A 72089-nucleotide genomic window follows, 5' to 3' on the forward strand; every position below is an offset into this window, starting at 1 on the left:
TCATTTCTTTTTTGAACACCAAAATTAGTCATTTCTTGTAGCATGAAAAAACGGGTAACTATCACCAGACCACAAAAATTTAAAGTTGGCTCACCAACTTGCCACCTTTTTGAAATATTTTTCCAACCAAACTACTCCCTCTGATCCATATTACAAGTAATATGGATCGGACGGAGTACCCTTTGTTGGGGCAGTTAGCTTGATGCAACCCAAACATAGGTTGTCTTTACACAAGTATGTGCAAAGACAATCTATATTGTTATCAATAATATAAGTTGACAAAATTGAAATTCTATGTTCAGAGGGGAATATGCGTATTTATTCATGTCATGTTTATGCCCGACGAGATACATCATACAGAAGCTTGGGAAGAATAAAATGGTCGTTGTGACAGGCTAGATTTTCATTTGTGTCATCGATGTGTCATGAGCCTCGTTGTTGGTGATGGGTGATGTTGACGGCCGCAACTGCATTTTTTTAGTTCACTTTGACAGAAATTTTGGATGTTTCTTTTTCTGTTCTTTGTGTGTCGAAGTTATTGTGTGCTTACTACTCATACAAAGGCTGAATGTGTTTTCGTGGTGTTTGTATCATCTTAATGCAACATAATGAGTTGTACAATTCACCTTCTATGAAAAAAGATACGATCAACAGCTCTTGCGAGAACCCAGGCGAATGATTCGTTCGCCCCAGGGGGGGCGATCGAGCGAACCTAGGTTTCCGCTCCAGGGGGTGTTTCCCGGCGGCGACCCTAGCTGGCACAACAAGTTATGCAGAAAAATGGGTTAGGCCCAATTAGTTGTTTTTTTGTTTGAAAAATTGCCATGTAAAAACAATAATGCATAGTAAGTTGCAAAAAAAAATGTCGTTTTTGAAAACCCAAAAATTGTGAAATTGCCATAAGACTATGTGAAACACTATTAAAATTTACAATTGCCATGTTACCAAGATGATATAATTACAAAAACTAAAAATGGTTTGAAAGGAAAAAAAAATCTATACCCATGGAAATTTTGCCATGGCATATTGTGTTATGTTGTGAAATTTTCCATGTTCCAATTTTTTGCCATGCCACAATCTTTTTTGCCAAGGTTCAAAAACTAAATTTGCCATGTTCCAAAAACTAAATTTGCCATAGTCAAAAAAATATTGTTGACATAGTCAAAAAACTATAATTTCCATGCTAAAATACGAAAAAGAATTAATAAAATTGCCATGGATGAATTGAAAAAAGGGAAAAAGGAAAAATAATTTTGTCATGTATCTAAAACTAATTTTTGCAAATTTTTTGCCACCTAGTGAAGAAAAGGTTTTTTATTGTAATTTTTTCATGTATGGATTTTTTTTGCATATTTGGCGACCCCTGCTAAAAAAGTATTATCTCTGTCAAGTCTCAGAAACGTCTTATATTTATTTACAAAAAGAGTAAAATGGAGGAGGATTTGAATCCAGGTCTCCCAGGTGGACGGCCCTAACCAATGAGCTAGCCCATGCATTTGTAACATTTTGTGATGAGGTCATTTGCGTTTATTTTGTTTTGTAGCGAACTAGTAAAAATATGCCGCGACTCTCTTCTCTGCCCTGAGATCCGTGCAAAGAAATAGACGGCTGAGAAAGGTCGTGATGCACTCATGGACGTTAACCAGATACCATTTTCCTAAGGGTAGGGTTAGATTGCAACCCACTGAGACTTAACAAAGTCTTAGTCAAACTAAAACATATTAAAAAAATTTGCATGAATCTCTGTGCAAGAGCTCATAAATATAACATCTACTCGGACTTCATTAAGTCTTAGTTGACTGAGATTTAGCAATCCCATTTCCTAAAGTTTTCTCTTCTAGGAGAAGTCCGACTAAGCAATGCAAAATGTGTTGTTACTGTTTCACGAGCATAAAACCGTCTGGTTGGGATAGGGGCTACTTGAATGAATGCTGATTACTCATCACATGAACATCTCAGACCTCTTCCAATGCAAAGGTGCTTAGAGAAGGTGCTAAGTATATTAAATGTCTTAGCAACTCAAGTCCCCAATGCAAAGGTGCTAAAATTTTGGGTGCTAAGCTTCATGCATTTAATTAGTTTGTAGACTCAGAATTGTGCTTCCACCTAGGTACACGTGCTTAGCACCGTTTCTTCATGGGTCACTATACTACTCTCTCTTCTTAACTAGCATGCCACATCAGATTTTTTGCTTAGTTGGCAACCTTAGCACCTGTACAAAATGGAGCATTGGGAGGGGCCTCACATGATCGTTGGCCCCTCCATGACGATCGATGTGGATCACCCGAAGATGAATCTGACGCCATTACTCATCCAGCCAACTTTGACGGATAAGAAATTAGAGCTGGTCGCCTACTTATTCGCGACTCCGATCACCGTACCGCACATTACATAGCACCGCCGCCGCATATTTCTCTCGGTGCAACGATGATGGCCAGACTACTCGCGTTTCTCTGCGTCCTGCTCGCAGTCGTCGCCACCGCCGCGGCCTCGCCGGCGAGGGAAAAGGAAGAGGAGCGGTCCTGCTACATCGTGCATGTCGCTCACGTGCACGCGCTGCCGCTGCCGTGCCGTGGCCTGCTGATACGTCTCCAACGTATCTACTTTTCCAAACACTTTGGCCCTTGTTTTGGACTCTAAGTTGCATGATTTGAATGAAGCTAACCCGAACTGACGCTGTTTTTAGCAGAACTGTCATGATGTTGTTTTATGTGTAGAAAAGAAAAGTTCCCGGAATGTCCTGTAAATCCACGGAGGCACTTTTCAGATTTAATAAGAATTTTTGGCGAAAGAATCAAGGTCAGGGGGCCCACGGGCTGTCCACGAGACAGGGGGGCGCCCCCTAGGGGCGTGCCCTCCTATCTCGTGGGCCCCCCAGACCTCCTCCGATCTCAACTCCAACTCCATATATACCTTCTCGGGGAGAAAAAAATCGAGGAGAAAGTTTCATCGCGTTTCACGACACGGAGCCGCCGCCAAGCCCTAATCTCTCTTGGGAGGGCTGATCCGGAGTCCGTTCGGGGCTCCGGAGAGGGGGATTCGTCGCCGTCATCGTCATCAACCATCCTCTATCACCAATTTCATGATGCTCATCGCTGTGCGTGAGTAATTCCATCGTAGGTTTGCTGGACGGTGATGAGTTGGATGAGATTTAGGGCATGTTCTGGAACTCTCCCAGCTCCACCAAATCCACGATTTCAGCTTCTGGAGCGAGCTCCTCACTTCACCCAGCGATCAAAAAACGTTCTGGAGGGAGGCTGGCTTCTCCCTTCGCTGCAGCCTAGCTGGGAGGCAAAAGGCCTGTTAGGCTCCCCATTGGGCTGGCTGGAGGCAGCCCAGATGTGTAGCAGATTTTTTTTTCCACAGTTGTCATGCCTTGGGCTAGCTAGTCTGTACGTGGTGATACACACATTTGGCGTGTTAAAAAAAGGATACACATATGGCTGGGCGGGGCTGTACGTGGTGCCTTGGGCTTATAGCATGCAAAGTTCTTGTTAATACAGTAGCTACTGCAGCTACTTTTGCTGTACAGGAACATGTACAGAGAGATTGCCGTTTGTTACATGGAGCAACAAATATACAACAATCATGTAATATTCGAAAGATCCCAAATTTTCGGAGCTAACATAGGTCATAATTTAGCAGAAAAACTTGTTCATGCCACAAAAGCTTCATTTGCCAATAAGTTTGCAAATCAATATGGTCACGCATAGAAAATCATGAACATGATTTCTTCACCAACTAAGAGCAATGGCTGTAGCTAGTTCATGACTAAACAAATCCATGTTAGGACCGCTTTCTGCCGTTGTTGAAGCATCCGATGCATTTGAAGGAATAGCATACTTCTTGTATCTATCAGGAATAGTTGGAACATAATCCGGATCCCTCTCACACCGAAGAAAGTGGAGATCCTCTTTGTCATGGAGGCGGACGTAGTTGTGTAGTGTCATGGTGGCCGCAACAATCATCTTTTGTGTTGCAATCGAGTAGTTTGGCATCTTGAGCAAGATTTGCCATTTCATCTTCCATACACCAAAGGTTCTCTCTATGGTATTGCGCTTGGAAGAGTGGAGCCGGTTGAACTTCTCTACAGGAGTAGTTGGGGGCGCACCTCTCTGGAAGTCGGGGACGTGATAGCGTTCTCCTTTGTAGGGTGCTAGATAGCCATCTCTGTTAGGATAACCGGCGTCTACAAGGTAATACTTGCCTACACAAAGCAACAACAAACATGATTGTGAGTTGGAGGATATGTTACATAAGTTGCAACAAAAAGACATACTAACCCTTGGGAGGATGTGGGAATATGGCCTTGTCATTTTCAATTGCATGGAATAGCACACTTGTGTTATGCATAGAACCTGGTTGTCCAATTGAAGCGTAGGTGAAATGCATATCAAAGTCGCATACTGCCATCACATTTTGAGTTGTTGCACCCGTTCTTCCAATGTACCTTACTTTTGAAGGTCCTTCCGGAATAGAAGCCCTAATATGTGTCCCATCTATTGCACCAATGCAATCTTTGAGGTGAGGAAAAGCCCTTTTGTCACGCTTAATCCTATCATGCACAATGTGAAAATTTGGGTCTTGAGGCCTAATGTAGTGAGATGACATCTTGATCACACAATGTAGAACCTCATGGAACTTATGATGGACCGTATTTGCTCCATGTTTGAAACGGTTTTGGGTTCTCCTATTTGATTCACAACCCCCCAAGGTCCATAAGAACATAGCTAGAGACTCATAAGTGGTAACAAAGCATGTTTCTTTGAGGCCATACTCTGCCACCAACTTGTCATGAAGATCAAAGAACACATGTGCATTCATTCTCAATATTGTGTATGTCTCTCCGGGAGTGCCAATAGTCTCTTGCAACCATTCAAAACCAGTCAACCTAGATGTCCTAGGTTGGGCCTTCATGACCCAACTTTTACAATGCTTACCAACTATCGAAGACACGCCTGAACAACGCATGTCCATATCATGTTGATATTGTAAAACCATAATTTTCTTTCTTTCATAATTAGTGTCATCATCACTTTCACTATCCGATGACATCTGCATATAAACAATCACCAACATATGAAACACAAGTTAGCATCTATTGGATCAACAACATAGACATAATGCATAGATAAATAACAAACACTAGGTTAAACAACATAGACATAAAAGATGGTTCCATAAAGCCTACATAAATAGATGGAATGGTATCAAGTAGTTCCCATACTTTAAGAAGTAGGTTCAACATAAAAGACATAAATAGTTTTGATAGCAGAGGATAATCGACCATCACACATAGATGGAATATAAACTAACTACTTCGCATACTTCAAGTCATATTTCCTACGCAACCAACCCTTCCGAGAGTCAGGAGGCATGTAAAGAAACATCTCCCTTTGCGCCCTCTTCACAAACAACTCGCTAGCCATGAAGAACTCATCGGTATCAACTGTTGCACCACAAGCACTGACTTCGTCCATGACTGAGGTGACACAGTTCGCCTCATCTTGCTTTTGGAAAGACTGAAATGACGAGTGAGAAGCCTCGGCAATGTCACCAATCCTTGTAACTTGCTCACACATCACTTGTGCGGTCTTGGGTTTCTTGTTCTTTTCTGGAATGATGATTCCAAGCCTCACTTTAGATGAAGTAGGTGTTGCCTGAGATGCTTGTTCTTCCATATCATTCAGATCAAGGTCCTCGATCTCGTCAACATTGATGGATTCTTTCACTGCCGCACTCGAGGGGGGAGGTATGCCAGAAGAGGGATTCCAATGGTCTGTACCATCAGTTGTGATATCTCCAAAAATAACCCGTAACTTTTCTTCATTAGCAAGTCCTTTCTTCTTGAACTTACCACAACCTTTAATATCTTGTAATGCAACAAGTGAAACACATTATTAGTAAATAAAGAGATATGGCTAAATTAAGATACATGATATAACAACAAAAGAACTCACAATTTTAGCCTTCTTCCACCACTCATCATCTTGTGACACGGTGTTGTTCACATAGTCCCATCCAGCTCCGGTCTCCCAAAACTTGAGTTTCTTGAACAAGGTGAAATCAGCTTTAAGCTTGTCCCATTTGTTGTATGTGTGTAGTCAAGCCCGGTTCTCATCTTAAATTGTCTTGTCACCTCATCAAATGCATTTGGGGTCAAATAATTGCCTGGCCTATTTCCAGCGTCCACTTGCTCGGCGAACAACTCGCACACAATCCGAGTGTTTTCAACACTCCATTCAGCAGTCATGCTTGACACTTATCTACGAAAATGCATGTCACATTGGTCCTCACATGCACTAGCATAATATGTAAACTGAAGTTTTTTGCAAAGCCAAAATCATGTCATATCTGAATAGCACTTCACAAAGTCAACTAATATCTTAGCAGTACAGCTAATATCTTAGCACTACACAATTCAAACTGTTAATATGCTACCAGTACTACACTTCACAAATTACATTCACCAAATTAGGCAGGCACTAGTTCATACTGTATATATCTTAGCAATACACATACAACACTGCACAAAAATTCAGTTTCCATTATCAGTACAGGGGCAGCAAGTCTGACATAGGAGCTCAAAAATTCAGTTTCCATTAACAGTACAGGGGCACTAAGTCTGACATAGGAGCTCACCTTGTGGTTTGGGCGAGGGGGCTCGGCCTCCGGGCTGCTGCTCCTGGCTCCGGCGTCAATGGCGACCTGCTGAGTTCGCCATTGTCAAGGGCTCGCTGCTCCAACCTGGTGCCGGGACGAGCGCCGCTGAGCAGGGGATCCGGCAGGAAAGAGGTCGGGGTGGCTGGATCTGTACGCGCAGGAGGGGATTCGGCCGGCGACGGGGGCAGCCGGTCTGGCGGCGCGACTGGCGGCGGCGAGGGTTCGAGGAGGGAGCAGAGGAGCGAGAACGGTTCGAGTTTGGGCTTCTCTGTTCTGTATGTGAGCTGTGCAAGGAGGGTGTGCGCGCCAATCGTTTTCCTGGGCGGTGGCAAAGCACTGTAAATACAAGGAACTCCAGATTCTGTCGATTCGTGAAGCTGGGTTTTCCTCGCTCCGCAAAAATGTACTACGGCCCATCCCAGCTTCGCTATTTCAGCTTCTCGGAGCTAATGCGTTCGGCTTCGTTTTTCACGTGGAGTTTGGGAAGCTCAGAGTGGGAGAGTTCCAGAACAGGCCCTTAACATGTAATCAAGTTAGTTTTGTTAGGGTTTGATCCCTAGTATCCACTATGTTCTGAGATTGATGTTGCTATGACTTTGCTATGCTTAATGCTTGTCACTAGGGCCCGAGTGCAATGATTTCAGATCTGAACCTATTATGTTTTCATGAATATATGTGTGTTCTTGATCCTATCTTGCAAGTCTATAGTCACCTATTATGTGTTATGATCCGACAACCCCGAAGTGAGAATAATCGGGATACTTCTCGGTGATGACCGTAGTTTGAGGAGTTCATGTATTCACTATGTGTTAATGCTTTAGTCCGGTTCTCTATTAAAAGGAGGCCTTAATATCCCTTAGTTTCCACTAGGACCCCGCTGCCACGGGAGGGTAGGACAAAAGATGTCATGCAAGTTCTTTTCCATAAGCACGTATGACTATTTACAGAATACATGCCTACATTACATTGATGAATTGGAGCTAGTTCTATATCATCCTATGTTATAACTATTGCATGAGGAATCGCATCCGACATAATTATCCATCACTGATCCATTGCCTACGAGCTTTTCATATATTGTTCTTTGCTTATTTACTTTTCCGGATCTACTATTACAACTACTACAAAAACCCAAAAACATTTATCTTTTCTGTTGCTACTATTACCATTACTATCATACCACTCTTGCTACTAAATACTTTGCTGCAGATACTAAGTTATCCAGGTGTGGTTGAATTGACAACTCAACTGCTAATACTCAAGAATATTCTTTGGCTCCACTTGTGTCGAATCAATAAATTTGGGTTGTACTTCACCCTCGAAAGCTGTTGCGATCCCCTACATTTGTGGGTTATCACCTGCGTGCTACCCGGGCATACGCCTTGTTTTTGCGCCACCACATACCGGTGGACATGTCCCTCCCAGCGCCGCGGGTGCTCTACTCCTACTCCCATGCCGCCACAGGTTTCGCGGCTCGCCTAACGGGTCACCAGGACGCGCACCTCGCGGCGCATCGCTCCATGCTCGCCGTCATGCCCGACGTGATGGAGCAGCTGCACACCACGCTGACGCCGTCCTTCCTCGGCCTGTCGGCATCGCCGGGCTTGCTGCCAGCATCCAACGGTGTCTCGGGCGTCGTCATCGGCGTCCTCGACACTGGTGTGTACCCCATCGACCGCGCGGCGTTCGCGGTGGACACGTCGTTGCCGCTGCCGCCCAGCAAGTTCCACGGTGCCTGCATCTCGGCTCCGTCGTTCAACGCCTCAGCGTACTGCAACGGCAAGCTCGTTGGCGCCAAGGTCTTCTACAAGGAATACAAGGTTGACCTCGGAGGCCTGATCGACGAGACGGAGGAGTCCAAGTCGCCGCTCGACACCCTAGGCCATGGCACGCACACCGCCTCCACCGTCGCCGGCTCAGCCGTCCCGGACGCGGCTTTCTACTGTTGGGGAACGTAGTAATTTCAAAAAAATTCCTATGCACACGCAAGATCATGGTGATGCATAGCAACGAGAGGGAAGAGTGTTGTCCACGTACCCTTGTAGACTGAAAGCGGAAACGTTAGCACAACGCGGTTGATGTAGTCGTACGTCTTCACGATCCGACCGATCAAGTACCGAACGTACGGCACCTCCGAGTTCAGCACACGTTCAACTCGATGACGTCCCACGAACTCCGATCCAGCAGAGTTTTGCGGGAGAGTTCCGTCAGCACAACGGTGTGATGACGGTGTTGATGATGCTACCGACGCATGGCTTTGCCTAAGCACCGCTATGATATTACCAAGGTGGAATCTGATGGAGGGGGGCACCGCACACGGCTAAGAGATCAAGAGATCAATTGTTGTGTCTAGAGGTGCCCCCTTGCCCCCGTACATAAAGGATCAAGGGGGAGGGGGCGGCTGGCCAGGAGGAGGCGCGCCAAGGAGGAGTCCTACTCCCACCGGGAGTAGGACTCCCTCTTTTTCCTAGTTGGAGTAGGAGGGGGGAAGGAAGGGAGAGAGGAGAGGAAGGAAGGGGGGGGCGCCCCCCTCCTTGTCCTATTCGGATTAGAGGGGGAGGGGGTGCGCAGCCTGCCCCGGTCGCCCCTCCTCTTCTCCACTAGGGCCCATTAGGCCCACTAAACCCCCCAGGGGGTTCCGGTAACCCCCGGTACTCCGGTATATGCCCGAAACCATCCGAAAACATTCCGGGGTCCGAACATAGTCATCCAATATATCGATCTTTACGTATCGACCATTTTGAGACTCCTCGTCATGTCCGTGATCATATCCGGGACTCTGAACTACCTTCGGTACATCAAAACACAAAAACTCATAATACCAATCGTCACCAAACTTTAAGTGTGCGGACCCTACGGGTTCGAGAAGACATGACCGAGACACGTCTCCGGTCAATAACCAATAGCGGAACTTGGATGCTCATATTGGCTCCGACATATTCTAGTAAGATCTTTATCGGTCAAACCGCATAACAACATACGTTGTTCCCTTTGTCATCGGTATGTTACTTGCCCGAGATTCGATCGTCGGTATCTCAACACCTAGTTCAATCTCATTATCGGCAAGTATCTTTACTAATTATGTAATGCATCATCCCGCAACTAACTCATTAGCTACATTGCTTGCAAGGCTTATAGTGATGTGCATTACCGAGAGGGCCCAAAGATACCTCTCCGACAATCGGAGTGACAAATCCTAATCTCGAAATACGCCAACTCAACATGTACCTTTGGAGACACCTGTAGAGCTCCTTTATAATCACCCAGTTACGTTGTAACATTTGGTAGCACACAAAGTGTTTCTCCGGTAAATGGGAGTTGCATAATCTCATAGTCATAGGAACATGTATAAGTCATGAAGAAAGCAATAGCAACATACTAAACAATCAAGTGCTAAGCTAACGGAATGGATCAAGTCAACCACATCATTCTCCTAATGATGTGATCCCGTTAATCAAATGACAACTCATGTCTATGGCTAGGAAACTCAACCATCTTTGATTAACGAGCTAGTCAAGTAGAGGCATACTACTGACACTATGTTTGTCTATGTATTTACACATGTATTATGTTTCCGATTAATACAATTCTAGCATGAATAATAAACATTTATCATGATATGAGGAAATACATAATAACTTTATTATTGCCTCTAGGGCATATTTCCTCCAGTCTCCCACTTGCACTAGAGTCAATAATCTAGATTACAGAGTAATGATTCTAACACCCATGGAGCCTTGGTGCTGATCATGTTTTGCTTGTGGAAGAGGCTTAGTCAATGGTTCTGCAACATTCAGGTCCATATGTATCTTGCAAATCTCTATGACTCCCACCTGGACTTGGTCCCAGATGGAATTGAAGCGTCTCTTGATGTGCTTGGTTCTCTTGTGAAATCTGGATTCCTTTGCCAAGGAAATTGCACCAGTATTGTCACAAAAGATTTTCATTGGACCCAATGCACTAGGTATGACACCTAGATCGGATATGAACTCCTTCATCCAGAATCCTTCATTTGCTGCTTCCGAAGAAGCTATGTACTCTGCTTCACATGTAGATCCCGCGACGACGCTTTGTTTATAACTGCACCAACTGACAGCTCCATCGTTCAATATAAACACGTATCCAGTTTGCGATTTAGAATCGTCTAGATCAATGTCAAAGCTTGCATCGACGTAACCATTTACGACTAGCTCTTTGTCACCTCCATAAACGATAAACATATCCTTAGTCATTTTCAGGTATTTCAGGATATTCTTGACCGTTGTCCAGTGATCCACTCCTGGATTACTTTGGTACCTCCCTGCTAAGCTTATAGCTAAGCACACATCAGGTCTGGTACATAGCATTGCATACATGATAGGGCCTATGGCTGAAGCATAGGGAACATCTTTCATTTCTCTCTATCTTCTTTAGTGGTCGGGCATTGAGTCTGACTCAACTTCACACCTTGTAATACAGGCAAGAACCCTTTCTTTGCTTGATCCATTTTGAACTTTTTCAAAACTTTATCAAGGTATGTGCTTTGTGAAAGTCCAATTAAGCGTCTTGATCTATCTCTATAGATCTTGATGCCCAATATATAAGCAGCTTCACCGAGGTCTTTCCTTGAAAAACTTTTATTCAAGTATCCTTTTATGCTATCCAGAAATTCTATATCATTTCCAATCAACAATATGTCGTCTACATATAATATCAGAAATGCTACAGAGCTCCCACTCACTTTCTTGTAAATACAGGCTTCTCCAAAAGTATGTATAAAACCATATGCTTTGATCACACTATCAAAGCGTTTATTCCAACTCCGAGAGGCTTGCACCAGTCCATAAATGGATCGCTGGAGCTTGCACACTGTGTTAGCACCTTTTGGATCGACAAAATCTTCTGGTTGCATCATATATAACTCTTCTTCTAGAAATCCATTCAGGAATGCAGTTTTGACATCCATTTGCCATATTTCATAATCATAAAATGCGGCAATTGCTAAGATGATTCGGACAGACTTAAGCATCGCTACGGGTGGGAAAGTCTCATCGTAGTCAACTCCTTGAACTTGTCAAAAACCTTTCGCAACAAGTCGAGCTTTGTAGACAGTAACATTACCATCAGCGTTAGTCTTCTTCTTGAAAATCCATTTATTCTCGATGGCTTGCCGATCATCGGGCAAGTCAACCAAAGTCCATACTTTGTTCTCATACATGGATCCCATCTCAGATTTCATGGCCTCAAGCCATTTTGCGGAATCTGGGCTCATCATCGCTTCCTCATAGTTCGCAGGTTCGCCATGGTCAAGTAACATGACCTCCAGAATAGGATTACCGTACCACTCTGGTGCGGATCTTACTCTGGTTGACCTATGAGGTTCAGTAGTAACTTGATCTGAAGTTTCATGATCAATATCATTAGCTTCCTCACTAATTGGTGTAGGCATCACAGGAACTGGTTTCTGTGATGAACTACTTTCCAATAAGGGAGCAGGTATAGTTACCTCATCAAGTTCTACTTTCCTCCCACGCACTTCTTTCGAGAGAAACTCCTTCTCTAGAAAGGATCCAAATTTAGCAACAAAAGTCTTGCCTTTGGATCTGTGATAGAAGGTGTACCCAATAGTCTCCTTTGGGTATCCTATGAAGACACATTTCTCTGATTTGGGTTCGAGCTTATCAGGTTGAAGTTTTTTCACATAAGCATTGCAGCCCCAAACTTTAAGAAACGACAACTTTGGTTTCTTGCCAAACAACAGTTCATAAGGCGTCGTCTCAATGGATTTTGATGGTGTCCTATTTAACATGAATGCAACCGTCTCTAAAGCATAACCCCAAAACGATAGCGGTAAATCTGTAAGAGACATCATTGATCGCACCATATCTAGTAAAATATGATTACGACGTCCGAACACACCATTACATTGGTGTTCCAGGTGGCGTGAGTTGCGAAACTATTCCACATTGTTTCAATTTTTATTTTCTTGTTACGATGATTTTCCACTTCACTTTGAAATTCTTTGGACATTTCAAGTGTTTTAGATTTATGCTTCATTAAGTAGATATACCCATATCTGCTCAAATCATCAATGAAGGTGAGAAAATAACGATACCCGCCGCAAGCCTCAATGTTCATTGGACCACATACATCAGTATGTATGATTTCCAATAAATCTGTTGCTCGCTCCATAGTTCCGGAGAACGGTGTTTTAGTCATCTTGCCCATAAGGCATGGTTCGCAAGTACCAAGTGATTCATAATCAAGTGATTCCAAAAGTCTGTCAGTATGGAGTTTCTTCATGCGCTTTACACCAATATGACCCAAACGGTAGTGTGCTACATCTTGAGCTAGCGTTGGTTTTCCCCGAAGAGGAGAGGGTGATGCAGCAAGTGTAGCGTAAGTATTTCCCTCAGTTTTGAGAACCAAGGTATCAATCCAGTAGGAGGCTCCTCAAAAGTCCCACGCACCTACACAAACAAACTGAGAACTCGCAACCAACACAATAAAGGGGTTGTCAATCCCTTCACGGCCACTTGCAAAAGTGAGATCTAATAGAGATAGTATGATATTTTTGGTATTTTATAATATAGATGCAAAAGGTAAAGATGCAAATAAAAGTAGATCGAAAGCAAATATGATAAGAGATAGACCCGGGGGCCATAGGTTTCACTAGAGGCTTCTCTCGAAATAGCATAAGTATTACGGTGGGTGAACAAATTACTGTCGAGCAATTGATAGAAAAACGCATAGTTATGAGATTATCTAGACATGATCATGTATATAGGCATCACGTCCATAACAAGTAGACCGACTCCTGCCTGCATCTACTACTATTACTCCACACATCGACCGACTCCTGCCAGCATCTAGGGTATTAAGTTCATAAGAACAGAGTAATGGATTAAGCAAGATGACATGATGTAGAGGGATAAACTCATGCAATATGATATAAACCCCATCTTGTTATCCTCGATGGCAACAATACAATATGTGTCTTGCAACCCTTTCTGTCACTGGGTAAGAACACCGCAAGATTGAACCCAAAGCTAAGCACTTCTCCCATGGCAAGAAAGACCACTCTAGTAGGCCAAACCAAACTGATAATTCGAAGAGACTTGCAAAGATTACTCAATCATACATAAAAGAATTCAGAGAAGATTCAAATATTATTCATAGATAAACTTGATCATAAACCCACAATTCATCGGATCTTGACAAACACACCGCAAAAAGAGATTACATCGAATAGATCTCCACAAGAGAGGGGGAGAACATTGTATTGAGATCCAAAAAGAGAGAAGAAGCCATCTAGCTAATAACTATGGGCCCGTAGGTCTGTGGTAAACTACTCACAACTCATCAGAGGGGCAAGGGTGTTGATGTAGAGGCCCTCCGTGGTTGATTCCCCGTCCGGCAGAGTGCCGGCAAAGGCTCCAAGATGGGATCTCACGGATACAGGAGGTTACGGCGGTGGAAATTGTGTTTCTTGGTGCTCGTGGATGTTTTCGGGGTCCGTAGGTATATATAGGAGGAATAAGTACGTCGGTGGATGCCCGAGGGGGCCACGAGACAGGGGGCGCGCCCTACAGGGGGGGGGGGCGGCCCCCTATCTCGTGGGGTCCTCGGGAGCTTCTTGACTTGCACTCCAAGCTCTCTGGATCACGTTCGTTCCAAAAATCACGCTCTCGAAGGTTTCATTCCATTTGGACTCCGCTTGATATTCCTTTTCTTCGAAATACTGAAATAGGCAAAAAAACAGCAATACGGGCTGGGCCTCCGGTAAGTAGGTTAGTCCCAAAAATGATATAAATGTGTAAAATAAAGCCCATAAACATCCAAAAGGGGTAATATAATAGCATGGAACAATAAAAAATTATAGATACATTGGAGACGTATCAAGCATCCCCAAGCTTAATTCCTGCTCGTCCTCGAGTAGGTAAATGATAAAAAAAGAAATTTTTGATGTGGAATGCTACCTAGCATAATTCATAATGTAATTCTCTTTATTGTGGCATGAATGTTCAGATCCAAATGATTCAAAATAAAAGCTTATAAAACATAAAAATAATAATGCTTCAAAGCATACTAACAAATAATCATGTCCTATCAAAATAGCATAGCCAAAGAAAGCTTATCCCTACAAAATCATATAGTTAGGCCATGCTTCATTTTCATTACACAAAATACTCCCATCATGCACAACCCTGATGACGAGCCGAGCAATTGTTTCATACTTTTTAACCCGCTTCAGCTTTTTCAACTCTTACGCAATACATGAGCGTAAGCCATGGACATAACACTATGGTGGTATATGGTGGTGGTTGTGAGGACAAAAAGAGGGAGAAGATAGTCTCACATCAACTAGGCGCACTAACGGGCTATATGGAGATGCCCATTAATAAATATCAATGTGAGTGAGTAGGGATTGCCATGCAACAGATGCACTAGAGCTATAAATATATAAAAGCTCAACGAAAGAACTAAGTAGGTGTGCATCCAACTTGCTTGCTCACGAAGACCTAGGGCATTTTGAGGAAGCCCATCATTGGAATATACAAGCCAAGTTCTATAATGAAAAATTCCCACTTAGTATATGAAAATGACAACATAGGAGATTCTCTATCATGAAGATCATGGTGCTACTTTGAAGCACAAGTGTGGAAAAAGAGATAGTAGCATTGTCCCTTCTCTCTTTTTCTCTCATTTTATTATTTTTTTCTCTTTCTCCTTTTTTATTTTTCTTTTCTTTTTTCTCTTTTTTTCTTTTCTTTGGCCTCTTTTTTTCTTTCTTTTTGGCCTTTCTCAATTTTTTCTTTTCTCATTTTCTTTCTTTCTTTTTGTAAAGTCCGAAGTCTCATCCCGACTTGTGGGGGAATCATAGCCTTCATCATCCTTTCCTCACTAGGACAATGCTCTAATAATGAATATCATCACACTTTTATGGATTTACAACTCAAAGCTAGAACAAGATATGACTCTATATGAATGCCTCGGGCGGTGTACCGGGATATGCAATGAATCAAGAGCAACATGTATGAAAATTATGAAGGTGGCCTTGCCACAAATACAATGTCAACTACATGATCATGCAAAGAGCAATATGACAATGATGGAACGTGTCATAATAAACGGAACAGTGGAAAGTTGCATGGCAATATATCTCGGAATGGCTATGGAAATGCCATATTAGGTAGGTATGGTGTCTGTTTTGAGAAAGGTAAATAAAGGGTTTATGATACCGGTGAAAGTTGTGTGGTAATAATAAAGGCTAGCAAAGTAAAAGGATGAGTGTGCATATGTCCATGGACTCACATTAGTTAAAAAAGAACTCATATACTTATTGCAAAAGTCTACTTCGCCCTTGAAGCAAAGTACTACTACGCATGCCCCAAGAGGGATAGATTGGTAGGAAAAGACCATCGCTCGTCCCCGACTGCCACTCATAAGGAAGACAATCAAAAGAGCACCTCATGCAACAAATTTGTCACACAACTTTTACCATACGTGCATGCTACGGGACTTGCCAACCTCAACAAAAGTATTTCTCAATTTCATAATTACCCACTTGCATGACCCTAACATTACTACCTTTTTATCTCAAAACAATTATCAAGCATCAAGTTGATCATAGCATCCAATTCTTTTTCTATGATAGTTTTTATTATACCCAACTTGGATGCTCATCATTCTAAGACCAACTTTGTAAGCATAGCAAATACCATGCTGTTCTAAAAGACTCTCAAAATAATATAAGTGAAGCATGAGAGACTAGCAATTTCTTCAAAATTATTCCACCACCTTGCTCTAAAAGATATAAGTGAAGCACTAGAGCATAAACTATCAAGCTCAAAAGATATAAGTGAAGCACATAGAGTATTCTAGCAAATTCTAATCAAATAGGCTTCTCCCAAAATGTGTGTACAGTAAGGATGATTGTGGTAAACTAAAAAGCAAAGACTAATATAATACACGACGCTCCAAGCAAAACACATATCATGTGACGAATAAAAATATAGCTCCAAGTAAAGTTACCAATGAACGAAGACGAAAGAGGGGATGCCTTCCCGGGGCATCCCCAAGCTTAGGCTTTTGGCTATCCTTGAATATCTTGGGGTGCCATGGACATCCCCAAGCTTAGGCTCTTGCCACTCCTTATTCCATAGTCCATAAAAGCTTTACCCAAAACTTGAAAACTTCACAACACAAAACTCAACAGGAAATCTTATAAGCTCCATTATTGAAAGAAAACAAAACCACCACATAAGGTACTGCCATGAACTTATTCTTTATTTATTTTGATGTTTAACATACTGTATTCCAACTTCCTTATGGTTTATAAACTAATTTACTAGCCATAGATGCATTGAAATAAGCAAACAACACACGAAAAACAGAATCTGTCAAAAACAGAACAGTCTGAAGCAATCTGTAACTAACGCAAACTTCTGGAACTCTAAAAATCCTACCAAAATAGGACGTAGTGGAATTTTTTTATTGATCAGCATAAAAAATAATCAATGCAAAAGCACGTTTCCGTGATTTATTGAATTTTTTCTCGTGAGTGCAAAGTTTCTGTTTTTCAGTAGAATCTAATCAACTATCATCATAGGTTATCCTATAGGTTCTACTTGGCACAAACACTAAGTAAAAGATAAAAACACATCTAAACAGAGAATAGATGCAAGATTTATTCCTAAACAGGAGCAAAAACAAAAAACATAAAGAAAATTGGGTTGCCTCCCAACTAGCGCTATCGTTTAACGCCCCTAGCTAGGCATAAAAGCAAAGATAGATTCAAGTAGTGCAATCTTGGGCACTCAACTTTTTAATGGAGTTGTGTTCAGGTCCAGGAGGCTCTTTGCGCTTCCCTTCATGCTCAGAGATCCTTTGATCTAAGGCATCCAACCGCTTATTACAAAGTATGATCAAGTTATTCATGCGGTTGATACTCCCACCAATATTCTTAAGTGGTTCAACATTTTTTTGCAATTCACAAAGTTTCTCTAAAATTTGAGTTCCTTCAAGAGAGAATGAAGATCCCTTTTTTAAGGGAAGTACTCCTACTATCCCCTCTATAATTTCATAAGCGAAACTAGGATCAATTTCGATAAAACATCCTTTTGCGGCAAAATCAAGAAGTTGTCTATGGGATAGGGTTAACCCAACATAAACATTGCGCATTAAAATCTTGAAATCTCCTTCCACAGCACAACTACGATAAGATTCTAACATCCTAAACCAATCATCTTTTAAATTTTCTCCTTGTGCTTGCTTGAAGTGAAGATCTTCAAAATCGGGAGACGAAGGGATAAAGACCGAGCTAGCCATGATGACAAGGCAAACGAGCAAACACACGGGCAACGGAAAAAGGCAAGCGAAAAGAGAGGAGGAGATTGGGAAAGAGAAGGCGAATAAAACGACAAGGGTGAAGTGGGGGAGAGGAAAACGAGAGGCAAATAATGTAAATGCGAGGGAGATGGGTTTGTGATGGGTACTTGGTATGTCTTGACTTGAGCGAAGACCTCCCCGGCAACGGCGCCAGAAATCCTTCTTGCTACGTCTTGAGCTAGCGTTGGTTTTCCCCGAAGAGGAGAGGGTGATGCAGCAAGTGTAGCGTAAGTATTTCCCTCAGTTTTGAGAACCAAGGTATCAATCCAGTAGGAGGCTCCTCAAAAGTCCCACGCACATACACAAACAAACTGAGAACTCGCAACCAACGCAATAAAGGGGTTGTCAATCCCTTCACGGCCACTTGCGAAAGTGAGATCTAATAGAGATAGTATGATATTTTTGGTATTTTATAATATAGATGCAAAAATTAAAGATGCAAATAAAAGTAGATTGAAAGCAAATATGATAAGAGATAGACCCGGGGGCCATAGGTTTCACTAGAGGCTTCTCTCGAAATAGCATAAGTATTACGGTGGGTGAACAAATTACTGTCGAGCAATTGATAGAAAAGCGCATAGTTATGAGATTATCTAGACATGATCATGTATATAGGCATCACGTCCATAACAAGTAGACCAACTCCTGCCTGCATCTACTACTATTACTCCACACATCGACCGACTCCTGCCTGCATCTAGAGTATTAAGTTCATAAGAACAGAGTAACGCATTAAGCAAGATGACATGATGTAGAGGGATAAACTCATGCAATATGATATAAACCCCATCTTGTTATCCTCGATGGCAACAATACAATATGTGTCTTGCAACCCTTTCTGTCACTGGGTAAGAACACCGCAAGATTGAACCCAAAGCTAAGCACTTCTCCCATGGCAAGAAAGACCAATCTAGTAGGCCAAACCAAACTGATAATTCGAAGAGACTTGCAAAGATAACTCAATAATACATAAAAGAATTCAGAGAAGATTCAAATATTATTCATAGATAAACTTGATCATAAACCCACAATTCATCGGATCTCGACAAACACACCGCAAAAAGAATTACATCGAACATATCTCCACAAGAGAGGGGGAGAACATTGTATTGAGATCCAAAAAGAGAGAAGAAGCCATCTAGCTAATAACTATGGACCCGTAGGTCTGTGGTAAACTACTCACAACTCATCGGAGGGGCAAGGGTGTTGATGTAGAGGCCCTCCATGGTCGATTCCCCCTCCGGCAGAGTGTCGGCGAAGGCTCCAAGATGGGATCTCGCGGATACAGGAGGTTACGGCGGTGGAAATTGTGTTTCGTGGTGCTCCTAGATGTTTTCGGGATCCGTAGGTATATATAGGAGGAAGAAGTACGTCGATGGACGCCCGACGGGCCCACGAGACAGGGGGCGTGCCCTACAGGGGGGCGGCCCCCTATCTCGTGGGGTCCTCGGGAGCTTTCTGACTTGCACTCCAAGCTCTCTGGATCACGTTCGTTCCAAAAATCACGCTCCCGAAGGTTTCATTCCGTTTGGACTCCATTTGATATTCCTTTTCTTCCAAATACTGAAATAGGCAAAAAAACAGCAATACGGGCTGGCCTCCGGTTAGTAGGTTAGTCCCAAAAATGATATAAATGTGTAAAATAAAGCGCATAAACATCCAAAAGGGGTAATATGATAGCATGGAACAATAAAAAATATAGATACGTTGGAGACGTATCATAGTGCCACAAATAAGTTGCACTATCATTATCAACTCTACATCTTTTGGCTTCAACATTATGAATATGGTATCACTACTATCGAGATTTAATAAAAATAGACCACTCTTCAAGGGTGCATGACCATAAAAGATATTACTCATATAAATAGAACAACCATTATTCTCTGATTTAAATGAATAACTGTCTTGCATCAAACCTGATCCAGGTATAATGTTCATGCTTAACGCTAGCACCAAATAACAATTATTCAGGTCTAAAACTAATCCTGAAGGTAGATGTGGAGGTAGCGTGCCGACCGCGATCATATCGACTTTGGAACCATTTCTCATGCGCATCGTCACCTCGTCCTTAGCCAATCTTCGCTTAATCCGTAGTCCCTGTTTCGAGTTGCAAATATTAGCAACAAAACCAGTATCAAATACCCAGGTGCTACTGCGAGCATTAGTAAGGTACACATCAATAACATGTATATCACATATACCTTTGTTCACCTTGCCATCCTTCTTATCCGCCAAATACTTGGGGCAGTTCCGCTTCCAGTGACCAGTCTGCTTGCAATTGAAGCACTCAGTCTCAGGCTTAGATCCAGATTTGGGTTTCTTCTCTTGAGCAGCAACTTGTTTGCCGTTCTTCTTGAAGTTCCCCTTCTTCTTCCCTTTACCCTTTTTCTTGAAACTGGTGGTCTTGTTGACCACCAACACTTGATGCTCCTTTTTGATTTCTACCTCCGCAGCTTTTAGCATTGCGAAGAGCTCGGGAATAGTCTTGTTCATCCCTTGCATATTATAGTTCATCAGGAAGCTCTTGTAGCTTGGTGGCAGTGATTGAAGAATTCTGTCAATGACACTATCAGCAGGAAGATTAACTCCCAGTTGAATCAAGTGATTATTATACCCAGACATTTTGAGTATATGTTCACTGACAGAACTATTCTCCTCCATCTTGCAGCTATAGAACTTATTGAAGACTTCATATCTCTCAATCCGGGCAATTGCTTGAAATATTAACTTCAACTCCTGGAACATCTCATATGCTCCATGACATTCAAAACGTCGTTGAAGTCCTGGTTCTAAGCCGTAAAGCATGGCACACTGAACTATTGAGTAGTCATCAACTTTCCTCTGCCAGACATTCTTAACGTCGTCAGTTGCATCTGGAGCAGGCCTGGCACCCAGCGGTGCTTCCAGGACGTAATTTTTCTGTGCAACAATGAGGATAATCCTCAAGTTGCGGACCCAGTCCGTGTAATTGCTACCATCATCTTTCAACTTAGATTTCTCAAGAACGCATTAAAATTCAACGGAACAACAGCACGAGCCATCTATCTACAACAAACATAGACAAGCAAAATACTATCAGGTACTAAGTTCATGATAAATATAAGTTCAATTAATCATATTACTTAAGAACTCCCACTTAGATAGACATCCCTCTAATCATCTAAGTGATCATGTGATCCAAATCAACTAAACCATGTCCGATCATCACGTGAGATGGAGTAGTTTTCAATGGTGAACATCACTATGTTGATCATATCTACTATATGATTCACGCTCGACCTTTCGGTCTCAGTGTTCCGAGGCCATATCTATATATGCTAGGCTCGTCAAGTTTAACTTGAGTATTCCGCGTTTGCAACTGTTTTGCACCCGTTGTATTTGAACGTAGAGCCTATCGCACCCGGTCATCACGTGGTGTCTCAGCACGAAGAACTTTCGCAATGGTGCATACTCAGGGAGAACACTTATACCTTGAAATTTAGTGAGAGATCATCTTATAATGCTACCTTCAATCAAAGCAAAATAAGATGCATAAAGGATAAACATCACATGCAATCAATATAAGTGATATGATATGGCCATCATCATCTTGTGCTTGTGATCTCCATCTCCAAAGCACCATCATGATTACCATCGTCACCGGCGCAACACCTTGATCTCCATCGTAGCATCGTTGTTGTTTCGCCACCTATTGCTTCTACGACTATCGGTACCGCTTAGTGATAAAGTAAAGCAATTACAGGGCGATTGCATTGCATAAAATAAAGCGACAACCATATGGCTCCTGCCAGTTGCCGATAACTTTGTTAAAAAACATGATCATCTCATACAATAAAATATAGCATCATGTCTTGACCATATCACATCACAACATGCCCTGCAAAAACAAGTTAGACGTCATCTGCTTTGTTGTTGCAAGTTTTACTTGGCTGCTATGGGCTGAGCAAGAACCATTCTTACCTACGCATCAAAACCACAATGATAGTTCGTCAAGTTGGTGCTGTTTTAACCTTCTCAAGGACCGGGCGTAGCCATACTCGGTTCAACTAAAGTTGGAGAAACTGACACCTGCCAGCCACCTATGTGCAAAGCACGTCGGTAGAACTAGTCTCGCGTAAGCGCACGCCTAATGTCGGTCCGGGCCGCTTCATCCAACAATACCACCGAACCAAAGTATGACATGCTGGTAAACAGTATGACTTGTATCACCCACAACTCACTTGTGTTCTACTCGTGCATATAACATCTACGAATAAAACCATGCTCGGATGCCACTGCTGGGGAATGTAGTAATTTCAAAAAAATTCTACGCACACGCAAGATCATGGTGATGCATAGCAACGAGAGGGGTGAGTGTTGTCCACGTACCCTCGTAGACCGAAAGCGGAAGCGTTAGCACAACGCGGTTGATGTAGTCGTACGTCTTCACGATCCGACCAATCAAGTACCGAACGTACGACACCTCCGAGTTCAGCACACGTTCAGCTCGATGACGTCCCACGAACTCCGATCTAGCAGAGCTTTGCGGGAGAGTTCCGTCAGCACAACGGTGTGATGACGGTGTTGATGATGCTACCAATGTAGGGCTTCGCCTAAGCACCGCTACGATATTACCGAGGTGGAATCTGGTGGAGGGGGCACCGCACACGGCTAAGAGATCAAGAGATCAATTGTTGTGTCTAGAGGTGCCCCCTTGCCCCCCGTATATAAAGGATCAAGGGGGAGGTGCCGACCGGCCAGGAGGAGGCGCGCCAGGGAGGAGTCCTACGCCCACCGGGAGTAGGACTCCCTCTTTTTCCTAGTTGGAGTAGGAGGGGAGAAGGAAGGGAGAGAGGAGAGGAAGGAAAGGGAGGGTGTTGCCCCCCCCCCCACTACTAGGAAAAGGCATGCTAGTGGCGCACCAGTTTTGCCTACTAATGGCACACTACTGGTGCGCCACTAGCATCACGCCATTAGAATTAAATTCTAATGGCGCACCTCTGGTGTGCCATTAGTATCTAGTGTTCTAATGGCGCACCAAGCAGTGCGCCATTAGTATAGCCCATAGTGCGCCATTAGAATGCCTCCCAGGGGCCATATGTACCCATGTGCTTTGGCTTACTAATGGCGCACCAGTGGGTGATGCGCCATTAGTGTGATTATCACAGTGTGCCATTAGTGTCTTGTGTGGTGCACCACTAGTATTAATATTAGGTTTTTTTTGGTTTTTTTTGATTTTTTCACAGGTTACAAAATATATTATTTGACAGAATATAGACAGCACCACACAGCAACAACAGATTCATCGAATACAATAGAAGGTAAGTCTCCGAATACAATTCATCATATTAGTCTCCGAATACAAAAGACCGAACGAAGATAGAACATTACAAGTCTCAGAGACCGCGAGTAGCGAGTTTGTCTTCACATTACAAGTCGATATCGATCATCTAAACTACCATCACATAGAAGAGAGATGCGGTCATCACGATGAGCATCATCGCGATGAAACTGGTCTTCACCCGGTTCCTCCAACGCTCCCTCCTCTCTCCCGCTAGATAGCAGGCGTATCTAGATTCTGCCTCCGCCCTAGTGATGTACCCTTTGTAACTGTTACCACTGAAACGGTGAACCTGTCTCCGACACTCCTCCCAGTCGTCGTAGACTCCGGGAACCTTACCCTTGTACACGACATACGACGGCATCTCTATGCACAAGCCAAACAACAGACAATACATAAGCAATATATAAGTATGCAACAAAAGGATTGGAAGAGAAAAGCAAGACATTAATAGCACGATTCATGGTCATACTAATAAATAGCATCTATTACATCTAAGTTGAATGACCGTCCAAACCAAAGAGACATACAAGTTCATTAAAGTTTAATTACAGCATGAGCTAATCGATGTTTCAGAACTACAAATAGCATCACTACTTTCGACTCGACTCATGGGACCGGAGCGTGGATGAAGCCGTCGTCTTTCGTGATGGTCATGAAGTCGCGGGCGTTGTCAGCCTGCATTTGAAGTGTTGTGTCTATCTCACTGTTGGACGGTTGCTCTCTAAGGTAGAACTGCCCGAGGTACGAAGGACATCTTGATGGATGATTTCTACAAACTCCGACTGGATGCGAAAGAATTCTTGTCGGAGGTCTGCGTCCTGGATTGCCGCCAAGATTGCGGCCCAATATTTGACATTATTTGGTAGCAGAAGGTGATTATGGTCCTGTACGATCACCCTCATGTGATGGAGGGCGTAGTAGGCATCCTTCTGACCGCCAGGCGGCTGCTTGACGCAGGGGAACGTCGCATTGTGGGTGAACACGTGCCTGCTGTACCTATGAACTGGCCTCTTAAAGGTGCCTCCAGATGTGGCGTGGCCGGGGAGAGCATCATCAAGAGCTTTCTTGATATTTGTGTAGTCTGTCTTGGAGTCACGGTCCTGTTGGGGAACGTAGCAGAAATTCAAAATTTTCCTACGTGTCACCAAGATCTATCTATGGAGAGACCAGCAACGAGTAGAAAGAGAATGCATCTACATACCCTTGTAGAACACTTCTTGAAATTGTTGTAAGGGATCATCTTATTTACTACCGTCGTTCTAAGCAAACAAGATGCATAAACATGATAAACATCACATGCAATCAAATAGAGTAGTGACATGATATGGCCAATATCATATAGCTCCTTTGATCTTCATCTTCGGGGCTCCATGATCATCTTGTCACCGACATGACACCATGATCTCCATCATCATGATCTCCATCATCGTGTCTTCATGAAGTTGTCACGCCAACGACTACTTCTACTTCTATGACTAACGCGTTTAGCAATAAAGTAAAGTAGTTTACATGGCGTTCTTCAATGACACGCAGGTCATACAATAAATAAAGACAACTCCTATGGCTCCTGCCGGTTGTCATACTCATCGACATGCAAGTCGTGAATCCTATTACAAGAACATGATCAATCTCATACATCACATATATCATTCATCACATCCTTTTGGCCATATCACATCACATAGCATACCCTGCAAAAACAAGTTAGACGTCCTCTAATTGTTGTTTGCATGTTTTACGTGGCTCCTATGGGTTCTAGCAAGAACGTTTCTTACCTACGCAAAACCACAACTTGATATGCCAATTGCTATTTACCCTTCATAAGGACCCTTTTCATCGAATCCGTTCCGACTAAAGTGGGAGAGACTGGCACCCGCTAGCCACCTTATGCACCAAGTGCATGTCAATCGGTGGAACCTGTCTCACGTAAGAGTACGTGTAAGGTCGGTCCGGGCCGCTTCATCCCACAATACCGTCGAAACAAGATTGGACTAGTAACGGTAAGCATATTGAACAAAATCAACGCCCACAACTACTTTGTGTTCTACTCGTGCAAAGAATCTACGCAATAGACCTAGCTCTGATACCACTGTTGGGGAACGTAGCAGAAATTCAAAATTTTCCTATGTGTCACCAAGATCTATCTATGGAGAGACCAGCAACGAGTAGAAAGAGAATGCATCTACATACCCTTGTAGATCGCTAAGCGGAAGCGTTCAAGAGAACGGGGTTGAAGGAGTCGTACTCGTCGTGATCCAAATCACCGGAGATCCTAGTGCCGAACGGACGGCACCTCCGCGTTCAACACACGTACAGCCCGGTGACGTCTCCCATGCCTTGATCCAGCAAGGAGAGAGGGAGAGGTTGAGGAAGACTCCGTCCAGCAGCAGCACAACAGCGTGGTGGTGGTGGAGGAGCGTGGCAATCCTGCAGGGCTTCGCCAAGCACCGCGAGAGAGGAGGAGCACTTGGGAGAGGGAGGGCTGCGCCAGGGGCAAGGGTGAAGCTCCCATGCGCCTCCCCACTATATATAGGGGTGGAGGGGGCTGGTTTATTGCCCTCCAAGTCCATTGGGGCGTTGGCAAAGGTGGGAGGAAAGAAATCCCATCATTTCCTTCCCCACCGATTGCTATCCCCCCTTTTTAGGGATCTTGATCTTATCCCTTTGGGATATGATCTTATTCCTTCTAAGGGGGGATCTTGGTGCGCCTTGACCAGGGGTGTGGGGCCTTTCCCCCACTACCCACGTTCATGTGGGTCCCCCCATGCAGGTGGGCCCCACTCCGGAACCTTCTAGAACCTTCCCGGTACAATACCGAAAAATCCCGAACATTTTCCAGTGGCCAAAATAGGACTTCCCATATATAAATCTTTACCTCCGGACCATTCCGGAACTCCTCGTGACGTCCGGGATCTCATCCGGGACTCCGAACAACATTCGGTAACCACATACAAACTTCCTTTATAACCCTAGCGTCATCGAACCTTAAGTGTGTAGACCCTACGGGTTCGGGAGACATGTAGACATGACCGAGACGTTCTCCGGTCAATAACCAACAGCGGGATCTGGATACCCATGTTGGCTCCCACATGTTCCACGATGATCTCATCGGATGAACCACGATGTCAAGGACTCAGTCGATCCCGTATACAATTCCCTTTGTCTAGCGGTATGTTACTTGCCCGAGATTCGATCGTCGGTATCCAATACCTTGTTCAATCTCGTTACCGGCAATTCACTTTACTCGTTCCGTAACACATCATCCCGTGATCAACTCCTTGGTCACATTGCGCATATGATGATGTCCTATCGAGTGGGCCCAGAGATACCTCTCCGTTTACACGGAGTGACAAATCCTAGTCTCGATCCGCATAAAACAATAGATACTTTCGGAGATACCTGTAGTGCACCTTTATAGTCACCCAGTTACGTTGTGACGTTTGATACACCCAAAGCACTCCTACGGTATCCAGGAGTTACACGCTCTCATGGTCAAAGGAAGAGATACTTGACATTGGCAAAGCTCTAGCAAACGAACTACACGATCTTTGTGCTAGGCTTAGGATTGGGTCTTGTCCATCACATCATTCTCCTAATGATGTGATCCCGTTATCAACGACATCCAATGTCCATAGCCAGGAAACCATGACTATCTGTTGATCACAACGAGCTAGTCAACTAGAGGCTCACTAGGGACATATTGTGGTCTATGTATTCACACGTGTATTACGATTTCCGGATAATACAGTTATAGCATGAATAAAAGACAATTATCATGAACAAGGAAATATAATAATAACACTTTTATTATTGCCTCTAGGGCATATTTCCAACAGTCTCCCACTTGCACTAGAGTCAATAATCTAGTTCACATCGCCATGTGATTAACACTCACAGGTCACATCGCCATGTGACTAATACCCAAGAGTTTTAGGTTTGATCATGTTGCTTGTGAGAGAGGTTTTAGTCAACGGGTCCGAACCTTTCAGATTCGTGTGTGCTTTACAAATCTCTATGTCATCTCCTAGATGTAGCTACCACGCTCTATTTGGAGCTATTCCAAATAACTGTTCTACTTGGAGCTATTCTAAATTGTTGCCCCATAATACGTATCCGGTATCTCTTCTTAGAGCTATCCGGATAGGTGTTAAGCTTGCATCGACGTAACCTTTACGACGAACTCTTTTACCACCTCCATAATCGAGAAAATTCCTTAGTCCACTAGTTACCAAGGATAACTTTGACTGCTGTCTGTGATCCATTCATGGATCACTCTTGTACCCCTTGACTGACTCATGGCAAAGCACATTTCAGGTGCGGTACTCAGCATGGCATACTGTAGAGCCTATGTCTTAAGCATAGGGGATGACCTTCGTCCTTTCTCTCTATTCTGCCGAGGTCGAGCTTTAAGTCTTAACTTCGTACCTTACAACTGAGGCAAGAACTCCTTCTTTGACTGGTCCATCTTGAACACCTTCAAGATCATGTCAAGGTATGTGCTCATTTGAAAGTATTATTAAGCATTTTGATCTATCCTTATAGATCTTGATGCTCAATGTTCAAGTAGCTTAATCCAGGCTTTCATTGAAAAACACTTTCAAAATAACCCTATATGCTTTCTAGAAATTCTACATCATTTCTGATCATCAATATGTCAACAACATATACTCATCAGAAATTCTATAGTGCTCCCACTCACTTCTTTGGAAATACAAGTTTCTCACAAACTTTGTATAAACCCAAAATCTTTGATCATCTTATCAAAGCGCACATTCCAACTCCGAGATGCTTACTCCAGTCCATGGAAGGATCGCTGGAGCTAGCATGCCTTTTAGCATCCTTAGGATTGACAAAACTTTTCTGATTGTATCACATACAACCTTTCCTTACAAAAACTGGTAAGGAAACTTGTCTTGACATCCATCTGCCAGATTTCATAAATGCAGCCAATGCTAACATGATTCCGACGGACTTTAAGCATCGCTACGGATGAGAAAATCTCATCGTAGTCAACTCCTTGAACTTGTGAAAAATTCTTCGCCACAAGTCGAGCTTCATGGACGGTGACATTACCGTCCACGTCCGTCTTCTTCTTAAAGATCCATTTATCTCAATGGCTTGCCGATCATCGGGCAAGTCCACCAAAGTCCATGCTTTGTTCTGATACATGGATCCTATCTCGGACTTTATGGCTTCTAACCATTTGTCGGAATTTGGGCCCAGCATCGCTTCTCCATAGCTCGTAGGTTCATTGTTGTCTAGCAACATGACCTTCAAGACAGGATTACTGTACCACTCTGAAGTAGTACGTATCCATGTCACCCTACAAGGTACGGTAGTGACTTGATCCGAAACTTCATGATCACTATCATAAGCTTCTACTTCAATTGGTGTAGGTGCCACAGGAACAACTTCCTGTGCCCTGCTACACACTTGTTGAAGTGATGGTTCAATAACCTCATCAAGTCTCCACCATCCTCCCACTCAATTCTTTCGAGAGAAACTTTTCCTTGAGAAAGTACCTGATTCTAGAAACAATCCCTTATTGCTTTCGGATCTGAGACAGGAGGTATACCCAACTGTTTTGGGTGTCCTATGAAGATGCATTTTATCCGCTTTGGGTTCGAGCTTATCAATCCTGAAACTTTTTCACATAAGCATCGCAGCCCCAAACCTTTAAGAAAGGACAACTTAGGTTTCTCTAAACCATAATTCATACGGTGTCATCTCAACGGAATTACGTGGTGCCCTATTTAAAGTGAATGTGGTTGTCTCTAATGCCTAACCCATGGACAATAGTGGTAATTCGATAAGAGACATCATGGTACGCACCATATCCAATAGGGTGCAACTATGATGTTCGGACACACCATCACACTATGGTGTTCCAGGCGGTATTAATTGCGAAACAATTTCCACAATGTCTTAATTGTGTGCCAAAACTCGTAACTCATATATTCATCTCTATGATCGTATCATAGACATTTTATCCTCTTGTCACAATGATCTTCTACTTCACTCTGAAATTACTTGAACCATTCAATAATTCAGACTTGTGTTTCATCAAGTAAATATTCTCAACAACTACTCGAATCATCTGTGAAGTAAGAACATAACGATATCCACTACATGCCTCAGCACTTATTGGATTGCATACATCAAAATGTATTTCTTCCCACAAGTTGCTTTCTAGTTCCATTTTACTGAAATCGAGGATTTCAGTCATCTTGCCCATGTGGTATGATTTGCATGTCTCAAGTGATTCAAGATCAAGTGAGTTCAAACGGTCCATTCGCATGGAGTTTCTTCATGCATATACACCAATAGACATGGTTCGCATGTCTCAAACTTTTCAAAAACGTGTGAGTCCAAAGATCCATCAACATGGAGCTTCTTCATGCGTTTTACACCAATATGACTTACATGGCAGTGCCACAAGTAAGTGGTACATTCATTACTATCTTATATCTTTTGGAATGAAAATGTGTATCACTACGATCGAGATTCAATAAACCATTCAGGTTCAATACTAATCTTGATGGTAGAGGGAGCGTGCGATGTTTGATCACATCAAACTTGGAAACACTTCCAACATATATCGTCAGCTCACCTTTAGCTAGTCTCCGTTTATTCCGTAGCCTTTTATTTCGAGTTACTAACACTTAGCAACCGAACCGGTATCTTAATACCCTGATGCTACTAGGAGTACTAGTAAAGTACACATTAACATAATGTATATCCAATATACTTCTATCGACCTTGCCAGCCTTCTCATCTACCAAGTATCTAGGGTAATTCTGCTCCAGTGGTTGTTCCCCTTATTACAGAAGCACTTAGTCTCGGGTTTGGGTTCAACCTTGGGTTTCTTCACTAGAGCAGCAGCTGAATTGCCGTTTCATGAAGTATCCCTTCTTGCCCTTGCCCTTCTTGAAACTAGTGGTTTCACCAACCATCAACAATTGATGCTCCTTCTTGATTTCTACTTTCGTGGCGTCAAACATCGCGAATATCTCAAGGATCATCATATATGTCCCTGATATATCATAGTTCATCACGAAGCTCTAGCAGCTTGGTGGTAATGACTTCGGAGAACCATCACTATTTTATCTGGAAGATCAACTCCCACTCGATTCAAGCGATTGTTGTACTCAGACAATCTGAGCACAAGCACAACAATTGAGCTTTTCTCCTTAGTCTCCAGGCTAAGAAAATCGTCGGAGGTCTTATACCTCTTGATGTGGGCACGAGCCTGAAATCCCAATTTCAGCCCTCGAAACATCTCATATGTTCCGCGATGTTTCGAAAACGTCTTTGGTGCCTCAACTCTAAACCGTTTAACTGAACTATCACGTAGTTATCAAAACGTGTATGTCCGATGTTCACAACATCCACATACGAGGTTTGGGGTTCAGCACACTGAGCGGTGCATTAAGGACATAAGCTTTCTACTGTTCGCATAATCGCTACTATCAACTTTCAACTATATTTTCTCTAGGAACATATCTAAAACAGTAGAACTAAAGCGCGAGCTACGACATAATATGCAAAAGGTCTTTTGACTATGTTCAGGATAATTAAGTTCATCTTATGAACTCCCACTCAGATAGACATCCCTCTGGTCACCTAAGTGATTACATGATCCGAGTCAACTAGGCCGTGTCCGATCATCACGTGAGACGGACTAGTCATCATCGGTGAACATCTTCATGTTGATCGTATCTACTATACGACTCATGCTCGACCTTTCGGTCTCCGTGTTCCGAGGCCATGTCTGTACATGCTAGGCTCGTCAAGTTAACCCTAAGTGTTTTCGCTGTGTAAAACTGTCTTACACCCGTTGTATGTGAACGTAAGAATCCATCACACCCGATCATCACGTGGTGCTTAGAAGCGACGAACTGTAGCAACGGTGCACAGTTAGGGGAGAACACTTCTTGAAATTGTTGTAAGGGATCATCTTATTTACTACCGTCGTTCTAAGCAAACAAGATGCTTAAACATGATAAACATCACATGCAATCAAATAGAGTAGTGACATGATATGGCCAATATCATATAGCTCCTTTGATCTTCATCTTCGGGGCTCCATGATCATCTTGTCACCGGCATGACACCATGATCTCCATCATCATGATCTCCATCATCGTGTCTTCATGAAGTTGTCACGCCAACGACTACTTCTACTTCTATGACTAACGCGTTTAGCAATAAAGTAAAGTAGTTTACATGGCGTTCTTCAATGACACGCAGGTCATACAATAAATAAAGACAACTCCTATGGCTCCTGCCGGTTGTCATACTCATCGACATGCAAGTCGTGAATCCTATTACAAGAACATGATCAATCTCATACATCACATATATCATTCATCACATCCTTTTGGCCATATCACATCACATAGCATACCCTGCAAAAACAAGTTAGACGTCCTCTAATTGTTGTTTGCATGTTTTACGTGGCTGCTATGGGTTCTAGCAAGAACGTTTCTTACCTACTCAAAACCACAACGTGATATGCCAATTGCTATTTACCCTTCATAAGGACACTTTTCATCGAATCCGTTCCGACTAAAGTGGGAGAGACTGGCACCCGCTAGCCACCTTATGCACCAAGTGCATGTCAATCGGTGGAACCTGTCTCACGTAAGAGTACGTGTAAGGTCGGTCCGGGCCGCTTCATCCCACAATACCGTCGAAACAAGATTGGACTAGTAACGGTAAGCATATTGAACAAAATCAACGCCCACAACTACTTTGTGTTCTACTCGTGCAAAGAATCTACGCAATAGACCTAGCTCTGATACCACTGTTGGGGAACGTAGCAGAAATTCAAAATTTTCCTACGTGTCACCAAGATCTATCTATGGAGAGACCAGCAACGAGTAGAAAGAGAATGCATCTACATACCCTTGTAGATCGCTAAGCGGAAGCGTTCAAGAGAACGGGGTTGAAGGAGTCGTACTCGTCATGATCCAAATCACCGGAGATCCTAGTGCCGAACGGACGACACCTCCACGTTCAACACACGTACAGCCCGGTGACGTCTCCCATGCCTTGATCCAGCAAGGAGAGAGGGAGAGGTTGAGGAAGACTCCGTACAGCAGCAGCACAACGGTGTGGTGGTGGTGGAGGAGCGTGGCAATCCTGCAGGGCTTCGCCAAGCACCGCGAGCGAGGAGGAGCACTTGGGAGAGGGAGGGCTGCGCCAGGGGCAAGGGTGAAGCTCCCATGCGCCTCCCCACTATATATAGGGGTGGAGGGGGCTGGTTTCTTGCCCTCCAAGTCCATTGGGGCGTTGCCAAAGGTGGGAGGAAAGAAATCCCATCATTTCCTTCCCCACCGATTGCTATCCCCCCTTTTTAGGGATCTTGATCTTATCCCTTTGGGATATGATCTTATTCCTTCTAAGGGGGGATCTTGGTGCGCCTTGACCAGGGGTGTGGGGCCTTTCCCCCACTACCCACGTTCATGTGGGTCCCCCCATGCAGGTGGGCCCCACTCCGGAACCTTCTAGAACCTTCCCGGTACAATACCGAAAAATCCCGAACATTTTCCAGTGGCCAAAATAGGACTTCCCATATATAAATCTTTACCTCCGGACCATTCCGGAACTCCTCGTGACGTCCGGGATCTCATCCGGGACTCCGAACAACAGTCGGTAACCACATACAAACTTCCTTTATAACCCTAGCGTCATCGAACCTTAAGTGTGTAGACCCTACGGGTTCGGGAGACATGTAGACATGACCGAGACGTTCTCCGGTCAATAACCAACAGCGGGATCTGGATACCCATGTTGGCTCCCACATGTTCCACGATGATCTCATCGGATGAACCACGATGTCAAGGACTCAGTCGATCCCGTATACAATTCCCTTTGTCTAGCGGTATGTTACTTGCCCGAGATTCGATCGTCGGTATCCAATACCTTGTTCAATCTCGTTACCGGCAAGTCACTTTACTCGTTCCGTAACACATCATCCCGTGATCAACTCCTTGGTCACATTGCGCATATGATGATGTCCTATCGAGTGGGCCCAGAGATACCTCTCCGTTTACACGGAGTGACAAATCCCAGTCTCGATCCGCATAAAACAATAGATACTTTCAGAGATACCTGTAGTGCACCTTTATAGTCACCCAGTTACGTTGTGATGTTTGATACACCCAAAGCACTCCTACGGTATCCAGGAGTTACACGCTCTCATGGTCAAAGGAAGAGATACTTGACATTGGCAAAGCTCTAGCAAACGAACTACACGATCTTTGTGCTAGGCTTAGGATTGGGTCTTGTCCATCACATCATTCTCCTAATGATGTGATCCCGTTATCAACGACATCTAATGTCCATAGCCAGGAAACCATGACCATCTGTTGATCACAACGAGCTAGTCAACTAGAGGCTCACTAGGGACATATTGTGGTCTATGTATTCACACGTGTATTACGATTTCCGGATAATACAGTTATAGCATGAATAAAAGACAATTATCATGAACAAGGAAATATAATAATAACACTTTTATTATTGCCTCTAGGGCATATTTCCAACAGTCTCCCACTTGCACTAGAGTCAATAATCTAGTTCACATCGCCATGTGATTAACACTCACAGGTCACATCGCCATGTGACTAATACCCAAGAGTTTTAGGTTTGATCATGTTGCTTGTGAGAGAGGTTTTAGTCAACGGGTCCGAACCTTTCAGATTCGTGTGTGCTTTACAAATCTCTATGTCATCTCCTAGATGTAGCTACCACGCTCTATTTGGAGCTATTCCAAATAACTGTTCTACTTGGAGCTATTCTAAATTGTTGCCCCATAATACGTATCCGGTATCTCTTCTTAGAGCTATCCGGATAGGTGTTAAGCTTGCATCGACGTAACCTTTACGACGAACTCTTTTACCACCTCCATAATCGAGAAAATTCCTTAGTCCACTAGTTACCAAGGATAACTTTGACTGCTGTCTGTGATCCATTCATGGATCACTCTTGTACCCCTTGACTGACTCATGGCAAAGCACATTTCAGGTGCGGTACTCAGCATGGCATACTGTAGAGCCTATGTCTTAAGCATAGGGGATGACCTTCGTCCTTTCTCTCTATTCTGCCGAGGTCGAGCTTTAAGTCTTAACTTCGTACCTTACAACTGAGGCAAGAACTCCTTCTTTGACTGGTCCATCTTGAACACCTTCAAGATCATGTCAAGGTATGTGCTCATTTGAAAGTATTATTAAGCATTTTGATCTATCCTTATAGATCTTGATGCTCAATGTTCAAGTAGCTTAATCCAGGCTTTCATTGAAAAACACTTTCAAAATAACCCTATATGCTTTCTAGAAATTCTACATCATTTCTGATCATCAATATGTCAACAACATATACTCATCAGAAATTCTATAGTGCTCCCACTCACTTCTTTGGAAATACAAGTTTCTCATAAACTTTGTATAAACCCAAAATCTTTGATCATCTTATCAAAGCGCACATTCCAACTCCGGGATGCTTACTCCAGTCCATGGAAGGATCGCTGGAGCTAGCATACCTTTTAGCATCCTTAGGATTGACAAAACTTTTCTGATTGTATCACATACAACCTTTCCTTACAAAAACTGGTAAGGAAACTTGTCTTGACATCCATCTGCCAGATTTCATAAATTCAGCCAATGCTAACATGATTCCGACGGACTTTAAGCATCGCTACGGATGAGAAAATCTCATCGTAGTCAACTCCTTGAACTTGTGAAAAATTCTTCGCCACAAGTCGAGCTTCATGGACGGTGACATTACCGTCCACGTCCGTCTTCTTCTTAAAGATCCATTTATCTCAATGGCTTGCCGATCATCGGGCAAGTCCACCAAAGTCCATGCTTTGTTCTGATACATGGATCCTATCTCGGACTTTATGGCTTCTAACCATTTGCCGGAATTTGGGCCCACCATCGCTTCTCCATAGCTCGTAGGTTCATTGTTGTCTAGCAACATGACCTTCAAGACAGGATTACTGTACCACTCAGCTATCTGAGGCTTGGTGAAGGCGGGAGCTGGAGGCGTCTCCTGAGAACTGAACGCCAGACGACGCCTGTTGCAATTGGATTTCTCTACCGTACCAGCTAGATCGCGGTCGTCTTGGTTGGGTTCTTGAGAAGGAGGCCCGCCGAACTCGTCACCGTACCCATGTTCGGCAAAGTACTTATCGATGTTGGTAAATGTACCATCGTTGTCGTCGTCGTCCGGATCCTGTGCCATATGCATGTCCGGATCCTGTGCCATAGGGATGTCCGGCATGTCCAGTAGCGTTGCGGCGTTCTTGCCATGGCGCGGTGCCGGCACGACTGGCGGTCTTGTCTGTGGGGTGGTGTCCCCCGCCCCCAAACGAATTTGGCTCTTCGGCCAAAGCAGGGGCCAGCTTAGGCAGGCGCTGAGGGTCATCAGATCTTCTTCGTCGGCCCCGGCAGGTTGAATCAGAGGTAACAACTCGTTGTAGCCTGGCAGCACCCAAACCAGTTGAACCCTATACATGGTGGGTGGCATCGGTTTACCATGGAACACGGGGTTGCCCGATTGAACGATTTTTTCCTTGGCGACATCGACCAACTCGTCGTTCACGAAGTGCAGGAGAGTGCACGGAACATCGTCGGCGCCTTGCGAAAACATGTAGGGCGTCAGGGATGCCCAGTCAAAGGCAAAAGGAGATGAAGTCCTCGGCCGAGAGGCTTAATTAGTTACCGTGATGATGGTGTCGAGCTTGGCTAATGTCGAGGCACCGCCAACGGCAGGTGTGCAACTGACGGAGGGGCCGCTTGCTGGCGAGGTGCCGGCCGGTGTACACCCGGGTGCATTAAGCTCCAATGCCTGTGCCGGCGCCGGAGACACCAATACCGCCACCGCCGATGACACCAATGGCACCGCCTGCGCATTGTGCGAGTTGCTGGCCGTGAAGCTGGGAATCGGGGGCGGCCTCTGTTGGCCACCCGCAATCCATGTCGTCAGCCCATGAATCAAGATAGGCATAATGCCGGTGAGCGTCGTTCCCAGTTGTTGTTGCACTTGCTCTTGGATAATCTCCGGAATCCACGCCACTTGTGCCTTGAGTTCTTCAACCTCGCGCGATTGGCTTTCCGAGCTGGTCTTTTCTCCTTTCGCCCACCAGCGCTATAGTATGAAGACCATTTTGTGGACAAGCCTTTGTCGGCCACACGACCAGCTGACGACGGCTTACTGTGCTTATCCTTGTTTTTCATTACGTTCAACGCCCTATTTAGAGTGTTGTCCCAAGCAGGGGTGCTCTGAGATGACCCCGCGCTACTACTTTCAGTCTCCTTCGCCAGAGCAAGCTCAAGCGCCCTGGTCTTGGGATCCGTGGTAAGCTCCTTTGTTATCGGGTCCTCCTTGTACCGGGCCCTGACAAAGTTCCTGGTCTACTTGTCACTGCTGTATTTCTCAAAGCGGGGCGGTAGGCCTTGCTCGGCACACTCCGCATCCTCCTTGTCCCATATAGGCTCTGCCACTCTGTAACCGCTGGGACCGAGTTTGTGTTCCTCTAAGTTCAACTCCCGCATTTCTTTCCCCCACTGACTTGATTCAGAGGTTGCACTGCTCTCGCACTTGATCTTGAACTCCTTGTAGTCATCTTTGCTGATCGAAGGATTTTTCGCCTTGATCTTCTCATAACTATCACCTTTCTCAATCATTCTCTTCACCGCGCTTCTCCAAGTAGACAGGGCCGTGCTCATCCTCGTGAGGGCGGCACTGTTCACTTTATTCCCTGAGAGGCGTGTGTTTTCAAATTCAGCAAGGAACTTGTATCGTTTGTGCAGCTTCGTGAAGAGGAGGTTGCGCAAATTCCCTCGGTCCTTATGCCTAAGGTTCTCGGTGTTGATCGAGACGGTGCTCCGGAGAATGCACCCGAGCTGAACCGAGTACCCCTTGACTATATGTTTGGGCTCCGTTGGATGCCCGTTGGAATCCACTTGAGTAAATTCCTCCTTAACGATGTGGAGCGCATTCAGGCGCCGGTCCTTTCGTTGCTTCTTCGGTTGGCTGCCATCTATGCGTGCGCCGCCATCATCAGTGGTGGCATCCTTGGCGGCACCATCAGTGGTGTCATCCCCGACGCCACTAGGGGTTGTATAGTCAGGATCGGTGTCTTCCGCGGCGTCCTCATAGCGGTGAGGTTATTCCTCCATCTCCTGGGACAGCTCCCAGAATTGCTTGCCGCCCGAACTGCCTGCCTCATCGTTGTTGGCCATGTTTCGCTCTAAATAGGAAAAAAGTTTGGTCAAAAAGTTGGTTATTATCAAGGAACAAGATCATGGTCTCATCATTTAGGGTTTGTCGACAACGAGGCATCCTAAAAGATAAGCCCATGCATTAATCACGATGGCAGGGCAGTTGATCCTACTTAACTAAGTACTAAGATACACCGGCCCATGCATTAGTCGCAAGTACCCCATATGTCCTATTTTTAGCAAAGTCATGTTAAAATTCACGGAAAATTTCAGCATGACCTTTGCTGAAAATAGGACATATGGAGTATCCGAATTTGCCGGAACGGAAGTTAATCGACATTCCAGCAAACTCAAGGGCCTCTCGGGGTACCTGCAAATTCATCACGACACAATGGTCGGAGACAAAACCCAGCAACTTTACAAGTCTTTCACAGATTTGTTTGCAAGTTCTGATATGTAATAAAGATGAGCCTCAAAGATGAGCCTCCAATGCTGATTTGTTTGCATTGTTTTAGGAGTATAAACTGAGTATGCAAACTGGATATACACTGAATTTAAATAAATTTACAGAAAAATACCATGTGCTTGTGGGTGTGGTGTCCTATTTGCAGAAAAATACCATGTGTAAGTGGAGTGCAGTGTTCTACAGACGCAGATGTTCAGTTGGGTTTCTGCTACTGAAACTTGCCAATTGCAAAGAGTACTGCTGTTGTAAAACTACTATAAATCTACTCCTCTATACAAATCTTAAAAGCAGGTCTACTTCACCTAAAATTCACCTAAGAGCTACTGCAAGCAGGTCTACTTACTTTTGGTGTGGTCTTGCTCAACCCGTTTCTCTGCAATGCCACATAAGCATGTGTGCTAAACCTCTGTCTAACAAGTATTGAGGCAAACAAATATTGCTCCCAATTGAACATTTTCAGTTAACTGTAGCAACAAGTATTGGAACACTGTGCTAAAAAAGTTCAGTTAACAGTATTGACTGCAACTCATTGAAACAAAAAGGGCAGATAATCCTTTTAACCATTCTGTGAGTTTTGAATGAGCTGGTTACTTGGCTGCTGCTATGTCCTAGTACTATGCAAAAGCACTACTCATTTGATACGACGATGATAGCGCTCCGGGTCATGGTCAGGAGTAGGCTTGGGACATGGACCTGATTTAGCATTTAGTAACATCATCAATTATGATGCCAAACTAGTTTAATCCCTAGGAATTAGTTGTTAACATAATCACCCAGGGCCCCAACATTAGGCAATAATGAGCTTCTTTTGCATAGTTTTCTACGCGAAAGCGATGCGAAAGGAAAGATTTTATTTTGTTTGCGCCAAACAAGGCCTACTAATGAATCTCCAACTACGAAGAAGAATCAGACCCTATCCACCAAGATATATTGGCGTATGAGACTACCATAATCTTGATGAAGTATCTTTGTGCAAAGAACAGGCACAAATTTAAGTGAGCATCTGAAACCATGAGGCCGGCTAAAAGTTTTTGAGAACATCTCCAAGCTACTACTAGAGTTTATCACTTGAATCCATGGACCGTCTAGCAAAGCAAGGCAACCAAGAACAAGACATGGCACAAATCCCTTTCTTATCGACGCAAACTCAGTATATATAATCTTTTGGAATAAGGCTGTCAAACTAGCAATTATATACTATGCGATTCTTTTTTTGTATTTGCAATGACGATGATAGCTGGACCGGGTCATGGTTCGGAGTAGGCTTGGGACAGGGACCTCGTTTAGCATTTAGTAGCATCATCGTCAATTATGATGCCAAAAAAATAGTTTAACATCATCCCCCAGGGGACCCAACATTAGGATAATGAGCTTCTTTTGCATAGTTTTCTACGCGAAAGCGACATCGAAGGAAACATTTTGCTCGAAGGGCCTACTCTACTATTTAAGCTCCAATAATGAAGAAGAATCAGACCCATCCTCGAAGATATATTATTGGCATAGTATAAAACTGTCATGATCTTGATGAAGTACACTGCAGATGTATCATGTTGATACTGCTATATATCAACAAATCTGCGAGTTGATGATTACACACATAAAACTTGCAATGATGAAGGAAGCACTCATGTCAAATACTAGCGGTGACTAAAAACTGAGAATTTGATGTTAGTGCATAATTTTATCCCTCCCCTGCCTTCCATCTACTCTGCATCTGATGCATACTACCAGTTGTGACAGCATATTCAGAAAGTGCATTCTGCAGGGTGCGGCCACAACGAGGCAGGGCGTGGGTGGCGCACGACCACGCGAGGGGCGGTCGGCGCGGTGAGCACGAGCCCGCAGGGAAGTGGTGGGCAGCACAAACGGCGACTAAACAAGGGGAAAAGAGGGGGAATCGATGGAGACGCTCACTGCAGAGCTGGGGAAGGAGACGGCAAGGCCGACGGTGGTCGGGGCAGCGCGGATCGACACCGAGAAGCAGTGGTTGGTGATGAGGAAGAAGAGGTCGATGCGCTCGATCCTTGATGACCCGGCTCCAATCCGTGGACGTAGCTCCTAGGCACGACGACAGAGCACGGGGCGGCCAGTGGCCGCGCTGACGTGGACGTGGGGCCTCCTCTCCTGGTGGACGTGGGGCGGCGCCGAGGCTCCAAGTCTCTGGCGGCTCCGAGGGTTAGGGAGGGAGGCGAGGGAGGCGGCGCTCGCAGGGGAGGCGGGGCTCGGGGGGAGGAAGGGGAGAGGGAGGCGGCGGGGGCACGTGGGCGGCTGCGGCGGACGGAGGCGACGAACGGCAGGAGCGCGTGGGCGGCGGCGGCGGCGGCGTACGGTTGGGGTCGATCGAGTGGGGAATCTGGCGAGGGAGGGAGGGAGGCCACAGTGCAAGGGCAATAGGTGGAGCGGGGAGGGTTCTAATGGCGCACCTCCCCTAGTGCGCCATAAGTACGACTATTCTAATGGCGCACCTCCCCTCGGTGCGCCATTAGATTTTGTTTTAATTACTAGCCCGACTGGTCAGGTTATATTCCACCTAACGCTATCTACATCAGAACCCGCCCACTAGCCTGATTGGCCAGCACGCAGCACACACACTAGGAGGTCCTGGGTTCTATTCCAAGGCTCTCCAATTTTTGTTTTTTATGCATTTAAAATGATGTTTGATATTTATTTGTGTTTAAATATGTTCAAACTTGTTTAAATCATAACAGTAATATTTTTTTATAAAAACAGTAATAATTTTTTAAAAAATATGTTCAAATTTGTTATTTGAAAATATTTATGAATATGAAAAAATATTCATATGGGGGGAGGGTGCGGGGGGTCGTCGGCGGCTGTGGAGTGGGGGAGGGTGCGGGCCGGGGGTTGGCGGCGGCGGCCGGTGGAGTGGGGGAGGGTGCGGTGGGTCGTCGGTGATGGTGGAGTGGGGGAGGGTGCGGGCCGGGGGTCGGCGGCGGCGGCCGGTGGAGCGGGGGAGATGGTGCGGGGGGTGCTCGGCGACGAGGGGGACCGGATCTGGCAAGGTGGGATAGCGATCGAGATGGAGGAGGATCGAGATCGAGTGTCCATGAAATTTAAAAACATTCATGAGTTCAAAAAGTGCCTATGAAATACAATCGAGAAATGAAGGCTACAATTTAAATACAATCGATCTTAGCTAGCTATCTGTTCACAATCTTCTTGCCCTTATTTTTCGTAAATGGAGTTCTTCTCTTGAACGGACGTCCTTTAGGTAGGGTGGTCCTGCTTCTTCTTGTGGTGTATGCTGATACTTCATCGTCGTCGTCATGTTCCATCTTCGGGTCGCCGTACTTGTCGAAGTCTTGCTCATTGGCGACTCCATCCATTCCGATGATCTTCCTTTTGCCTCTCCTCACGACAACACGACTGGGCTTTGGCGGGTTGGTAATGAAGAAGCATTGGTCCACTTGGGAAGCCAGTACCCATGGCTCATTTTTCGCGGTGACGTTTGCGCCCGCGGTCTTGGATTTGGCTTCGGGTATAACCATGGTGGTGAAATACCGGTCTTCTTTTATGACGCTCTTGGCCCATCTGACACGGAACATCGGGACCTTATCTCCAGCGTAGCTCAGCTCCCAGATCTCCTCGATCCTTCTGTAGTATATGTCCTTGTCGTTACCAGTGTAGGATTCCATCGTTACCCCGGAGTTCTAATAACCATTGCTCTTCATGTCCTTGTCCTTGGTGTAGAATGTGTAGCCGTTGATATCGTACGCCTCATAGGTCATCAGGTTGTGCTTGACACCCTATGACAAGGCGAATATGAGTTGTTCTTCTGCGGAAGAATCCTCATGTAAAGGGTACGACAGAAGCTTCTACTTCAACCAACGCGTGAAACATGAGTTGTTCTCTTTGATTATATCTCTGTCCGTCCTCTGTTGGCCTCGGTCATTGTACGTCTTCTCAATAAAGGTTTTGTGCTCTACCACCCAAGGATCGACCACATCTATGTTTTGTAGCGCGACTAGGTTTGCTCTTTCAAAGTCGGCGAGTCGACCCTCGAAGTCGACATGCATTTCGCGGCGACCCTCACAGTGACCCCATCTAGCGAGCCTGCCGAGGTGCCTGTTGATGGGCAGACCAACGGGGTCCTCGGTGCCTAGATAATTCATGCAGTAGGAGACGCACTCTTCGGTCAGAAAGCCCATGGCTATGCTTCCTTCTGGACATGACATGTTGTGAACATATCCTTTGATGACACCATTCATCCTTTCAAACGACATCATGCTGTGCAGGAATGTCGGCCCGAGTTGGATGATATCCTCCACGATATGGACCAGCAGATGCACCATAACGACGAAGAATGTGGGCGGGAAGTACATCTCAAGCTCACATAGTATCACCACGATCTCTTCCTGTAGCCTTCTGAGTTGCCTCACGCCAACCGACTTCCGAGAGATGACGTCGAAAAAGTTGCATAGGCCAAATAGTGTTTCATGGACGTGCGCGTCCATGATCCCACAGATTGCAACTGGAAGTATCTGCGTCATTAGCACGTGACAGTCGTGAGACTTCATCCTGCTGAACTTCTGCTTTGCTGGGTCTAGGTATCTGCTTATCTTCCCCGTGTAACCGTAAGGAAGTTTTACTCCTACGAGGTAGGTGAAAAACTGATCGATCTCCTCCTGACTTAGAGTGAAGCACGCGGGAGGGTAGTCATTTCCGGTCTTCTTGGCCTTTTTGCCTTTGCGATGACTTTCCGTGTCCTGCTTCGCCTCATCATCATCATGATCATTAGCGTGAAGCTCCTCCCTGATGTCCATTGATTTCAAGTCTGCCCTTGCTTTCGGCCCATCTTTGGTCCTCTCTGGCATGTTGAGCAGGGTACCAAGCAGACTCTCGCACACATTCTTCGTGATATGCATGACATCAAGGCTGTGAGGCACACAGTGGATCTTCCAGTACGGCAAGTCCTAGAAAACAGACCTTGTTTTCCATACCTTCAGCAGCGGCTCTAGTGCCTTTCGCTTCTTTCCCGGCTATGGCGCCTTTTCCTTCTTTCCCGGCAGTGGGCAATCTTTCCAATTTTTCAACAGCTGGTCTATTTCCTCGTCGCTCCTCGTACGCGCGCGTCTTCGGGGTTCGGTTTCACCATCGAATAGATCCTTGCATTTCCTCCACGGGTCATCGTCGCGAAGCCACCTTCGATGTCCCATGAACACGGTTTTCGAAGACATGGGATCTCTATCTAGCTGGTGATACGTTGTGTCATCCATGCACCTGACGCATCCAGAAAATCCGTGGACCACCTGCCCCGCGAGATATCCGTAACCGAGATAGTCGTGCACCGTCGTGAGCAGTGCGGCTCTCATAGGGAAATATTCTTTCTGTGCGGTGTCCCACGTATTGGCTGGAGTTTTCCATAGCGTGTCTAGCTCCTCTTTCAGCAGCCCCAGATACAGATTGATGTCGTTTCCTGGTTGTTTCGGCCCTTCAATTAGCATACTCATGTGAATGTACTTCCTCTTCATGCACAACCAGGGGGAAGGTTGTACATCCACACAAACACATGCTAGGTGCTATGTGTGCTCCTCTGGTTGCCAAATGGATTGACTCCATCGGTGCTCGTGCCCAGCACGATGTTCCTTGGATCCTTCAAAATTCTGGGTGTTCGAAGTTCAACGCTTGCCACTGGGTCCCATCCCTAGGGTGACTCAGCATCTTGTCTTTTTTATTTATCTCCAGATCATTTGCGTCATCTTCTCGCTTCTTCTCCTACCTATTCGCATGCCAACGCAAGAGCTTTGCTACATTAGGGTCCGCAAAATACCGCTGTAGACGAGGAGTGATCAGAAAGTACCACACCACTTTTCGAGGAGCTTTCTTCCTCTCCTTGTATCGAGTGACGCTGCACACTGGACATATGGTAGACTCCGCGTGCTCGTCCCGATAAATGATGCAATTGTTCATGCACACATGGTATTTCACGTGCGGTAAATCCAGAGGACACACGATTTTCTTCGCCTTCTCGAAACTGGTCGGGCACTTGTTCCCCTTGGGAAGACGTTCGCGCCAGAATGACATGTTCTCGTCGAAGTATGCGTCGGTCATTTTGTGTTTTACCTTCATCTCCAGAGCCATGAGCGTTACTTTCAGGCGGGTATCCTCGGGTCTGCATCCTTCATACAATGGAGTAACCGCGTCTATCTCCAGTTGATCCAGCTTGGCTTTCTCTCGGGTGGCAGCTCTTGCATTATCCGTTTGCTTGAGAAGCAGCTCTTGAACATGAGGGTCCTGAACCCAGCCCATCGATGGTCCTTCGTCGTCTGCTCTGCCGGCATCTTCATCTTCATGATCATGCCCTTCGTCTACTCTGGCATCTTCCTCATCATCATGTCCTGGATCTTCTACATGATGACTGTGTACAGCATCACCGTCGTGATCATGTCCTGGAGATTCTTCGTCTTCTCGCTCGCCCGAGTCTTGCTCATTTCTTGCCGCCCGGCCCCCATGGACGACTTCATAGTCATCTTCATCACCTTGCCACCGATAGCCATCCATGAAACCACGCAAGAGCAGGTGGTCCCGCACCTGCCCGGAATCCGGGTCCGCAATAAGGCTCTTCAGCTTGCATCTTCGACACAGACATCTTATCTCCGTCTCGTTCTTTTGAAGCATCTCGGCCTTCGCGGAGCTCAAAAACCTATTCACGATGCCTTCGGTCATCGTGCGGACCATGGTCGCCTGCGGGATAGAGCAAAACAATATTTTAGAACCAAGAAAAAATTTGGCATGACTTTCCCTAAAAATAGGACCAAAAAGAATGCATAGTGCCAAAATTCTCGCCGAAACGGAAATGAATCAACATTTTGGCAAAATATTGGCAACTATCGCATTTCAAATACCGGTACCTGCAAACACAAACATATATGCAACACCACAAACATATGCAACACCACGAACATACATAGATCTAGCTAGGCCACAAAAAGTGCATGTGCATGTTGTTGGAGAGGGAGAACAACATAAAGATAGCTTCCCCCTTACTTACCTATCAAAAAAAAGGTAATTTAACCACTTAATTTGGATGAATCTATGGTGCAAATGAGGTGAGGAGGAGGAGGCAGCCGAGACAAGCTTGGAGGAGGAGGTGGAGAGAATGAAGTGGGGAAAGTGAGTGGGTAGGTGGGTTGTCCAAAATATCTTGTTGTTCCCAGGTTACTAATGGCGCACCACCTGCAAATGCGCCATTAGTAACCCTGGTTACTAATGGCGCACCTGCTGCTGGTGTGCCATTAGGAGTTTTGCAAAAAAAAAAATATTCTAATGGCGCACCATGGCACAGTGCGCCATTACTAGTTTAAACTAGTAATGGCGCACTACGCTAGGCTGCGCCATTAGTAGTTTTGCCAAAAAATATATAAAAACAACAACAACAACAACAACAGTAGTGGCGCACTATGTGGCCGGTGCGCCATTACTAGTTAGCACTAGTAATGGCGCACCTTGCCATGATGCGCCATTAGTATCTTTGGAAAAATAAGAAGAAAAAATTACTAGTGGCGCACCGTGTGCCTAGTGCGCCATTAGTGTCTTCCACACTAATGGCGCACCTGCACATGGTGCGCCACTGCTATATAATAGTGGCGCAGCACATGACAGGTGCGCCATTAGTGGCCATTCCATCTATAGCCCTTTTCCTAGTAGTGCCCCCTCCTTGTCCTATTCGGACTATAGGGGGAGGGGGCGTGCGGCTTGCCCTGGCTGCCCCTCCAATTCTTCACTAGGGCCCATTAGGCCCACTAAACCCCCCGGGGGGTTCCGGTATTCCCCGATACTCCGGTATATGCCCGAAACCATCCGAAACCATTCCGGTGTCCGAACATAGTCATCCAAATATCAATCTTTATGTCTCGACCATTTCGAGACTCCTCGTTATGTCCGTGATCATATCCGGGACTCTGAACTACCTTCGGTACATCAAAACACAAAAACTCATAATACCGATCATCACCAAACTTTAAGCATGCGGATCCTACGGGTTCAAGAACTATATAGACATGACCGAAACACGTCTCCGGTCAATAACCAATAGCGGAACCTGGATGCTCATATTGGCTCCTATATATTCTATGAAGATCTTTATCGGTCAAACCGCATAACAACATACGTTGTTCCCTTTGTCATCGATATGTTACTTGCCCGAGATTCGATCGTCGGTATCTCAATACCTAGTTCAATCTCGTTACCGGCAAGTCTCTTTACTTGTTACGTAATGCATCATCCCGCAACTAACTCATTAGCTACATTGCTTGCAAGGCTTATAGTGATGTGCATTACTGAGAGGGCCCAGAGATACCTCTCCGACAATCGGAGTGACAAATCCTAATCTCAAAATACGCCAACTCAACATGTACCTCCGGAGACACCTGTAGAGCTCCTTTATAATCACCCAGTTACGTTATGACGTTTGGTAGCACACAAAGTGTTCCTCCGATAAACGGGAGTTGCATAATCTCATAGTCATAGGAACATGTATAAGTCATGAAGAAAGCAATAACAACATACAACGATCAAGTGCTAAGCTAACAGAACGGGTCAAGTCAATCACATCATTCTCCTAATGATGTGATCCCGTTAATCAAATGACAACTCATGTCTATGACTAGGAAACTCAACCATCTTTGATTAACGAGCTAGTCAAGTAGAGGCATACTAGTGACACTATGTTTGTCTATGTATTCACACATGTATTATGTTTTCGGTTAATACAATTCTAGCATGAATAATAAACATTTATCATGATATGAGGAAATAAATAATAACTTTATTATTGCCTCTAGGACATATTTCCTTCATCTACGGCTACACCAGAGGGAACGCCGTCGGTATGGCCCTGGGCGCGCGCGTCGCTTCCTATAAAGTGTGCTGGAAATACGGGTGTGCAAGCTCCGACATCCTCGCGGCGTTCGACGAGGCCATAGCCGACGGGGTCGACGTCATCTCCGCTTCACTCGGCTCCTCCGGCTACGCGCAACCATTTTATATGGACTCCACCGCCATCGGCGCCTTCGGCGACGTTCAGAAGGGCAACATCGTCTCTGCTTCCGCGGGGAACTCCGGCCCCGTCGAGTCCACCACCATCAACATCGCGCCGTCGTTCCTGGCCATCGGCGCGTCCACCATCAACCGCCATTTCCCGGCAGACGTCGTCCTCATCAACGGCGATACCTTTTCTGGCACTTCGCTCTACGCTGGCCCGCCGCTTGGTGCAACCGAGATACCTCTCGTGCATGGCCGGACTGCTGGCTCAAAAATCTGTGAAGCTAGGAAGCTCAACGCCAGCTTGGTCGCCCGGAAGATCGTTTTGTGCGACCCCGGCGTGATTGCTGCGCAAGGAGAGACCGTCAAGCTTGCTGGTGGCGTCGGAGCAATCCTCAGGATCATCAAAGAATTCCGCGAGCTGGTCGTCGGTAGCCCCCATACCTTCCCTGCCACAACCGTCACCTTCGCTGCCGGGAAAAGGATTAAAGCGTACATAAGCAACACTACATCACCGGCGGCGACGATCGTGTTCCACGGTGCGGTCATCGGCCCCACGCCTTCTTCCCCTAGAATGGCACCCTTCTCGAGTCGCGGCCCAAACTTCCTGGCGCCGGAGATCCTCAAGCCAGACGTCACAGCCCCCGGCGTGGAGATTCTCGCCGCTTGGACCGGCGCCGCCTCGCCCTCGGGCCTCGACAGCGACACGAGACTAGTGCATTACAATATCCTATCGGGCACGTCCATGGCATGCCCACACGTTAGTGCATCGCTGCAATGCTTCGGCAGGCGAAACCGGAGTGGAGCCTTGCCGCGATCAAGTCCGCCCTGATGACCACCGCATACAATGTAGACAATGGTGGCCTTATCATCAGGGATATGGCCACCAGACAAACCATCCACGATGTTCGCGTGCGGGGCAGGCCACGTCGACCCCAGCCGCGCCCTTGACCCAGGCCTCGTGTACAACGCATGCAACGACAACTATGTCACCTTCGTGTGCGCGCTCGGCTACACCTCCGAGCAGATGGCTGTCTTCACGAGAGACGGCTCGTCGACCAACTGCTCGGGTTCCTTCTATGTGGGAGACCACAACTACCCATCCTTCATGGCGGTGTTCACCTCGCGCAACGAGACCATCACGCAACACCGCATGGTGCGCAACGTCGGCAACAACGTGGATGTGACGTATCGAGCCACGGTCACGAGCCCCACCGGCATGCGCGTGGACGTGAAGCCGCGGAAGCTACAGTTCAGCATGACGCACAACACACAGGAGTACCAGGTCACCTTCGCTATCCGGGCCAAGGGTAGCATCAAGGAGTACACGTTTGGGTCGATCGCGTGGAGCGACGGCAAGCACACTGTGACGAGCCCCATCGCCATCACCTGGCGGCCGCCAGTGAGCGAAGTCGCAGCGGTGTGATGTGGGTTTCGGTTCCGCTGTTGCTGAACTGCACACCTCCTGCAGCATCTACGTAGCAAACTTGCGGCACGGCTCGTCCCGGGTTCCGTAGTTAACGAGTACACCTCTAGGAGTGTAGCAGTGTGCAGGTGGGCACGAGCAAACCGTACGTGTACGCACGCAACTGTATATTTTCCTTACTTCTGTCTGTAAGAAACTGGATGTCTTCCTTCCTTAAGTCTGTAACTGGGCATCTTACATCCTCACAGAGAACTCCGTTACTTGTTTCTTCGGCAGGTTTGGCAGACAATGCTATAAAAATACAATCAAGGAAGGCTCCAACAAAAGCATCTAAGTCACGGCTCGAGACGACCAAATGAGAGATGACATCGGTCAAGGTCCAGCGCCCTGCCTCCTCCGCCGGCAACCAGAGCGACGCCCCCGGCCCCCACCTCCTACGGTACTCAGGCTCCACGCTCCGCCCCTCATTCGATAAGGTATCTGTCTGTGACGCTTCTGATTTAATCATACACTAATCATGCACGCAAACGTGTACAATCAAGATCAGGGACTCACGGGAAGATATCACAACACAACTCTAAAACATAAATAAGTCACAAGCATCATAATACAAGTCAGGGGCCTCGAGGGCTCGAATAAAAGTGCTTGATCATAGACGAGTCAGTGGAAGCAACGATATCTGAGTACAGACATAAGTAAACAAGTTGCCATAAGATGGCTACCACAAATTGGGATACAGATCGAAGGAGGCGCATGCCTCCTGCCTGGGATCCTCCTAAACTACTCCTGGTCGTCGCCAGTGGCCTGCACGTAGTAGTAGGCACCTCCAGAGTAGTAGTCATCGTTGATGGTGGCATCTGGATCCTGGGCTCCAACGTCTGGTTGCGGCATCCGAGAAGAAGAGGAAAAACAGGGGAAAAGAGGGAGCAAAGCAACCGTGAGTACTCATCCAAAGTACTTGCAAGCAAGGAGCTACACTACATATGCATGGGTATATGTGTAAGGAGGCAATATGAGTGGACTGAACTGCAGAATGCTAGAATAAGAGGGGGATAGCTAGTCCTATCGAAGACTGCGCTTCTGGCAGCCTCCGTCTTGCAGCATGTAGAAGAGAGTAGAGTGAAGTCCTCCAAGTAGCATCGCATAGCATAATCCTACCCGGCGATCCTCCCCTCGTCGCTCTGTGGAAAAGCGATCACCGGGTTGTCTGTGGAACTTGTCTGGGTGTGTTTTATTAAGGGTCCGGTTCTAGTTGTCATAAGGTCAAGGTACAACTCCGGGTCGTCCTTTTACCGAGGGACACGGCTATTTGAATAGATTAACTTCCCTGCAGGGGTGCACCACATAACCCAACACGCTCGATCCCATTTAGCCGGACACACTTTCCTGGGTCATGCCCGGCCTCGGAAAATCAACACGTCGCAGCCCCACCTAGGCCTAATAGAGAGGTCAGCACGCCGGTCTAAATCCTATGCGCGCAGGGGTCTGGGCCCATCGCCCATTGCACACCTGCACATTGCGTACGCGGCCGATGAGCAGACCTAGCCTTCCTTATACAACGACAGGTGTTCCAGTCCAACTCGGCGCGCGCCGCTCCGTCGCTGACGTCTAGAAGGCTTCGACTGATACCACGACGTCGAGTGCCCATATCTTTCCCGCATAGTTGGTTAGTGCGTATAGGCCAGTGGCCAGACTCAGATCAAATACCAAGATCTCGTTAAGCGTGTTATTATGAAGCAACCGCGAACACCGACCAGGGCCAGGCCCACCTCTCTCCTAGGTGGCCTCAACCTTCTCTGTCGCTTCGCCACAAAGATCCCACACAGAGGGCCGTCGGGAAATATGTCCTTTCAGCCCCCAATTCGTGAATCAACCGTTGGTACTCAATGAGCCAACCCGACTTTAGTCACCATCTGTATAGCATGTATGTATAGTATATACCCGTGATCACCTCCCGAGTGATCACGGCCCGATAGTATAGCAAGGCAGACTGACAAGAATGTAGGTCCACAAATGATAAACTAGCATCCTATAATAAGTATTTAGGATTGCAGGTAAGGTATCAACAGAGGTAGCAACAATGTCAGGCTATGCATCAGAATAGGATTAACGGAAAGCAGTAACATGCTACACTACTCTAATGCAATCAGTTTAGAGGAGAATAGGCAATATCTGGTGATCAAGGGGGGGGGGGCTTGCCTGGTTGCTCTGGCAAGGAGGGGTCGTCAACTCCGTAGTTGAACTGGGCAGCAGCAGCGTCGGTCTTGTAGTCTGCCGGAGAGAAGAAGGGGAAGAAACAATGAATACAATGCAAACAGATGCATGACGATGCATGACATGACAAGTAACGATGCCAGGTGTGTCCTAACGCAGTAGGAGGTGATCCGGTGAAGGGGGGAAACATCTGGGAAAGTATCCCCGGAGTTTCGCGTTTACAGACAAATGAATCGGAGGAGGAAAGTTGCGTGTTTGATATATTAGGGATGTGTGGCGGACGAACGGGCTGCGTATCCGGATTCGTCTCGTCGTTCTGAGCAACTTTCATGTAGAAAGTATTTTCATCCGAGTTACGGATTATTTTATATGATTTTCTAAAGTTTTAATCATTTGTTGATTTTAAATAATTATTTAAATCCAACATTATTCAGAACAGTATGGGATGACGTCAGCATGACGTAGGTGTGATGTCAGCAGTCAACAATGCGGTTGACTAGTCAAACCAGACAGGTAGGGCCATTGGGACCCACATGTCAGTGACAGTGCTAACTAACAGAGTTATTTTAACCTAACTAACCTAATTAGCAAGTGGGGGCCAGTAGTTAGTGAGAGATTAGGGTTTTAATTAGCTAAACTATTTAATTAACTAATTATTATTTTTATTTATTTCATTTATTAAGGTGGGGCCTGTAGGTCAGTGAGACACGGGCGGCCCAGTCAGCAGTTGACCGGGTCAAGGGTTCAACGGGGCCAGTCAGCAGTTGACAGGGTCAAGGGTTCAACGGGGCCCACCCGTCAGCGACACAAGGGGACCCACACGTCAGGCTAGCTCAGAGACGGCCGGCGACTCATCGGAATCACGCCGGCGAGCTCGTTCGCGGCGGTGCATCCTCGGGTATCGTCGGAAATCGCCCACAGGGCACCATTTTGGACGCGGTCGGGCGCGTTAGAACGGCAAGATGACGACACGACGGTTGGTGGTGGTTACACGGGCAATGGTGGCCGGAATCGAGTGCGGCGAGCTCATCGGCGGACGGCCGGAGTCGGGCGCGAGAGGAAACGACGACGCATCATGTTAGCGAATGAAAGGAGAGGCCAGGCGAGTCGTACGCGAGGCGGCGAACGCAACGGGCGCTGGCCCGTGACCATTTGATCACCGGAGGCACGCCGACGACGAGCGCAGGCGGCAGCACGTTCGGGCGCTCAACAGGGACGGCGTTAGGAGGCACAGGAGAGAGCGTGCGCAGGCGCGTTAGGCTCCTAGGAACCCCAGGAGTACAACGGTGAGTTCGGGCGAGCGTGACGGCGGTTGTGGCCACGGCGGCAAGGTACACCGCGGTGACCAGAGCCTGGGCACGACGACGAGCTAGCTAGGGCGTGAGCTAGAGGGCAGAGGAGGGAGGCAGCTCACCTAGCAGCACGCACGATGGCCTTTGGTGGCTTAGTAGCTGCAGAAGGCGTCATTGGAGTTGGCGAAGAACCGCGGCGATCGGAGATGTGGAAGAAGGGGACCGTTGCAGCAGCGCCTCCGAGCTCCAGCTGCGGCCACCGGTCGACGAGGAAGACGATGGCGGAGACGACGGACACGCTGGTGAGGTGAGGTGGTGGCTGTGGCCGCGTGTTTCACGGCGGCGGGTCCATGGCGGCGCTCGGATGCGATGGGAGAGGAAGAGAGCGGGGTGGATCTGAGGGGAGAGGGAGAGGCGCAGGGACCGAGGGCGAGAGTGGGGGTGAGTGGGAGGCGGGATCGAGGAGGCGGGGGCGTGGCGACCTTATCCCCTCCTCGACGCCGGCGAGGGGGTCCGGTGGCGACGCGCCCCTGTTCCGACCCTGGTCGGGGGAACAGGGAAGGGGAGGGAGCGACCGATGGAGGCGGGCCAGGCCGGCTGGGCCGGTCAGGCTGGCTGTTGGCTAGTTGGGCCCTTTGGCCCAGGGGGAAGGTTTTTTTTCTTTTCCTTTCTTTTTCTCTTTTTTTGTTTTGTTTTCTATTCTATTTATTTTAGGGCAATTAAGTATTTTATAAAATTGTTTCTTCTACACTATAGTTACCTATGCCATATTTAGCACTGCCCGAACATTTTTGTTTTGATGTTTGAAAACTTTTGTTGTTTGTCATATTTTGAATTTGATTTTTGGGCCGGTTTTGAACTAATGAAAGATTAGCAACAGTAACGAAGGTGACGTGGCATCATTAGCAGAGTTTCACTGTAGCTTAATTATCCGGGCGTTGCACTGTCAATATCAGAACATTCTCTCTTACTATGTATCTGTCCATACAGTGTGCCCGCGCAATACGACGCTCCAGCATTTTAGCATTCTTTGATTATATTTGCCTTGGCCATGCTGGCACTTGCTTTTGCTTACAAAAATGCTACACTTATGGAACTATTGCATAGGGGTTTTGTTCTGCACAGAAGACAATTTTTATCCTCCACCTGACTGTACTTGCTTGCTTGCATTGACAGAAGTTGTGTTGTGCCAAAGGTTGGCCTGAGGTCAGTTCATTTAAATTCCTCATGCCCATCTCAGATGTTGTTGATTACGACAAAAATTGTGTAAGATCTGATGAATTCCTTACTTGGATATGCGCGACACCGTGAATTGCCTTCTTGCATATGTCCATTCTTTATCCTGCTATTGTGATAGTACTCTGATAGTATTGTAGTAGTACTGGCGCCACTATCGCTACTCCCTTCTTTATTCTTCCACGGTTCTTTGTCATTCTCTAAATGTGGTGTGCTACTCGATCGCGCTAGGTAGCAGACTATATATGTCGTCTCATCACGGGGCACAGGGAGGTGCTCCAGGACACATTTTCATCGACATCGACATCAAGCAGGGGGCGGGTCGACCGGTTCCAGTGCCAGCGCCCCTCCTTCGGATAGTAGCATCGTCGTCCTCCATGAGGATGACAATGGCGACCAGCTGTTGGAGAGGCAAAAGAAGTGGATCAAGGAGACGCATAGGTCGCTTATGCTGCTGGCATCCTTGGCGGAGACGCTGGCAATACCAATCAGTGATGAATCTCCCTGGAGGATTCTGGCAGGACGACAAGGCCTGGGAGGGCCAGCCCTAGCATTATGAAGGCCCTGGTGCGATTGAGGCACAATGAACATTAATAGAGTAACATATATATACTTTCAACAATATATGTTGTATATCATCAAAAAATACAAAGGCATAAACATAAAAGACATAATCTTAGCTGTCAAATAAAGTCTCAATACACCATCTATATGTGATTATATGATGCAAAAATAACTATAATATACTCAACTATAAATAATTATTGAATAAATACAATGTGGTGAAGTGCGTCGAGGGGGGGGGCATATGCCCCCTGTCCATGTTAGTTTTTTCACCATCGTGGACCTTGCTTGTCTCATTTGCTCCTTCGTTTACAACAGCAGCTCGGCTTGCCCAAGCAAGCATCACCTTATTCTACCTCCTCTGCCCGGTCATCATCTGCGTCTCATCTTCCTCGTTGTCTGCATTGCAGTGTAAGCAATCTTATATGTGTCAATTAATATAACTTTGAAAATGTTGGTTTCTATATGATATATAAGCGATGTGATTTTTCTGCAGGGCAACATGGAAATTACTGCGACGCCTATATCATCTTATTAAGCACTAGTGGTGCCCCGACGAGGCAACGAAACAGGCGGAGGAATGCTGGAAGAGAGCGGCAAAGGGAAAGCGCCCTTGCTGCATGTGTTGTGCACAGTGATAATCTTCTGTCTATTACTCGCATGAGAGGCGATTTCCTATGCATGGTGGTAGCTACGCACACATGGTGGCAACTACATACCCTTTGGCATAAGTCCCTTTTTTGATATACGAGGTGTCGGGTTTACAAAAATAATTAGAGATAAAAATTGGGGCGTGCGTAGCTACCACCATGGGTAGCAAATTATTTCTGGGTTACTCGCATATCAAGTTGTTTGCTGCTACTATCTAAAATCATTCTTCGGAACATCATTCTCCGGCTCCCTGCTTCATTAGCAATACAGAGTATAGAAAACATTATTTAGCTTTGATGTAAATTCTTTCCCTCGCTGTAAAACATTAAACAATAAATTAGGGACTGTCTATTTGACAGTCGAATGAACTACAAGTTGGTAGGTTCGAGACAAAAGTACGCCCCTCTGTCCTCTGTTTGTCCCGCCTCACCTTTTTCTATTAACGAGCCCACAAAATCCTCAAAAAAATCAAAATGAGCCCAAAGAAACCAGTAAAGGGGGTCGATAAAGAAACAACAAAAGTGAAGGGGTCACCCACTTGTTCTCTCTGTAAAGTTACATCGAAGCATTTGATATTGATATTGGCGTGGAGGACAAGGAGTTTTGGTTAGCAACCGGAAGAGATTTACAAGAGGGAGAGATAGAGATACAAAATGTTTAAACCATAGGAAATCTATCTCTATCCTATCAATGTGTAGCGCACAAGTCATGGTTAGTGCAGCTAACCATATACTTCTGTAACATCCTCCCTTAATCATAACTTTCCAAACTTAAGATTACGCTCAAATTCTTCAAATGGTCTTGTAGGCAATGCCGTTGTGAATCTATCAACAACTTGATCTTTTGAATGCACAAACCTAACTTCTATCCCCTTGCTAGCAACCATTTCTCTTACAAAGTGATAACCAATTTCAATGTGATTGTTTCTCGTATGAAACCAGTAAGTAGCACAAAGATTGTCACACCAAAGACATGCAGTTTGTGTGTGATGTATTCCAAGTTTCTTTAGCTTGGATTTGACCCAAATGATCTTTTGTTGCTGCATTCGCTAATGCTTTGTATTCTGCTTCTTCAGTACTTGATATGAGCAATTCCATCAACGAGTGGGCTGAGAAATTCCATCAATCAACACAATGCAGCGTGCAGGTAGGTGGTACGGTACTCGTTGGAGCTCTGTTTGTGAATTACTTACAGCTAGCCATGCATGCATGCGCTTGGTATTGGATATGTTGCGAGTTAACGTTTTTGAGGGATATGTTTGAGTTAATTAGCAGTAGCACAATTCTTGAGACTATCAACTGCTATGTGCATTCGGAGCTGCATAACTGTTGGGAGTTACTATAAAAAAAGAGCCATGCACCAGAATGACATTGATCAGACATAACATGGCACCAAACTATTACAACTAACCTTCTACTACCACAAACTAATGAAGTGGAGAAGAGCGTGAGTTCCGGCCGGCCGGTCGGTCATAGCAGCAGCTGCCCGTTGATAGCGCAGACAATGCAAGCACGTCGTCTCCGCCGCGTCTAGCTGCCTATTTCTCCACTACTGGACTCGCGGTCTATGCCTACGGCCACGGGCCGTCGGCATAGGCCCCTAAGCCGTCGGCATAGATCTATGCCTACGGTTGCCGTCGGCATAGGCCTGTCGGCGTAGATGTCGTCAGCGTAGTCTTGTCAGACCGTCGGCATAGTATAGCCGTCGGCATAGGGGCCTATGCCGACGGCCTGATGTCAGCCGTCGGCATAGTATAGCCGTCGGCAGTGTTTTTCGTCTGACGGCAACGGACGGCGCCGTCAAAAGCGCTGACGAATCACGCAATGCCACGTCGCAGAGCTATGCCGACGGCAACGCCGTCGGCATACCTCTGCCACGTGGCAACCCCTGGTACTCCTGGTGGCAGGGCTATGCCTACAGCAAAGCCGTAGGCATAGATGAATCTATGCCGACGGCTTTGCCGTAGGCATATCTATGCCATGTGTCATCTCCTGGTTCCTCCTGGCAGCAGGGCTATGCCTACGGCAAAGCCATCGGCATAGATTTTCAGCTATGCCTACGGCTTTGCTGTAGGCATAAAAAGTCTATATTCATAATAAATAAGACAAGTGATATTGCAAAAACTAAATAAAAGAAACTATATTCATAATAAATGAAGCATTGCAATTATTTGGCCTGAATAATAAACAATAGACTTTATTAATATGAATGTCAACTACAAGCATTCAGGAATTACACTTAGAGGAAAAGGAAATAAAAGAAGAAAGGAAAAGTCCTAAACTAAACCTATACTAAACTATCTACTTCATCTTCTGCTTCTTTCTTCTAGTTCATCAACCTCCAAAACAAGAAACAACAAATAGGAAAAACTTGATTAAGGTTAAAATGTAGCATTCCCCTTATGGAAATGCCTTTGCTGTAGGAGCTAGCACTTAGGAGTTGGGAAACATTAGTCAAACCCCAATCAGATTAAGTTGATAAAAGAAACATTAGAAGAGAGCCAACACTGCATAAACGGAGCCAATGGAACAGTAACCAGCAAGGCCAAAAGGAATAGGTTCAATTGGCAGTAAAGAATAACCCAATAGAGAAGTAAAGCCAGCAAAGTATAGATCAAAGCTAAACCCAAAGATCAACTCAAATTAGCACTAACTCCATGATTAGGGGATCCCTCGATTAAGCTTGGGTTAGTTTTCAGATGAAATCCAACTAACCCACTACTAACCAACTAACCCAGAGGTAGGTTTTGAAGTAGGGATTGTCCTCAGGCAACCTAGTAGTGCTAGGACTATTGCATCATTGGATCAAGTAGTGCAGCATCTGTTGTTAAGTAATGGTGAGAGCCTCAGGACACCATCATTGGCATGGCAAGATTAAGGAGCACCTGTTCTTATCAGTGAGAGTATGAGAGAGAGAAAGAAAGTGAAGAGACCAGTGTAGCATCTGTTCAAATCAGATTTAAGAGAGGGAATTGGCAAGGAAAGATACAGTCCATAACCTGCAAGAATAAATAGGCCATTGATAGCACATTTACTAAACATCTGCCGTAAGCAGAAGTGCAGAACACATACACCCACTTACACATGGGTACTATTCTGTAGATAGGTACACAAGCACAACACATGGACCTGGTATAGATAGGAGTATAAGCATGCATCAAAATCATCTGAAACATCTGAAATAGCTAAAGCAAAGAAAGAGTTAACACTACATGCAACCATGAGGACTATATCCTGTACAATATACAACTAAACCACCAGTAGATGATGTACTAAACCATACAAGAAATACCAATACATGGTATTTAGATAAAGACTAGTATATATCAAACACACATACCAGCTTGAAAGAGAAACTATAATTTTATACCACTACAAGAGCAAATCATGAACAACACAGAGTAATTGCAGTAAAGAGATGAATCAGTATATGTTGATCAATAAGAAAGTTACAGCTATATACAAATGAAGGACTATATCCTTTATAAGATAACAAAGAAACAGTAGCACTTGTACATATGAATAAATAGAACCAGCAGCCAACTAATAAAGAAACTAGCATGTGCTATAGGACAGGAACAATAACATCTATAAGACCAAGATAATTGCAGTGATAGACCAACAGTAGCATAGAATTTCTTGTAATCAGTCCATAGACATGAACTAGAACTAGAATATGAACATGTAAAGCAGCAGGAGCATAAATAGACCAAAGTCCACATTGCCAAATCCATAAAGATAGCATAGTAATCAATTGAGCTAATAATAGGTGAGCCAACCTTCACCAAGCACTAACAGGACACGCGGAGCAACATCAAATCGACCATGACATGCCCGAAGAGAGTAGTACGAGCAGGGGAGCAGAGGGATTGAGGAGCTTACCATAAGCAACGCCACCACCATGGTTGCGGTGTGGCCAAATCACCGCCGTCGCACGGTGGCAGGCGATAAGGTAGTCGAGGCTGACGGATCTGGGGCAGTAGCACCACAGGCAAAACCCAGGAGGCGCTGGTGCACAAGGAGGCACGGGAGGTGGCGCAGGCGACTAGATCCACGAGCAAGAGCACGCCGACGACAAACCTCTCCCCACCACCGAAACCCTAGAGAGGGAGAACTGATGGGGGCGACCACGGGCGGCAGGGAGAAGCGAATCGAATGAGTGGAGGAGGTAGAGCGGCTCAACGGGGAGCCCTGGGTAGCTAGCTCAGCGACAGAGCTCGCCGGAGTAGGCTGGAATCGGCCGGCGACCGAGGCGGCGATGTGAGGCGACAAAAGAGAGAAGGGGATCGAGAGATAGGGGCTCGGGATCGAGAGAGAGGGGCTTGGATCGAGAGAGAGGGGCTCGGGAGCTCGCCAGTGCCTGACCCGCCGCCCGCTGGCCTCGCCGTCGCCGGAGGTGAGGTGGCGGCCGAAACCCTAGCTAGCACGGGGGACGATGGAGGGCGGGAGCGCCGATTCTGGACGGAGGGGAAGGAGGCGTGGAGCTTGGGGAGCTCGGGGGAGTGCTTCCCGTCGCCGGAGCTCACCGGAATAGGCCGGCGTGGGTGGTGGCGGCGGCGAGGGAGAGGGGTTCGTGGGGGAGAGAGGAGCGAGGTCGCGAGACAGAGAGGGAGGAGGCGTTCGGTGGAGTTGGGTGGGCTCTATCTCGTGGGCTCTTTTTTTGTCCTTTTCTCTAGATGGATGGATGGATGGCTGGATGGATGTGGGGTGGAGAGCTAGATGGATGGATATGCGCCACGTCATTGATCCGTGGCACAAACGTTTCCACCAATAGGAATCAAGCTCATGCAATTGTGTTCTCCCTTTTGTTTTTCTTCTAAATTTTTTTACTCTCTTGGACCGCTGAAGGAGGGCAAGTGCTAACCGCGTCCATGCCGGTGAAGGGTCTGGCGTCCTCTGGCCTCGCCGCCATCGGAGCAGCGCTAGAGGTGGAGGCCATCGAAACCCTAGCCACGAGGTAGGGTTGTGGGTGGACGGAAGGAGCGGATCCTGACGCATGGATGGACGCGGCAGGACGAGGTCCGGCGGACCCGGATGCCGGCGATCTGTGAGGGGAGAGGAGGATCACAGTGGCATGCCGGATCCAGCCACTTGTAAACTGCACCATCTTCGAGTTAGTATCTGGCTATCAAGAGGGAACGTGTCCGGTTTATGAAGGAAGTGTGTTGCCCGTTGCTCCGTTGACCTCGAAACTTCTCGTGCTCTCAAAGGGGGGCATTTCATGACACGTTCCCGGGCATGGCATTTTTTGGGACCGCCTGGAATATTTGAGACATTTACTGCATCTGTAGGGCTTTTTTTTGCGGGGGAATCTGTAGGGCTTCAATGTGGAAAAATGCAGATCTGCACGGCGGCCACCTGAAATGATGTCAATAAGTGGTTTGTAAATCATATATGATGTCTTTGCAGTATGCGTAGGCCTAGTGCAACGAAAGGAGGAGGAGCCATACCACTTGGGGGGCGAATGTACCTCGGCGGCATGTCGGATCTAGCCGTAAAAATCCACGGAAAATCATACGATGCCGGAAATCCTCGGGACCTGGCACAGTGTCGTCATATGGCCCTTGTAAGGTGTGGTAAAAATTTGAGCGTGTTTCGCAGAAGTCTGACCGGCGACCACTTGTAAACCGCACCATCTTTGGGTTAGTATCTTGCTATAGAGAGATAATGTTTCGGTTTGTGAAGGAACTGCGCTGCCCGTTGCTCCGTTGACCTCGAAAATTTTCATGCTCTCAAAGGGGGCCATTTCATGAAACGTGCCAGGACGTGGCATTTTTCGGGCACGCCTGGAATATTTGAGACATTTACTGCATCCGTAGGGTTTCAATGCGGGAAATCACATATCTGCACAGCGGCCACCTGAAATGATGTCCAAAAGTGGTTTGTAAAATCATATATGATGTCTTTGCAGTATGCGTAGGCCTAGTGCAACCAAAGGAGGAGCAACCCCACCACGGGGAGGGGCGAATGTACCTCGACGAGATGTCAGATCTAGCCGTAAAAATCCACGAAAAATCATACGATGTCGGAAATCCTCGGGACCTGGCATGGTGTCGTCATATGGCCCTTGTAAGGTGTGGTAAAATTTGAGCGCGTTTCGCAGAAGTCTGACCGGCGGCCACTTGTAAACTGCACCATCTTCGAGTTAGTATCTTGCTATAGAGAGAGAATGTTTCGGTTTGTGAAGGAATTGCGCTGCCTGTTGCTCCGTTGACCTCAAAAATTCTCATGCTCTCAAAGGGGGCCATTTTATGACATGTGCCAGGACATGGCATTTTTCGGGCCCGCCTGGATTATTTGAGAAATTTACTGCATCCGTAGGGTTTCAATGCGGGGAATTGTAGATCTGCACGACGTCCACCTGAAATGATGTCCAGAAGTGGTTTGTAAAATCATATATGATGTCTTTGCAGCATGCATAGGCCTAGTGCAACCAAAGAAGGAGGAGCCCCACAACTGGGGGGCGAATGTACCTTGGTGGCATGCCAGATCAAGCCGTAAAAATCTGTGGAAAATCATACGATGCCGGAAATCCCCGGGACCGGGCACAGTGTCTTCATATGCCCCTTGTAGGGTGTGGTAAAAGTTTGAGCGCGTTTCGCAAAAGCCTGACCGGAGGCCGCTTGTAAACTGCAGCATCTTCGAGTTAGTATCTAGCTATCGAGAGAGAACGTGTCTGGTTTGTGAATGAAATGCGTTGCCCGTTCCTCCATTGGCTATTTCAACCCTCCATCGCACTTGTATACATATATTAAGACACAATGCAAGTTTGGGTACCATTGATACCCCCAAGGCCCCCGACCGACCTAATCCTAGCCCGGTTGACCTGAAGATCTAGGCCTTTGACTTTCACCGAACGGCCTTTGACCAACGTACTTTTCCACCTGGTTGTGATAGGTCAGCCCATAGGAACATTTCAAAACAAGGTCTGGGCCCAACACACCAGCGGACCCCCCTCGTGTCGACCCGATGCGGCCATTCCCCCCCCCCCCTGCAAGTGTCGGCGGCAGCGCCTTCCGTGAAGGGGGTCACATTCCGGAGCCGCGTGTCGTTTGTTTGCACCTGACAGCACACTTCCAGACATGTAAGAGGACCTGACGCAAGATTTGATGGCATAGCTAGCCCCCAAAGGCCCCCGACCACACTCGTAGACATGCGAAGAACAATCCATGGTGGGGGATTTTTTCACATACTCGTGCATCTTACAAAAATATAAGAAACTGCTACACATACACATATTATATCATATGTGTCTGCATTGTGTAAAAATCTCATGAATTGATTACGCTTCAAGTGTTCAGGAATATTCATGCAACGCCAAAACCGCAGAAGGATTACTTCGATTGCATCGCCGTTCATGAGGGCAAACCTCACACCAGAGCTGCGTATTGCCTCTTTAGACATGGCACCACATCTTTCGACATGTATGAGGACTCGGCGCGATGCTCTGGTGGCATTGTCCCCCCCCCAAGGCCCCCGGTTAGCCGAACCTTGGACAAGTTGACCCGAAAATCTACGCCTTTGACTTTCACCGGATGATCTTTGACCAATGGACGTTTTCACCTAGTTGTGATAGGTCGGCCCATAGGAACACTTGAGAACAAGGTCTGGGACAAACCCACCATAAGATTCCCTTCGTGTCAACCCGACATGGCCGTTTCCTCCCTCCAAGTGACAACGGCATCAGCGTCCATGAAGGGTCACACTCCTGAGCCAGTTGCCTTTGCACCCGCCACCACAATCCTTGAAACAGTCTAATGAAGCAAACATGATTTAAGTTTGTTCAAATTTGAAACATAGTATAGCACATAATCCTTTCAAGATTCTGATAAAAAACCATATGAATTTCGTCAAAATCAATCCAAGTATCAATTACTTATGATTTTAATAAAGCAGAAGGACATATATGCAAAAGTACAGGAGGCCACATTTCTAACATACTCAAAAACAAAAACAAACTGGATATTCATAATCTATGGAAAATTCTACCCTAAATCGATGTATAATTTATGTATGTTTAAGTTTAGATAAGTTAGATTTAAATTAAACAAAATTTAACTTAAAAAATAAAAATAATTTAAAATAAAAAAAATATCTATGCCTACGGCATGGTTCTCGGCCAGGGGCCGCCAGGAGGTGCCACGTGGCGGGGCTATGCCTACGGCAAGGCCGTAGGCATAGATGGAAAACTATGCCTACGGCTTTGCCGTCGGCATAGATCGGCCACGTGGCAGCTCCTAGTAAAAAAATATAGATAATATCTATGCTGACGGCCGCCGTCAGGGCCGTCGGCATATTTGACGGCGTCAGCCCGCCGTTTGTCCCTGGGCCACTAGGGCCACATCTATGCCGACAGCCTAACTATGCCTACGGCCACCGTAGGCATAGATCGATATATGCCGACGGCCTAACTATGCCTACGGCTGCCGTAGGCATAGATGGAGGTATGCCGACGGCTTCTCTATGCCGACGGCTTTTTCCAGGCCGTCTGCGTAGCTCGAGTTATGCCGACGGCCCCGACAAAAAGCCGTCGGCATAGATAAGGCCGTAGGCATATAGGGTTATTCCGGTAGTGCTCACTCAGTCGACACGTATCATACCCTAGCTAGTGATGATGGCTCGGCTGGTTTCCGTTTCCGGTAAGCATCCATCAGGGATGTACGCTCACCGTCGAGCTCAGCTGTATCGACTCACATGACAGAATGGTCAGGCAAGGCACGACGCACATGCATCGATCCTTTAAGGGCCTTCCACAGCCGCACTGTGTATTAAGCACTACGAATGCTTTGCTTTCGTACGTGGCCATGGCCCCGTGCATGCCACTCTGTTCGGGTGCAAGAATTGATGCCATCCTCTGGAATGCTCGGCGAACGGCGTCACACATCGCACCTTCTGATTATGGCTGTGTGCAACATGCCGACCCATGCATGCCATCTACAGTATCTCTTTTGCAACTAAGATTTTACAAGGCCAATTACACATTCTTCTCTTTAGGAATTGCATAGGATGCATGTGTGCCTCTCTCGATTAATTCATGTTCCTTCACATCAGCACATGGCACTAGCTCATGGCCCCACACATCTCCGCGTTCACGGTCACGGAGGATATGCACATGCAATTGCAGACAAGTTGGGCACCGCCAAAGATCGATGGTACGTATATACGTGCCGTGCTTTCCTTTGCCTAGCCTACATCTCGCCAGCCGTTCATCACATTAATCCTGGTCACAAGTTGCATCTGAGGTAAAGTTATCTTTTCAGGTGTGAGTTACCATCGTTAGTAGTCAAAATGAACGTAAGTATCACACAAGAAACAAAATTTGAACTTTGTGTTAGATAAGAAAGAAAATGTTAAATAAGGAATTCTCTCTTTTGGGTTTAGGGATCTGCTAAATCCCTTTTTCCCTAAACGACATTTTTTCTCCTTAAATATGACTTTAAGGGTTTTCTTTTGCCAAAAGAAAGGCCGCCCTCTCTGATCTTATATAAAGAAACCATGGTCTTGTTTTTGCGGACTAACATACCCATTGATACTAGTACACTTTAAGGGGATATTGCTAGAGATGCTTTAATAATGCTAATTAAGCTGTCTTTCTACCTCCTAACTGCTACTGAACAAGTAGTAAGTTGCTGCATGTAGCTAAAATACTCTCTTTTTTAAAGGCTACGGTACTCTGTGGGAACTCTGTTTGTGAATTACTTCCAGCTAGCCATGTATGCACTTGGTATTGGGATATGTTGTTAGTTAACTTTTTTGAGGGATATGTTGTGAGTTATTCGCAGAAAACAAAATGTTGTGAGCTAACTTTTTGACGGATATCTAGTGAGTTAATTAGTAGTAGAAGTGTAGAACAATGAGATTATCAACTGGTATGTGCCTTGAGAGCTGTATAACTGTTGGGAGTAACTATCTATGCCATTGTTTTGCTTGTGAGTTTGTACGTACATTTGCCAGTAAAATAAAGGTCATGCACTGGAATGACGTTGATCTCCCCAGACATAACATGGCATCAAACTGTGTGTGACAGATAAACCTAGCTTCCACCACAAACGAAATGGAGAAGAGCGCGAGGTCCGGCCGGTCCAGCCACCTAGCTTATGTCTCCATCGTCGATGCATTCATGCATGCATCGATCCTTTAAAGGCCGGCTAACTGCGAGAACGGCGATAGCGCGGACGAGCTCGTTTGCTCCTGCTACTTGGTCCAATGAAACAACATGCTGTTGGACATGGCATTTAATGGTCGCAGTAATACGGATGAGTTTTTTAAAGCAGAAAAGGAAGGCATACGGTTGTGGGTCCGTATAAGGAAACAACAACCTGGGGTGTGGTAACGGAGAGCTACCGAAATGTTTCGTGAGTACAGGAGGATGCGCTGACGGCGCCATGACTGAGCATCTCGGTGGGCTGTTTAGCACATGACACACTGCTATTTCGTGAGTAAAAAAGGCTAGAAACACACTTCCTCTAAAACAGAAAAGGTTATGAACACACTTAGTAAAAAAGGGCTAGTGGAGCAAGCTCAATTTTTCTTTTCGATTTCCTTCACATTTCATTTTTATTCTTTTTGAGGAATATCACACTTTTTTTAGAACGGAATAATCATGAGAGTGTCTCCTGAATATAATCTGGGATTACATGAAAAATAGAGTCACTAGAGGACTTAGATGATCTATCTAGAATATGTGCCGCGACATTCGACAACAATTTACATGACGACAGTCAAGAGACGAGAAACGCCAGCTCCTTGATATCAGCTGCGATGAGTTCCACCGCGAGTGATTCTTTATTTTTTTGGGTAAAATACATCTGCTAAAAAATATAAAATGTTCACATATGTCAAAAAATGTTCGTGGATAAAAAAGAGTTACTATGTATTTGAAAAAACAAATTATGTTTGTGTTAAAAAGGGTTCAACGTGTTAAAAAATATTCCTTTTAAAAAATAGCATGTATTTTAAAACTTGTTTGACGTGCACTATAAACTATTCATACTGTAATTCAACCATGTTCCTCATGTAATGTGTAACTGTTCATCATGCTTTACGACTTTTTCATGATCACATGAACATATTTAATGTGTGAACAATTTTAAAAAATTGTTCATCGGCAAGTTAAAAACTAATTCTAATGTATTTAATAAACTCATTGTATTTTATAAAATTGTTTGTAGTGTAATTCAAAACTTTTACCATATATTTAAAAGTGTTCATTGTGTATTAAGACATGTTCAACATGCATTTAAAAAACAGTCACCGAGTCTTTAAAATGTGCATGATATATCTTTTAAAAAACATCATGTACTAAAATATTCGTTGCGCACTATGCATTAAGAAAATGTTTGTAATGTGTTATAATGTGCTTGTGCATGTATCATAAAACGTCTGTATTTTTTCAAGAAATAAATTGAAAAAGGAAAAAAAACTGCTCATCGTGTGTTTTAGAAAATGATCATGGTGTATCTAATTTTTTTCAGTGTATGTCTTACAAAATGTTCACCGTGTATTTAGAGTATGTTTGAAAAAGAAAAGTGTGTTCAAAACCTTTTCACCATGTAGTTCAAAAATATCGGCGTGTATCCTATGAAGTGTTCAGCAGATCTGAAACCTATTCATCGTGTATTTAGAAACATATTTGAAATGTCTTTGAAAAATGTTCAACGTTTAAAAATATTCACCATATATTTCAAAAATATTCAACGTGCATTTGTCAAATGTTCAGCATGTATTTGGAAAATGTCTAGAGTATATCTTAGAAACGTTCAATTTGTATTTGAAAAACATGTCAACATAGTGACCCCCACCGAGGGTGCTGCCGTGCACACGTAACGTTACATGTTGTTTTCCTTTCGAAGTTGCGTACTAGTGGTGCACGGCAGTGCCACCGGCGTCGTCGTTCCCTGGACGTGGGACCAGCCATGTGCCATATGGCCAGATTCGTGTCTTCCGATCCACCTATACAGGTGAAATACCTGCTGCGGAGCATATCCCAAAAAGAACGTGTGCCTAGTGATTCCGTGAGTAGGCGAGCTCATGAGCTCCTATGGATTTTCGTGAATTCAGTCCATAATATTTGTTGTATATAGATGGGGTATTCAGGTGATATAAGATTCTCCCTGTGACGTAAGTTTCAACAGATGTTTCTTATTTATTCTCTGAACAATAATCTTTTCTCTTGCGAATACGGAACAATAATCTTATTTATTCTCTGAACAACAATCTTTAGCTGAAATTAATGTGCATCTTTGAGTAGTTCATGCTACAGTTACAACTCTTGTTCCTGCTAGAACACGTTCTAGCTTGACAGTTGCACTGACCTGATCTTTTGGGGGGTTCGTGAGAAGTAGTTGCATTTCACATCCCATTGGTTTCCAGTGAAAACCGATAAAAGAAAAAGAAATGCAAAAAAAAGACTGCTCATCTATACATTGTTTGTTCATATGGACGTCCTTCTGTGCTAAAAAACATACTTTTGCTGTCATTTTGTCACTACTCAAAAGAAAGACAGTAAAAAAGATCTATTTTTTTGTTCCTGCTTTTACTTTTTTTACACTCCCTAATTTATTTTACATTCTAGTTATTATACATGGGCTATGTTTCCACATGTGTGTTTGCTGCTTAGATTATCTTGAAATTTGGAACTATAAAGGGTTCCCTGACATAGCTTTATCATGTTCCACATTGCTACTCTAGGCAGAATACATACTTGTCAATTTTGCTTGAAAGGTTTTGACTGATGCGCATGCTGGTCCAATGGCAAAACCAGCCACCCATTATTGATCTCTTCGAGCCAAAGCAAAGTGATCTGTGTGTATAGATGATTTTTCCTTGCATGATAATTAATTAGATGTTGTGTGTGCCAGTCTCATGAACATAGTCTTGGTGTTTTGGATGATATCAATATCATTATACATATTACTCTTTTTTTTGGAGGATATACTCTTCTTATCTTCCTTGGTCTAATTTCCTAGTTGTGAAAATAACTCCACTAGTTTGTCCATGCTTAAGGGCATGCAATGTTACAAGATTTATAGGATAAACATTTGATACTTTTTTGCAGGTATGAACTGTTTCATAGTGGAAAAAAAGAAATTCGAGGTCATTGCAGATCATGGGAGCTGCTGGATTTATTGTTGGCATGTTATAGATGTATTAAGATGATCGATTAGTTTTACTGCATCTTATTAAGTTATGTCTCAGATTGCCTTTGCTAAATTGTTGTTGGCATGTTTTAGCTCTTTGAAGCAAGATTGTGTGACGAAATCTTGCCTGTACATGTTGTACATAACGAAATCTTGTCAAATCAGTAAATCCAGTTTTTAAATCATGTCTAGTCACTAGTAGAAAAGGGGGCATCAGTCCCGGTTCGTAAGGGCCTTTAGTCCCGGTTCTTGAACCGGGACTAAAGGTTCGTGACTAATGCCTCCCCCCTTTAGTCCCGGTTCTAACATGAACCGGGACAGATGGGCCTCCACGTGGCCGGTGCGCCGAGCCCAGGCAGGAGGGACTTTGGTCCCGGTTGGTGACACCAATTAACTGGGACCAAAAGACATCCACGCGTCAGCATTTCAGTGGCCGTGGTTTTTTTTAAAAGGGGGGAGGGGGTTTGGGGGTTTTGGGGGGTTAATTTAGGTGTTTCATATATTGTGTTAGCTAGCTAATTAATAGAGAGAAGTGTCCTATCTTATGTCCGTGCTTGGTCGACGCTACGTACTATACATAGAGAGGCCCTCGACACGCTAGCTAGTAAGAAAATGAAGGGAACCATTAAGTACAGAAGTTCGTCATGCATACCGAGAGAAGTGGTCAATCGACCTCTCCTTCTCCGAGAGATTGGTCGAACAACAAGTTTTCATCCGACGCTACTAGCTACATACATATACAATATGTAAGATCTCTTAATTACAATCCCCTAGCAATTGAAATCAACTTGCACATGGTATTCTCCGGCTTTATTGATGACGTGGTCAAGAAAGAATCCCGCCAATTCCTCTTGAATTGCTTTCATGCGATCTGGTTCTAGGAGTTCATTCCGCATCTGCCACGCCTAATTTCAAGAAGGGGGTTAATTAATACATATATATGAATGAAACTCAACAGAAATGATGGTGTAATAAAATGAAATTGTGAATATTATTGCTTATGCACTTCATATTGTCTTTTAGAGTAGCCCCGCTTATTTTTCAAAGTCGCGTTGTGGATGAACTCGCACACGTAGTATCCACAGAAATCATTCCCTTTGTTCTTGCCACAAGCATTTTACGAGAAATAGAGGTCAATCAAACTGATAATGAAGCATTATAAATGGCATTGATGAAAGTATAGCTATAGAATCAACGGAAGATGCGCGCAACTAGCTAGCCAGTAGTACTTACTTTCGGGTATGTATATCGCAGCTCCTTCGGCAGTCCCGGAGCTTCTGTGGTGAACTGTTTCCAAACCCTGCAAGACAAAGAAAATAATTATTATTACTTGAGATATCAGGAAATGAACAAAAAGTTGCCGATATGGTGCGATAATGATCGATTGAACTTACTTGTTGAGCAATTCAGTCATTTCCGCATAGGTTTCGGGATCTTTTCGTCTCGAGTCTAAGACGGTTACTAGTCCCCGCTCAAGCTTAATCTCCAGAAGAACATAGTGGTACCTGCGCACGCATGCATAACTCATCAATTACATTACTATAACCTCGCTCGAGTAATAAGGGAAACCGAATATGCACACGACAGTAACATTCACTCGCCGTTGTAAGGAAAGAGTATGGTATCTTTGTTTTGATTTTTGATCAACGATTGTAGCAAGTTGTCCTCGGCCTCTTTGGCGTGCTTTTTAACCAGAAATTCATCTATGATATTTGTGTTAATGAACCCAATATCATAAATTTCTTGTTTTTTGCACTCGACGATCTTCAATCTGCATAATATATTGAGGATAATTAATTATAAATACATGCAATGAAAGAGCCACGCTATATATAGAGACTTAATGACAAAAATAGTACTTACAGGCAGTAGCAAAAGACCGTTAATTTATCGAGGGCCTTTTGATTGAAGAACGCGAAGAACTCCTCAAATGGAACATAAAACAGATCACTTGCAACGAGGTCGTGCTCCTCTTTAATGTTGAGATACAAACTATTCGTCCCCCCAGACTCTCTGCAGGTTTTCATGTACCAATTACGGAATCTTCGCATCATCGTTGTTAGAGATTTTTCATCTTTGATGAGAGGCTTCCCGTACTCGTATCTGTGTTCGTCCACCTCCATGAAATCAGGAAGTTGATCGTCAGGCAGGTAATCTTGTAGATTGCCATAACCAGCCACCATCCCCGGAGTATTAGCGACGATGTTGCCGCTAGACACATTGAGCGGGGGCACGATTGGTTTGCTTGTTCGCCGAGCTGGTCAATTTTTTTCGCAGCTGCTCGTTCTCTTGACCTTTGATGTCTGACAGTACTTCCCGACCGCTCCGCTTGGAGATATGTCTGTTCAGTAATGCGCTCATAGTTGGTTCTCGGCGGAGACTTTGCCGGTTTCCTCAGGGCATTGATAGTGTGCTTTGCTTTCACCGGATCTACCTTCTCCTCCAGAGGTGGATGTCTCTTTGCTTTCACCCCTTCAAAGAAGTCCTTCATGTGGGCCCGCACGATCGTCGCGTTTTCCTCCTCGGTCCTCTCGTACGCTAACTTCTCTAGAGGCTTGAGAGGTGGACCGTATCTGTATTGCCTCCCGCCTCTGGTGGCTGTACTGCTAGATGCCGAAGCAGACGAAGCGGCTGTGGCGCCTGTCTTCTTTCTTGCTTGCTTATGAGGCGGAGGAGAAGGACTACGACGCGCCGGAGCAGCCGGGGCGGCGGCGGGTCTCTTCCGCCCTTGCTGGCAGGTGGAGAAGGAGGAGGCTGATGGCCTCTCGGGCGCACCAGCGCAGGCGGAGAAGAAGGTGGAGTGCCACCACGCGCCGGAGAAGGAGGAGGCTGCTGGTTGCTTGGGCACGCCGGCGCAGGCGGAGAAGGAGGCGGAGTGCCACCATGCGCCGGAGAAGGAGGAGGCTGCTGGCTGCTCGGGCGCGCCGGCGCAGGCGGAGAAGGAGGCGGAGTGCCGCCACGCATCGGAGAAGGAGGCCCAGTGCCCTGATCGACACTCGCCGGAGGAGGAGGCGGTGGAGGAGGCAGAGTGCCCTGACTCACCGGAGGAGGAGGAGGAGGCAGAGGCGTCCAGTTCGGAAGGTTGATGAGCTCCTTCCGCCATAGGCAAGGAGTCTTCAGAGCAGAACCCAGCCTAGTCTTCCCTTCACCGGTAGGGTAGTCAAGCTGGAGGTCCTCAAATCCCTCCGTTATTTCATCCACCATCACCCTGACATATCCTTCTGGAATTGGCCGGCAGTGATAAGTTGCGCCTTGTTCAGTAGGATAAACAGAGCCAACAACCGCCTTGACCTTCAAATTCATCCATCGCGTCATAATGTGGCAATTTTGAGCCCCCGTGATAGCATCCACGGGATAGCTGGCAGGAGCCATCAAGACATGCTCCGGCTGAAGCAGCTCGGTGGAAGCCACGCTGCTTCTCCGCTGAGATGGCGGGGTAGCTTCGGGGGAAGCTTCGGCAGGTCATTTGTTGCGATCTGCTTCTCGTTCCTCTAGCCCCATTACCCTTCCGTGCAGCGCCTGCAGTTGGCTCTGCTCCAGTTTCTTCCTCCTCTCGTGGGTTTTGTAACCCCCTGCGTCCGAAAAACCAACCTTCGACGGAATGGGGCCTGGCGTGCCTCGTGTCCGTCCAGGGTGCTCAGGATTCCCGAGGGTCATTGTGAGCTCGTCCTTCTCCCTGTCTGGAACGAACGTCCCTTGCTGCGCTGCATGGATATACTTCCGAAGCCTTGTGACTGGTGTTTTCAGTTGCTCGTCCGTCCAACGGCACTTCCCTGATACAGGGTCCAAGGTTCCGCCAACCCCAAAGAACCAAATTCGGCAACGGTCTGGCCATCTCATTGTCTCCGGTTCGATCCCTTTATCAAGCATATCATTCTCAGCCTTGGACCACTTAGGCCAGGCTTGCAGGTAGCCACCTGACCCCATGCGATGGTGAAACTTCTTCTTCACAGCATTTTGCTTGTTTGTCGCCGACATCTTCTTACTCTTTTCCGATGTCGTGTAGGCCACAAATGCGGGCCAGTGATCTCTGATCTTCTCATATTTGCCGATGAATTTTGGTGTCTCTTCTTTGTCGACAAACTTTTTCAGCTCTTTCATCCACCTCCGGAATAGGTCTGCCATCTTCTTAAGAGTACAAGACTTGATTAATTGCTCTTTAACTGGCTTCTCCGGACCCTTCTCTGGCGGTAGGGTGAAATTTGCCTTCAGCTCAGTCCAAAGATCATCTTTCTGCATATCATTGACATAAGACACCTGAGGGTCTTCCTCCTTAGGCTTATACCATTGGTGGATGCTGATCGGGATCTTGTCCCTAACAAGAACCCCGCACTGAGCAACAAATGCGTTCTTTGTCCGGATGGGTTCAATCGGTTCGCCGTCGCACGCGATTGCTATGATCTCAAACCTTTCATCCGAGCTAAACTTTTTCTTCGGGCCTCGTCTCCTTACCGAAGTTGTGCTCGATCCGGAGGGCTAGGAAAAGGAAGAAAGACGAGAGTTAATTAATAT

General features: G+C 45.7%; 1 pseudogene; it reads left to right on the forward strand.

Moving 5' to 3' along the window:
• The first annotated feature begins 2427 nt into the window (after window positions 1-2427).
• On the forward strand, window positions 2428-48482 carry LOC123134700 (subtilisin-like protease SBT1.4; annotated as a pseudogene).
• The last annotated feature ends 23607 nt before the right edge of the window (window positions 48483-72089 follow it).

This window comes from Triticum aestivum, chromosome 6B (genome assembly GCF_018294505.1).
Source record: "Triticum aestivum cultivar Chinese Spring chromosome 6B, IWGSC CS RefSeq v2.1, whole genome shotgun sequence".
NCBI lineage: Eukaryota > Viridiplantae > Streptophyta > Magnoliopsida > Poales > Poaceae > Triticum > Triticum aestivum.